The 72,089-nt window shown below is 38.8% G+C and overlaps 2 pseudogenes; both read right to left on the reverse strand.

The window, feature by feature from the left end:
* Nucleotides 1-4,490: 4,490 nt before the first annotated feature.
* Nucleotides 4,491-29,910, reverse strand: LOC129683252 (putative elongation factor 1-alpha-like 3; annotated as a pseudogene).
* An 8,956-nt stretch (nucleotides 29,911-38,866) lies between these two features.
* Nucleotides 38,867-43,632, reverse strand: LOC129683253 (kinesin-like protein KIF2C; annotated as a pseudogene).
* Nucleotides 43,633-72,089: the final 28,457 nt, after the last annotated feature.

Below are 72,089 nucleotides of genomic sequence, written 5' to 3' on the forward strand. Positions count from 1 at the left end.
ACAATAGTTGTTTATCCAGGTATTGATGGACATTTTGGCTTATTTTTATGTGCTATTATAAATAAAAGTGTTATGAACATTTGTATACAAATACATAATGTGTTTTCACTTATTGTGGATAAGTACCTAGGTGTAAAATTGCTAGGTCATGTTTAATTTTCAAAACAGGTTTTTCTTTCTATTCTTGAAATAGCATTTTTGGAAGAGCCTTATTAGCTGCCATAGTTATCTTTAACTGTCTGTTTCACACAGCCTACAATTACCTGAGAAAGCAGTTTCAATTGGGGGAGCTTCTAGATCAGATTGGCCTGTAGCCATGTCTGTGGGAAATTGTCTTGATAATTAATTGATAATGGAGGACACAGACTCAACACTGGGTGTTGCCATTCTCTGATGAGGTGGTTCTGGGCTATATAAGAAAGCGAACTAAGCATGTTCCAACAAGCAAGCCAACAAGCATTTTTCTCCCATTTCTCTTTTCTTTTTTAAGTTCCTGCTTGAGTTCCTTCCCTATCTTACTTCAATTATGGACTGTAACCTACAAGCTGAAATAAACCCTTTCTTCCCCCTGATTGCTTTTAGTTGGAGTTTTTTTTAATTGAATTTTTATTTTTTATATTAATTACAGTTTATTCACTTTGTATCCCAACTGTGGCCTCCTCCCTCATTCCCTCCCAATCCCAACCTCCCTTCCTCTTTTCCTCTCATGGCCCTCTCCAAGTCCACTGACAGGGGAGGTCCTCCTCCCCTTCCATTTGACCCCAGCTTATCAGGTCTCATCAGGACTGCATTGTCCTCTTCTGTGGCCTGACAAGGATGCTCCCCCCCTTGGAAGAGGGTGGTCAAAGAGCCAGCCACTGAGTTCATGTCAGAGACAATCTCTGTTCCTCTTTATAGGGAACCTACTTGGAGACTGAGCTGCCATGGGCTACATCTGTGCTGCAGTTCTAGGTTATATCCATGAATGATCCTTGGTTGGATTATCAGTCTCAGAAAAGACCCCTGTTCCCACCCACAGAAGGCCTCTGAAAGACTCTACCAAGCAGTATATAAAAGCAGATGCTGAGACTCATAACTAAACTTTGAGCAGAATGCAGGGAGTCTTATAAGAGAAGGGGAAGGTAGTAAATCCTGGAGAGGACAGGAGCTCCTTCCACAAGGACAGCAACAGAACCAAAATATCCAACTGGGCACAGTTGCAGTGTTTTTAATCACAGCAACAGGTGAGATTAAAACACACACCAGTATTGGCCTTTACCTCACTTCTTACTCATTCTCTGATGACTGACTGCAATTTTGTGTAGCCAACAGCCCTGTGCTTCTGCTAGCATGCTTTCCTCACTATGATGGACTGTGTGCTGATAGTTTTATGTCAGCTTGACACAGAGTAGAGTCATTTGAAAGGATAGAATGCCAACTGAGAGAATGCCTCCATAAATCAGACTAAAGACAGACTGAGGACATTTTATTAATTAATGATCAATATGAGAGGGCTCATCCCATTGTGCCATCTGTGGGATGGTGTCCCTGGGTTCTATAAGAAAGCAGGCTGAACAAGCTATGAGAAATAAATTAGTAAGCAGCACCTCTTCACGGCCTCTGCCTCAGCTTCTGCCTCTAGGTTCCTGCACTGACTTTTTTCAATGATGTCTATGATGTACAAAAGTCAGCTAAATAAACCCTTTCCTTCCAAAATTGCTTTCAGTTGTGGTGTTTCATCACAGCAATAGAAAACCTGTTTTCAAACTGTAGTCTTTTAACACCATTTCATCCTTTAAGTAGCTGCTTGCATGATAATTTGTCCCCCAAACAAGACAAGTAACCAACACATACGTCACCGATTGGGATAAGGGATTGTAGGATAGCTGGTAAAACTATTTCTGGGTGTGTTTGTGAGTTTCTCTTCAGGAACAGATTAACATTGCTTCATTGGATAACCTTGGTCAATACAGCATCTAATCTTATCTCTCTATCTCTCTTATCCTCTGCTCCAGTCTTCGAAGTTCATTTTCAGTTGTGCTCTGTAACTCAAGCTGTTTTTGAAGTGGCATTCCTCCTGACTCAGCCTCCCCAGTTCTACGACTACAGGCGTGTGCTACCGCATTCTGCCCAGCATTCATAGTTTTGCATTATACTACATTTTATCTTGTCTGATATATGCTACACTTAAAATGGTGTCTTCTTTTTGCTTCTTCAACAAGATGTTAGTGAATTAATTGACAAATTATCTTTGAGAATAGGTGACTATCTTCACAAATTTCTTTTTGTGAAGATATTTTCTTTTCTTTAAAAGAAATTTTCTTTTCTTTACAAATTTCACAAAAATCTTTTCTGGGGTTAATTCTGACTCCACTATCTTGTTTGCTTCCTTTTCTTTTTTCTTTCTTTCTTTCTTTTTTTTTTATTTCTAGTAGAGAATTGTCTCCACAGTGCCATTATAGTTTTATTGAAAAGTATTTTCTCTCTGTATCTTATTGAGATTTATTGGTCTGTGGACACTTGATCTTGGAAGATGCTATTTAAAAACTGTTTTCCCTGATGACCTTTTTTGCTTAGTGTACTATAATGCTGCTGCTGAAGACCTGTTTAAGGAGCCCTCATTTGGTTATTTGGTTTGCCTTTGTGGTTTGCCTAAATTAGAAAGAAAGTTGATTGAGTTGCTTGGAATTCCCTTAAATGCACAATTTATCTGTATGTGGATCTTTTCTAATTGTGACTCACTAGAATTAGTCTAAAGAAAGTTCAAATCCTACTCTTTTTTAAATTAATTTTTATTTTTTAATATTAGTTACAGTTTGTTAACTTTGTATCCCTACTGTATCCCACTCCCTGTTTCCCTCCCAATCCCACCCTCCCTGCCCCTTTCCAAGTTCACTGATACGGGAGAACCTTCTCCCCTTTGATCTGATACTAGTTTATCAGGTGTCTTCAGGACTGGCTGCAAAGTCCTCCTCTGTGGCCTAGCAGGACTGCTCCTCCCTGAGGAGGGGGGAGGTCAAACAGCCCACCATCGAGTTCATGTAAGAAACAGTCCCTGTTCCCCTTACTAGGGAACCCACTTGGATACTGAGCTACCAAGGGCTATATCTGAGCAGAGGCTCTAGGTTGCATCCATACATGGTCCTTGTTTGGAGAAATAGTCTCATAAAAGAACCCTGTGCCCAGATATATTTGGTCCTTGTGGAACTCCTGTCCTCTCCATGTCATCAAATCCTATTCTTAAAAGGGGTTTAAAATCTGGAAACAACACAGATGTCCCTCAACTGAGGAATGGATACAGAAATTGTGGTATATTTACACAATGAAATACGACTCAACAATTAAAAACAAATAATGAAATTTGCAGGTAAATGGTGGGAACTAGAAAAGATCAACCTGAGTGAGGTATCCCAGAATCAGAAAGATACACATGGTATATATTCAGTTATAAGTGGATATTAGACATATAAAATAGGACAAACCTACTAAAATCTATACACCTAAAGAAGCTAAGCAAGAAGGAGGACCTGGGGTAAGATGCTCAATCTTCATTAAGAAAGGCAAACAGGAAAGACATCAGAAGAGGGAGAGAACAGGGAACAGGACAGGCGCTTACCACAGAGAGCCTCTGAAAGGCTCTACCCAGCAGGGTATTAAAATCCAGCAGGGTCTATGCTGAGACTCATAGCCAAACTTTGGGCAGAGTGCAGGGAATCTTATGAAAGAAGGGGGAGACAGAAAGAACTGGAGGAGGCAGGAGCTCCACCTGAGAGCAAAAGAAGCAAAAACTCTGGGCCCAGGGGTCTTTTCTGAGACTGATACTCCAACCAAGGGCCATGCATGGAGATAACCTAGAATCCCTGCACAGATATATCCCATGGCAGCTCAGTCTCCAAGTGGGTTCCCTAGTAATGGGAAGAGTAAATGTCTCTGACATGAACTCAGTGGCCTGCTGTTTGATCACCTCCACCTGAGGAGGGAGCAACCTTACCAGGTCACAGAGGAGGACAGTGCAGCCAGTCCTGATGAGACATGATAGGCTAGGGTCAGATGGAAGAGAGGAGGACCTCCCCTATCAGTGGACTTGGAGAAGGGCATGGGAGGAGATGAGGAAGGATGGGATTGGGAGGGGATGTGGGAGGGGCTACATGTGATACAAAGTGAATAAACTGTAATTAATAATTTTTTTTAAAAAAGAAAGAGTTTTAAAGATTGTTTTCCTTATTAAACTTGTTTTAATGGCTCTCAAAATTTGTGACAGATTCTTGGTGAAGTTGTTTCCATTAAAAAGTACTGGTTTTGAAAACAAATACCTTAAATCTCTCTCTTTCACACACACACACACACACACATACATACACAGACACAAAGTTCACAAAATAGTCTTCTCTCCTTCTGAAGGTTTTATCCTACATTGCCATCATTGCCCCCTCTTTTACTATTACACTTAAATGAAAAATTGAGACAGTTCTGAAGCCTCCTTCCACCACTGAGTAAGCTTGGTGTGGATGTTACAGATGATCCTCTTTTAGCTTCTGAGATTCCTGGGGAGACTTGGTGACCTTGTTGTCTCCAGCAGCCTTCTTGTACATGTCTTTGATGATACCCACAGCAACTATCTGAATCATCTGACAGCAAAAATCACCCAGCGAAAGATGGTTTCATGACACACATGGGCTTGCCTGCAACCATATCAGCAATGACTGCATCATCAGTTTACAAGAATTTTGGGCCATCTTCCACCTTCTTAACAAAGGGTGATCAATGCCTTTTTTTTTTTTTTTTTTTTTTTTTTTTTTTTTTTTAGCTTAGCAAACTGGCAAGCTATGTGAGTCATGTGACAATCCAGTACAGAGACATAGCCAGTACTAATTTGGCCTGGATGATTCAGGATAATCACCCAAGCAGTGTAGCCAGTGGTGGATAATTTTTTGCTGACACAAGGAACATTGCCACAACTAATGTTTTTGACAGACATTTTCTTTACACTGAAGCCTACATTATCCCCAAGATGAGCTTCCCTCAAAGCCTCACTGTGCATTTCAATAGATTTTATTTCTGTTGTGACATTGACTGGAACAAAGGTAATCACCATGCCAGATTTTAGAAGACCAGTCTCCACCTGTCCAGAGGGACAGCAAGAATACCACCAATTTTACAGACATCCTGGAGAGTCAGTTGTGAAGGTTTGTCATTTGGGTGAGTTGGTGGTGGGATACAATCCAGAGCTGAGGGCAGTGTGATCACACAGGCACTGCAGTCTTTGTGGGTGACTTTCCATCTCTTGAATCAAGGCATGTTAGCACTTGGCTCCAGGATGCAGTCACCATCACAGCCAGAAATTGGCACAAATACTACTGTGTCAGGTTGGTTGTCAATTTTCTTAATGTGGATGCTGAGTTACTTAACAATTTCCTCTTATCTTTTTGGCCTATAGAGTAGCCCCATGGGATCCATTTTGTTGACACTGACAATTAGCTGTTTTACATGGAGGGTCTAAGCCTGAAGTTCATGTTCAGGGGTCTGCTTTTTCTTGGCCTTCAAATTCACCAACACCAGCAGCAATCAGACAGTACAATCTTCCTGAGATATAATTATGTCTTTTTCTTTTTCTTTTCTTTTTTTTTTTTAAATCAAGTCTCTGTGTCTTGGCTATACCACAATTTTTTTTGCTTGTCTCTAATTTCCACAGGACATGTCAATTATGACAACATGCTTATGCTCAGCTTTCAGTTTATTCAAGGCACAGATGTCCTTGAAGGAGTCTTTTCCCACATCAGCAGCCATCTTATCAAACTTTTCAATGGTTTGTTAGTTGATCTCACCATATCTGTAGATCAGATGGCTAGTCCCTGTGGATTCCCCAAATCTGGCATTTAAAGGGGGCAATATTGGTATGAGTCTCTTCCCATTTTTGCTTTGAGTTTGTGGTGATTTTCACAACACTTGTGTTCTAGTGGAAAGGTGGCTTAAATACATTGTTATTATTTTAGATTTTATTACCACTTTTTATGATGCCTTCATGGTACCCCTTTATATAAATTTACCAAGTAAATTATGAATATAATTTTGGTTACAGTTTCACCATTTTTATTTTTTAATGAAAAGAAAAAAAAATATCCTGTTTTGTGTTTAAACAGCATGAGAATTTTTAATCATGAATCAGTTGACCTAGTTCCCATCTGTTTTGTCTTGTGAAAGTAAAGGTGTATGCTGCAGGATATCTCTACTCATCTTTTTTGTTAGCAGAGGCAATGGTCTTCTAATCTAGGGGACACTGCTTGTTTTTAAAGTAAGAGTTAACTAATTGTTGATGGTTGTCAATTTGAGTGGATCTGGAATCTGGAATCAACTAAGAAGCATGTCCCTGTGTGGGTATCTGTCAGGGTATTTCCTGGAAGCATTAACTGAAGGGGAAGCCTCTCTTGCAGCATAGGCAGCATGTTGCTGATTATTCCTAAACCAGCTGTATACCCAAATCACCACACAGAGACTAGGATTTGTTTAATTAATCTAGAGCACAGTGCTGGGCAATAATTACTCCATCCTAAGCCTCCAAGCCGTCATAGCTTCCTCCCATTCAGATTTCCTACATTATACTTGCTTTTTAGTCATATCTTAGGTCTGGTTCAACTCTCCTGGTATTTCCAGGTCCTCTCCTCTCAGAGCTCTCTTCATAGCACTCCTCCCACTCACTTCTTTCTCCTTGCCTCTGGACCAGGATGAGCCACCCTATTCTCTCCATTGCTGCACTGGCTGGTCAGTTTTATTGGCAATACAGAGAACAAATAGTAGCATGTTTACACAAACTTGAGACAGGTGATGCTTAGGATAAGCATCACAACACAATGTTCAGATTGAAACCAGATAGCGGGGTAGAGAAATCAGCCTCGTGAATGAACAAGAGTAAATTGTATACATTCCACAAGAACACTATACCCACAGTAGCATCTTCCAGGCACCAGCCCAGATATAAAGACAACCATGGGAAAAACTTTTGCTTTTGGCCTATCTACTTTCATTGCCTGCTTGTGAATCTGTCTACCTTGTTGGAACTTCAGCTATTATCCCTTGTTGACTTTGGAACCTAGATTTTCCAGCCTCCCATGTAAAATTAAAATCTGTTGCTCAAAGAAATTTCTGGCCTCATCACAAGACTGAGACTAGGATAAGCATTCTGGAGAATCTGGATGAGGTCTGACCCTACAGATAGCAAAGGTCACAGGTCATTAACAACCTTCTAGGAAGAAAACAGGTATTTTATTTTCTCCATAGAGAAGACACCCTGCGTGATTAACATTCTCATTTTCTCCAATGTTTATATGAGTTCAAAGAGCAGTTTTTGTATTCTTGAATACAGACTCCTTCCCTCTTTCCCCATTAACCGAGTGTTTGGAAGGGTACAATCTTTCTTGTTGATTATATAAGTTTATTATTTTCCTATTGGCATTAGAATATGGGATTATTCCTTCAAGATGAGAGGTTTACTGTCTGCAGTATCAGATACACTGCCTCTTAGAGGTGATGAGCCTCTGCTAGCAAGGTCAAAAGTAGGTGCCTTGGTAAGCCTGCAAACTGGAGACAAAATATATTCAACCAACATCTTCCCTGTAATCTAGGTAAGAAAAGAAAAGGGATATTAAACATCCTCTCTTTTTGCAGAGCACCTAGATTCAGTTCCCAGCACCCATATAGTGGGTCATATCAGTAACTCCTGTTCCAAGGAATCTGATGGACTTTTCTGACCTCTGCAGGCAGGTCCCAGGCATACACACAATACATACATGCAACACTCATAAAAATAACATAAAATAAGTTAAATGCATTAAGCTTAGTCACATGTGAAGCCAATCACTGTTGTTGTTGTTGTTGTTGTTGTTTTTTAAATGTATTACTTTTATGGTCTTTTTGACTATATATATGTCTGTGCACTATGATCCTGCAATACAGAGGCCAGAAGAGATCATCAAAATCCTTGGAATGGGCATTAAAGATGGTTGTTAGCCACCATGTAGGCAGGAGTCTGTGGACTGTGGATTTCATCCTTCGGTGCCATTGACTCAGAAGAAGTGTTGTGTGACCATGGATCTAGCACTCTAAGTCAAGTTAACGCCCCCCTGAGGCGGAAGAGCTCTCCACTGAGCTCCAGGGCGCTTCGCGTTTCCCAAGGAATCACTTCCAAGCTATACATTTTTAACTTTGTATTTTAAAATCTTACCAACTGATAGAACATGCATACATATGTCCTTAAGAAGTAGGCCACTGGAGAAATCTACAGTTTTGGAATAAGCTGGGAATGATATGTGTGTGTGTGTGTGTGTGTGTGTGTGTGAGTGTGTGCATGTTATGATATTTATTTATGATAAAATTTGCTATATTAATTGTATAATTTGATTGCATTAAGTATATGTAATAGTAATAAGTAATATGTAATAGTATAACTATTACTATCTATTCTAGAAGATTTTCATCGTCTCAGATAGAAACTGTACCTATTAACTACTGCCCTTGCCTCTCAGTCCTGGTAACTTCCATTGTACTTCCTCTTTATGAACTTCTATATTCCAGCCACCCCTTATGAATAAAAATCGTATAATATGTGCTCTTTGTGGCTTATATCATTCATCATTTATCAGTGACTTGCCTTGCTAAGTGTAGTTATACCTTTTAAGTCTCCATAATCTAAATTTGCATAATCTCCTAAAACAATGCCTGAGCTTGGAAATGTTTAGAAACTTTATATTCAGACCGTAATAGCATATATACTTAGGAGTAAATTGGCTGAGTCATGTGGTAATAGCATATTGATTTTCTACAATTGCACCATTCTAATTTCTCACCTGCAGTGCAGGACAGTTACAGTCTTTGTCTCTATGACCAGTCATTACCCCCCATACCTTTAATAGTAGATATCCTAATGGCTATGAAGTGTTAATAAAAGAAAGTCTACTGACTAAATAATGTCCTTTGAAAATTCAGAAGCACAACATGATAAGATCTTTATGTTGTAGAGGCACAAATATGTTTTAATAAAGTTATGAAGCTAACATTTGTGAGGGATTTCTGTTCTTATAATAAAAAACAGCAGAGGGCTTACTTTCTTATTTCTACTGAGGACGGCTATGGAACACTCAATGAAATGTTGCTGTCAGTCAAGGAAGGAAGCCCTCACCAGAGTCACGCCAGTCTGATCCTGTCTGCCTCTCTAGAATTATGAGACAATGAATTTATGCTGTATGTACTGCCCAGTCTGAAGTATTTTGTTATGTTACCCTAAGTTAGCTAACAGATTCATTTAAAATGGTTAAAAGATTAAATAACTTTGTATCAGCTAGGTTCTTACTATGTATTATACCCAATCCGGCCTTTCACTCATAATCTTCCTGCCTCTGCTTCTTACCTGATAGAATTAGAGGTGTGTGACACCATTCAGGCTCTTGATTAAATAAATTTAAATTCTCTAAAACTTTTAAAGAGTTGGATATCATAATGATGAAGCATATAAGAGCACATTACATGGAATTCAAAAGAATTAAGTTACTAGTATGATACGCAGTTATTATCATTAGATTTCAGGGTCTCATATAGTCCTTAAAGCCAATTGTTTTGAGAGGTTGAAAGAGTCTAGCATGCTATTTTCATGATTTATCTTCATTATCAACTTGGCTTTGTTTGGAAACATCTAAGACACATCTCTGAGTATGTGGATGAAAGCATTTCCAGAGAGTTCAGCTGAGGAGGGCAGACCTACCTGAGGCAGCACCATCACATGGACTGGATTCCTGGGTTGAATAAAAATAGGAAAAACAAAACAAAATGCAAACTGAGTTTAATGTCGACATTAACTCTCTCTACTTTCTGATTACCAATGCAACGTGATTGGCAGCTTTATGTTTCTGCCCAATATATCCAAGGGCTTTTTTTGTTGCCAAAATGCCTCCCTCTCTAGGGTAGTTCCTTCAAACTGTGATCCAAAATAAGTCACTTCTTCCTTATTCTGCTTCTTGCTATGTATTTTGTTACAATGTGAGTCAGTAACTAATATAGAAAGCCAATGAATGGCTCCAGAAATTGGAAAAAATAATTTTAAAGTTCTGGTTGTAAATTGCCTGAGGACATTCTCTGAAACTGCAGAGAAGACATGCTAAAAGCACATTTAGTAGATGTGCTGGCTAGTTTTTATGTCAACTTGACACAGGCTAGAGTTATTTCAGAAGAAGGAAGTTCAATTGAGAAAATGTTCCCAATAAATTGGCCTGCCTGTTGAGTATTTTCTTGATCAATGATTTATGTGAGCAGGCCCATTCCAGGGGATGGTGCCATTCCTGGGTAGGTCTTCCTCTAAAGTATATAAAAGCAGGCTGAACAAGCTATGAAGAGCAAACCAGTAAGCAACATTTTCCTATGGCTTCTGCTTCAGTTTCTGTCTCTATGTTTTATTATTTTACATATAATTACCCAGTCTGAAAAGTACTATGTGTTGAAGATGCTGTCTTTTCTTTGATGTGTATTATAAGCCTTTTTGTTGAAACCATGGTGAATGTAGGAATGATCATGTAAAACATTTTGTAAGGTGTCATTGGAGTATTTCAAGGGAGTGAAGATAGAATATAGTGGTAAGGATTAAAGTGGTGTACATAGACAGTTAAATAGATTAAAGTGGTGTACATAGACAGTTAAATAGAGAGGAGGATGGAAGAGTAGGGTGGAGGATAGAATACAAAGAGAATCAAATACATTAAAAACCTATGAAAATTCCATATGGAAATCTACTGTTGTAGAAGCTTCCTAAAATATGAACATAAACATATCAAAGGGCTTTAAATGTAATTATCCTACAGCGGTGAGTACACTAGATGCCTCAGGATAACAAATTAAAAAAAAAAGGAACCCAGTGCCATGAACAGATTATTTCTTTTGGAACTGTTGGCAAGCAAGGATTCAAAGACTTTCAAACATTGAAGGACATTGCCAATATTCTTGGTTACTCTCCAGAACTTGATGCTAAAACCCTGCTGTAGATAATACTACATGCTTGAGTCATAGAGCACAGAAAATTCAAGCTGGTACTCCATGGGAAACTTCATCCATACTGCCTAGCTTTCAGAGTTCTAGAAAGTGCTGTGCATACTACTGGAGGAGAAGAAAACCACCACCTTTTCTCAGCTGTGAATACCGTCAGCTACAAATACGACTGGCATGTCAAGGCATGCACAGTGATGCGATGGTGTTTTCTATTATCATCATTATTATTATTTCTTCACAACAGTAGAAACCCTAACTAAGAGACAAGCCCTAATTAAATGCTTTTTTTCTTTTAATAAGAATTGCCATGGTCATAGTGCCTCTTTATAGCAACAGAACACCAACTAAAACAGAAGTTGGTACCAGGGAGCAGGGTGTTGCTGTAACAGGCCTGACTTTGCTGATTTGTTTGTATATGGATTTTGGGACTTTGTATTAAGAATGCATTTGAAAGCTTTAGATGGGACTGATACTTGTAGGAGCATTGAAAACAGTGGTCCTGAGAGTAATGAATATTATGATAGCCCAGTTTTGGAGGAGAAAGAATATTAGTAAAGAGCCTAAAGACTAATATTGTGATATTTTGGCAAAGAATGTGGCTACTTTCTGCCCTTGTCCAAAAAAAAAAAAAAAAAAAAAAAAAAGAAGCTGCCTGAGACTAAATTGAAGAGTTTTGCTTTAAGAGCATTGGCAGAAGAGATTTCAAGACAGTCTAATATTGACTCTGTCATGTGGTTATTAGTGGTTTTTCTTATGAGCAAGGAAAAAATATAAAATGTGCAGTTTGAGAAAAGGGGCACAAGGAAGTTTAATGAGGCTAATTGCAGTGTTTAAAGAAATAAAAAGTTTAGAAAGATTGATGTTAAATGGAATAAAGGGAGTGACAACCTAAAGGTAAGACCCCACCCAGCTAATCTTCCAACTTGTGAAAAGGAATTAAAGACAAGATTAAGAAGTGAAGGAAACCTCAAAAACAGGTAGCTCATGAAAATGTATTTGAACAAGGAGCCAAATTCCAGTCTCAGAAAACAGAAGAACTTGTCAACTTTGGACATGTGGTTTTGGCTTAAGAGTCAAGGATACAAGATAGGGATTGTGAATCTCCATCCAAGGCTCAGGAAAGCCTCTGAGACCAGGAATGTGTTAAGGGAGTCCCTGCATGGAGGTCCAAAGAGGCCATTGAATGAAGCTGTGAAGGTGAAACCTGGATTTTGTTGGAGTCCCCATGAAGTTGGAGAAGACAGAGCTGTGGGAAATCTGCCAAGGAGAGCTGCTAACCAGGATGAGGAAGCGGCTGAGGATTTTGTTGTTAACAAAACTGAAAGGAATTAGAGATCTGAGGAGTGCTTTGACATCAGACATGATGATGCAGAGGTTTTAGGTCTTGCTTTAGTTCAGTATTTCTTCTTTATGCTCCTTTTCTTCCTTTTGGAATGGCACTGTATAGTCTGTGCCATTGTATGTTGGAAGTATGTGATCTGCTTTTTGATTCTGATTTTATAGGGGTTATAGTTAAGAGACTGTCATGAGTCTCACAAGAGACTTTGAACTTTGGCTTTTTAAACAGTGTTGAGGCTATGATAGGTTATGGAGACATTTGAAGCTGGACTGAATGTACTTTTGCATTATGATATGGCTATAAACGTATGGGGGTGAAGGAGTGGAATTCCATTGACGTGTATGCTTAGTCACCTGGGAGTGGCACTATTTGAAAGAACTGGGAGGTGTGGCTTTGTTGGACTGGGTGTGGCCTTGTTGGGGTAGATATGTCCTTGTTTTGGGAAGTGTGTCACTGAGGGTGGGCTCTGGAGCTTCAGAAGCCTAAATGGCTCAGTGACTTCCTGTTACCTTCTGAACCATATGGAGAACTCTCAGCTTCCTCCCAGGAGTCATGTTTGCCTGCAAGCTGCCATGCTTCCTGTCATGATGATAGTGCACTAAACCTCTGAAGCTGTAAGCAAGCCCTAGTTAAATGCTTTCTTTTATAAGACTTGTATGGTCATGGTGGCCCTTCACAGCAAGAGAACACTGACAAAGAAAAATACCTTCTCACTTGTATGTACAAGTAAATAGACGGGAGGAATAACTTTCATGTTCTGTCACACAGGAGGTTCCCTATAGTTGACAACAACTGAGTGTATATTTCAAAATAGCTAGTTGAATTTTCCTTATACAAGAGATGAGATGTGTTACATCTATTCTCATGATCTAATCACTGTACATTAAATATATAATTCTAATTATATGAGACACTAGAAGTATACATGTGTCAATTCAAAACTGAAACAGTAAAATAATAAGAAAAATATAGGTAATCTATTGTTGACATTGTGAAATAATATGTTAAAAACAAGGTGAAAAAAATTTTAAAACAATGAGTAATATGGGTAATGGGTAATTTTAAAGCAATGAGTAATTTAAAATGAAGATAACATTTGTAATACAGTTTGATAAAAATAAAGCTTTTTAAATTTGTTCTCTATCTATCAAATTGAGTATTGATTTTGTGTATTTATATTGTGCTGACTGAAAGTAAAATAATGAAACTTAGAGATTTGGAAACTAGGATAGCAGAAAGGAGGACAGTTACATGACCTAAATTTTCCTTCAAACTACAAGCTGCAAATGAAATGGATAGATTTTCAAGGGGGAAGAAAAGAAAATTTAGAGTATTACAAAAATATTGCTAACTGTATGTGAAAGCATATGGGGTAGTTCCTCATTCGAAATGGGAGTTCTATTTAGTCATTTTATTATTTACTTTTAATGTTTTATTAGCATACATTAGTTATACATAATGGATTTAATTAAAACATTTTATGTAATGTACTTTCATTATGTTCAACCTCCTCCCACCCCTTGCTGATTAGTTTTTGTTAACCTGACACGAACTAGAGTTATCAGGGAAGGAGCTTCAAGTGAGGAATTTCCTCCATCAGTATAGTCTTTGGGCAAGTATGTGGGGCATTTTCTTGGTGGATGAGTGATCTTGGAGGGCCCAGCCCACTGTTAGGCAGTGCCATCCCTGGGCATGTTGGCTTTCGTGTGTCAGAAAAGAAGCTGAGTAAGCCAGGGGAAGAAAGCCAGGAAGCAGTGTTACTCCACATTTGCTTCTGATCCTGCCCCACGTTTACTGCTTTGAGTTTCGGCCCTGACTTCTGCTAATGATGGACTGTGATCAGGACAGGCAAGCCAGATAAATCCATTCCTTCCCAAGTTTCTTTTGGTCAGTGCTTTATCACAACAGAAAGTGAAATAGTACACTCTTGTTACCATCTTTCGTTCCCACCTAAATGCCTTTCCTCTTCCCAGGTCATACACATTTTACTTTCATGTCTGCATGTGTCTGTCTTTGCGTGCGTGTGTGTGTGTGTGTGTGTGTGTGTGTGTGTGTGTGTGTGACCAGGGAGTTTCAATATGGCTGATTATAGTAGGATGAGCACCCTATCAATGGCTACATCTTTGAAGAAAATGTCTCTATCTTCTATTAATCATTAACTATGTATAAATCCTCAGAGAGAGGTGAGTCCTCAAGAGCCTCTCCCCTTCACTGACAGCACGTTGTGCAGATCTGGTGCAGATAATCATAGTCTATGAGGATTTTATTGCACATGGGTACGCTGCGGAGTTAAGGCTATTGATGCCAATGCTCCCTTAGCAGCCTGCGTGGCATCTTCTCACACTGGAGCTAGCCAGTAGGAGAAGGATTCCAGCCCTATCCCATCTTGAGTTCTGTTCTGAGAACAAGGTACATGATGTCATCAGGCATATGTCCCACATATTTCTGTGGGACAACCAACAGACACAGCATTTGCCCGTATGGTTCTGTGAGCATAAGATGCCTTTCTAACCGGCTCCTAGAAAGGTAGCCTATCTGTGGCAGAAATGTTTTTATTTAACAACATGTGTAAGTCTTTTAGTTTGATTTCGTTTGTAAAATATTCCAAATAGGTTGAAAAATGATTCAAAGGTACTTGGGTTGGTTTTCAAAGCTTTATGACTGGTCTCCTTGGTGTTTCAGAAACTGCTTTTTCATAAAACTCACTATTTGGAAGGGACTATACATATCATTAACTGGTTCAGTACTGATTTTATTTTAGTGTGATTATGCTTACATTCTTTCTAAAAGCTCATTGTACATTATAAAAAGATATAATCCAGACTCTCAAAAAACTTTTGAGATAGAGATATTGAAAATCATGTTTCAGTTTTATGACAGTGGTAATTATTGATGTGAAGTAGGCTGTGGAAATTTTATGCATTAGAAACACTTTGCAAACTCTCCCTATGCATTTCTTTATTGTTGATACATGTTATTTAGGAAATTATCATGCAATTAAAAAACAAATTTCCTCTTTATAAGAGATACATTTTACATTAAGGACTGTAAATAAAATCCCAGGTCAGTGATAATTTGTGTTGATAATACATCTGAAACACATCTGTATTTCTCATGATTCTGAAGAATCACTTTTCACATATCAGTACTTAAGAATGCCCATATGGAGATTCATGCACTTACCTATATTCTTCCTTCTTTTCTTTTCTTTTCTTTTCTTTTCTTTTCTTTTCTTTTCTTTTCTTTTCTTTTCTTTTCTTTTCTTTTCTTTTCTTTTCTTTTCTTTTCTTTTCTTTTCTTTTCTTTCCTTTCCTTTCCTTTCCTTTCCTTTTCCTTTCCTTTCCTTTTCCTTTCCTTTCCTTTCCTTTCCTTCCTTCCTTCCTTCCTTCCTTCCTTCCTTCCTTCCTTCCTTCCTTCCTTCCTTCCTTCCTCCCTCCCTCCCTTCCTCCCTCCCTTCCTTCCTCCCTTCCTTCCTTCCTTTTCTTTTCTTTCTTTCTCTGTCTTTCTTATTTCCTCTTGTCATGAAATAGCTGTCTATTACAAGTTGCTTTATCACTAATGTGGTGGAAATTTTCCTTGGTGAAAATCAGGTCTCCTCCCTTGAATTTCTCAGACAAATGGACAATCATTTGTTGATTGATTAGCTTAAGCCTACATCTGTCTTAGTAACTTAGGAAAGAAAAGTGAATAATCCTTATTGCCTGGGCCTAGCAAAATTCATCTCTAGAATTCGGAACATTTTCTTCTAGTCCACATGGTGGCAGGAAAGGATGTTGTGAGAACAATCACACTAAATTCTACCTGTCTCCAAATGTAAGTTTATAATACATCTCTGGAACTCAATGTTGGCTCCTCCCTTCTGTAGATTCGTTGAAATGCTGCTCATATTGTTGGGTAAGGTAGAGACTGTCTTCTTGTTGCACAACATTTTCCTTGACAGTTGTATCTCTATTTTCTCTTTTCTTTGTTACATGTTAAAATTTGACAAGGAACTTTTAAAAATACTTCCTAAAAATTACATTTATCTATCTAGTTATTTGTGTGTATGCATGTGGTTGTGTTCGTAAGGATGTGTATATGGAGGTCAGAACTTGTGGGAGTCTGTTCTTTCTTTCCACCATGTGGATTCCAGTGATCAAATTAAGGTCATCATGCCTGATGACAGGTATTTTTACTACATAAGCCATCTCACTAACCCCAGAGATACTGTGAAATAGTAGAACAAATAATAGTTGACACTATTGAATAACTCTCTGCTTCTCTTGTGTATGTCCTTTCTGCTTTCTCAGACAGTTTGCGAACTTTTGCGGGAGAGGCTTTGTCCTGTGTTTTTTCTGAGCTCCATCTGTCAGGAGTAGATTGTTATTACCCAATTCTTATGATTGCAAACACAGCACTTTGCTTATTATTGTTACATTGTCAGTTATTAACATTTTAAGGGGTTATCTTACAATGGTATTGATTTTAATAAAAAAGAACTTAAATATTTCAATTCAGTCACACAATAATCTTAGCTTTTTATGTGTTTACTCGATACATGTTATGGAAAGATGAAGGTTAGATACAAAGTAATTTTAAACTGCAAAGAGACTGGTGGTAAGAAGTTACCGTAGCTGTGCATAATAAATGTCTGCTCTTATTATTCTTTATTTCATGTTTGCTTATTCATTGGAAAATTAAAATAAATCTTCTAATTTTCATGATGATTTTATCATATATCAATCTTCTTTGTAACTCTTCTGAGAAAAGATAGTCAATGAGGCATTTCACAAAGAAGGTTGGAGGTTTTATTGCTTTAAATATGCATAGCGAACACGTAATTCCAAGTAGTTTGGGATTACAGTTTTCTCAGACTCCATCTGTTGAACAGTGTATTTACTCTGCTTAATATAACTCCTAAATAAGTTATGAGGTCTAACAAATCTTTTCTAAAATATGATTATTTTGAATGATGGAAAAACAAATGATATCCTGTAAATTATTATCTTGGTGCTTATAGACTCTGGAGCACAATGTGTGTTAAACTTTTAACCCAATAAAAATAAGTGAAGTTGAACGGCATCTGTCAATTTATTTACCACCTCTGTTCCTCAGTTTCTTCATTTTAAAATGGTGATAGTAGCTGGGTGTGGTGGTTCATACCTTTAATCCCAGTACTCTGGAAGCAGAGGCAGTCAGTCCTCTATGAGTTTGAGGTCAGTCTGGTCTACGTAGAGAGTTCTAGGACAGCCAGGACAATATAGAGATACCCTGTCTAAAAATGGTGATAGCAACAGAAGCTATATCATAGGATTCTTACAAGGGAAAAATAAGCTTATATACAAATGTCATCCGAGAATTACAGAATTAAAGATGGCAATACCAATTTATTTGTCTTTTCCTCAAGACAATTAGACCATCGTTTTAGAATTCAACAGTACTAATGCAGATGTCATTCGCTAAATCTGGGTCGAAGTCCTTGAGAACAGTATTAATATAGCATTGTTCTCCATGCCTCTCTGCCTCTGCCTCTCTGCTTTTAGCCTTGTCCCCTTCTTTTGTAGGCTGTAAAGATTGTTTACCTCTTTCATGATTCTTTATGTTAACAGACTCTTCCTGAACTGTATTTGCTGATAAACCTATCAGCCATTTCATTTTCCCATTACCTTCTTTATTGGGTCATATGCCTAAAAGAGACCGGCTAATCTTTGAACTGTATCTTAATTCATCCAACTCAGATCAAGTATACTTGCTGTTTGCTCATCAGTGATTACAGGACCCCACTTCCTAGAAAAAGTATGGACAGATAGAAAACTGATTAATTATTGCTTCTGTTTTGAATATGAGCTCGAAATTTTAAAAAAATTTTTTTTAAAAGCAGAGAATATATCAGTCAATCTCACAATGATTTGATTATTTTCAAAGTAAATGATATGTATGTTTTCACTGATCACTTGACCGTGTTCTTTTAGACACGCTTCTGTCACATGACATGGATGGTATCTCTCCCACCTGCCTCTCGTAGGACAGAGCCAGAAAAGTATAAAATGGAGGTGCATATCCCATATGTTTAAATGTTTAAAATAGTCAATGAAGGCAACTGACTGCTGAATAAAATGGTGCTTTGTTCATTTTCTTTGAAAAAATGGGACTTCATAACTATTTGAAATTAAAAAGCTTAAATTTTGTGAAGCTCTGTGTCAAAATGATGTGGCCTCCCAGCTTCATCTTACCTTTCAGCTTTCTGGGGGACTATACTCAAAGAAGTACTCAATTTAGCTCACCTGCTTAACTTCTTTCCTAGTGTTCTACAACCGCTCACCATCAGCTACTCCTCAGCCTTACAGGCTCATATCTAGAACACTCAACTCTCAGAAGGTTGAACTGCGGAGGAGTTTCTGCAGGCCCGAGAAGCTGGCTTGATAGACTAGGATCAGAGGGAAGGGAAGGAGGACCTCCCTTTTCAGTGGACTGGGAGAGAGACACCGGTGGGGAAGAGAGAGGGTGGGATTGGGAGGGGAAGAGGGAGGTAGGTACAGGGAAGATACAAAGTGGATAAACGTAATTAATAAAAATTAAAAAAAATGGAAAAAAAAGTACAGGGCCAAGATCATGGTCCCTCTTGTCTGAGATAGCCCTGGATAGTAAAAGGAAGCCTACACATCCATAGAGTATGACTACAGGTGTTGATGACAGTTAGTCATTGATTTGCATGTTACCAGATAGGTTTATGTCAGTAACCAAGACTGAGCAGAAAAAGTTAATGAATAAATAAATTACATTTCACTGTTGTTTAGTAAAATATAGAATATTTAAAAATATTGTTATCAATTATTATTTATTATAATTTAGTCACTTTGTGTATTAATGGAGTTATTTCTTAAAGAAATCTCACGTAGCCAGGCACTGTGGCTCACACCTGTAATCTCAGTACTAAAGGAGGCAGAGGCAGGTGGATCTCTGTGAGTTCAAGGCCAGCCTGGTCAATAAAGCAAATCCAGGGCAGCCAATGCTATACAGAGAAACCCTGTCTTGAAAAACCAAAACAAAAAAAGAAAAAATCTCATGTATGATTGAATATGCAATTATGTGATTAAAATGGGGTACTATTTCAATTTTAGTTCTTTTGAAATTAAATAAAAAAGCTGAACGTGGTGGCACATGTCTTTAATTGTAGCACCAGGAGACAGAGGCAAGCAGATTGCAGGTATGTCTACCCAACACCTGCCTTTATGATTTGAAACAGAGTTACAGTCATGCCACGCAAACGTAAAAGATACCGTCTTCTGCTTTAAACACTGTAAAGTCCATTTTAACTTAAACAGCAAGCGTAATTACACACCATAAGTTCAATGGCGTATATAGTTGTAATGGTTTTGCCAGACGCTCGTTACCTTTATGTTGCTTTACCTCCCTGATATTTGGTGATAACACCAGTAAAATCCAAAGCCTTCTGGTTTAAATTTCACAACCTTTCCGAACGTTTCTCCTTGATACTGATGCTATCTTCCCTTGCTGATATTCCTTGAAGCATTTCCTTGACGGCGAAGTTCCTGAGCAATGTTCCCGTGCACTTTACGGCTGGGATGAGTTCCCTAGCACTTCCTTGGGATGACGTTAAGACAGCTTCAGTCTGCTATCGTTTATAGCGTCCACTTGAGCTCCAAAGAACATATCCATGATACCTTTTTCCTTGCTTAGATAGCATGCAAAATCTAACCAGACTTTGGCATTGGTGATTCTCTAGAAAGGAAGCATGCATCCATACCTATATTTGAATATGTTGCAACATCTTGCAGGGGAGGGATATAAGCTGCCAAGTTACTAAAATACGAGCTTAACCAATATTTTCTCTGGCAAGTAAGTACCTGCTGCTCAGGAAACATCCACCCGGGGAGAGATGCTGAGATCTTTCTTTATAGTTTCTCTGTGTGCCTCTATTGGTGCTCATTTAACTTTCAGGGAAGATAACACCCTTGACTTTAAAAAATTATTTTATTTATGTGTATTGTTATCTTGCCTGTATGTATGTATGTACCATATACAAGCCTGGTGTCCATGTAGGCTGGAAGAATACCTTTGACTTTTGTGGTGCTTCCAGGATGCTATTTACATAAACTGATGGCTGTGGTGATGGTGAGGGTATCAGGGCTGATCTGTCATCTATAAAGTGCTTTTGGGAAATCTTCATGTTTTTCCCATGCATCATGTTTAGGAGTCTGAGAATCATTAAAACTTACTTATGATAATCTATTGCTTCTGCTATCTAGTTTGATTTTCAGAGCATGAATTGAAATGTGTTTAATTATATTAAATTTTCTACTCTATAGATGAGTTAGTGACTATTTAGAAGCTAAGAGACTGGCGATACCTAACAAACAGTCATTCTTGGGCAGACCCTCTTCTCCTAGTTTATTTCTAGAGTTAGGACCCAATTCTTTGTACCAATGTTTCTGACAGTCCATTGTCCTCTGGGGGCAAAATGAGCTTATATATCTCCTATATATTTAAGGCTTCAACAACTATAAAAATATTGGTACAAAAACATGATCTAATATTCAGACTTTTCTTTTTGGAAGTCCTAGTCTAGAGAGTTGCTTGAGGAATTTGACCCAATTTAACACCCACTTTTATGTGTTCCCTTCCTGCTTTTTACAGCTGTGTCAGAGCTGTCTTGTTCATAGTGGCATAAACACTGTCTCCATAGTCACTAGAAATTTAAGAAAACCTCATTTATATTTCAAGATTCCATTAATAAGCTGTTATTTTATTTGTCTTCCTTCATTTTCAGCTGTACTTTGCTAATAAGAAAAAGCTAACTTTTTTTTTCTAGCAATCAAATTTCATTCACAACACTGCATTCCAATTACTCAAAGAATGAATTGCATTTTGCAGTTTTGGGTGGTTTAAAAGTGAATTCAGTAAATATCTTGCCTGGAAAAAGAGATAATAGGTTCATCATGGATAGTCCCTTAAGTCAGAGTCACACAACAGCAGTTTGTTTAATCCTTCCTTGTCCCTTGCCCTTGGTAAAGAATTTTCATTAGCAATTTAACTTTTATGCAAAAAAATATTTTGGCTTAGAACTTTAATAGCTACCTACAGTGTATTTTCATTTAAAAATAGTTTCTGATAGGTTTTAACATTGCTTTTGCTTTCAAATTCTTACCAGGGTTTGTTGACCCACCAAAAAATTTAAAACCAATTCTTAGCCATATTTCTGCTGTGAAGACCAAACCAGAAAGGGCATTATGTTATTAAAGAAAGAGTCAGATTCATGGAAAAGGCCCTATTCTGCTTGCAAGACGAAAGTGCATCGTTTAACTTAAGCCTTGGTTATATCTTTCAAGTACCCTTGCTAGGGAGTTTGCCATGATTACTCCTGTTTCCTCCTTTTTTTAAGACAAATCATGAGCAGAAGTTAGTTTTTTTAAAAAAGCTTTTTTTTTTTTTTGTCTATTGAGATAATGATGAAATTTCTGCCTTTGAGTCTACTTACATGATGAATTACATTTGTTGATTCATATATGTTGAACCATCCCTGCATCTCATCTCTGATATAAGGCCATCTTGATCATGATGAATGACCTTTCAGATGTTGTTTTGAATTTGGTTTGCCAATATTTTATTGAGAATTTTTGTGTCTCTTTTCATTATGGAGCTGGTTCTGCAAGTTTCTTTTTAGTTTTTCAGTGTTCTTACCTAGTTTTTGTAGAACGGTAATAACGGCTTCATAAGAGTTTGGAAGCATTCTTTTATTTTATATTTTATGGAAGAATTTGACTATTATTTATGTTAGTTTTTTAAGTCTGGTCGAATTTGACAGTGATTCCAGTTGGTTCTGGGTTTTGTTTTTGTTGGGAGATGTTTTATTACTGCTTCAGTCTTGTTGTGGGTTGTAGATCTGTTTAGGAGATTTATTTTATGTTTAATTTTGACTACATGCCTGTAGAAATTCATCCATTTCTTTTTCTGTTTTGTTTTGTTTTTTGTTTTTTTTTCAAGACAGGGTTTCTCTGTATAGCCTTGGCTGTCCTGGACTCACTTTGTAGACCAAGATAGCCTCAAACTCACCGTGAATCACCTGCCTCTGCCTCCCTGAGTGCTGGGATTAAAGGCGTGTAACACCATGCTTGGCTCTTTTTGATTTTTTTTAATTTAGTGAAATATAGATTTTTTTAAATATGTTCTTATGATTTGATGATTCATCTGTATTGGTTGTAATATCTTTTTTTAATCACTAATTTTGTTAATTTGGGTCTTCTATTTCCTTCTTTTTGTTATTTTGCCTAAGAGCTTGTCAGTCTTTTTTATATTTTTCAGAGAACCAAGTCTTTATTTCATTGATTCTTTGTAGTTTATTTTCATTTAATTTATTTATATCCTGATTTCAATAGCTATTTCAATAAATTTTTGAGAATTTCATACAATGCATCTTGATTATATTCTTCTCTTAACTCCTCCCAGATGCACCCCTACCTCTCTACCCTCCAACTACATGATGTCCTTGTTCTATTTATAACACTAAAAAAACATATTTATGTAACATAACCAAAACTTCCAATATATATATATAGTGGATATATATATATATATATATATATATATATATATATATATCCACTACAAAAATGTATTCCATTAAATATGTTTTGACTCTTTCAGTTGAGAGTATTTGCAGTGAGGTACAGCTCAGTTTTGTTTGTTTTTGTTTTGCTTTGTTTTTTTGCTATTCCTTGGACTAGTATTTAGGCCTCTAGACTCTTTATCTGTGGTCCTCCCCTGCAAATAGAATACTGTTTGTAGCAGTAGTCACTAGCTTGAGATAAACTCACACAAAAATAGAGTAATAACCAACTATACAGTAGTTATTTCTTAAGCACTAAGCATTTAGTAAATAAAGGGACATTGAGAGAATTGTGTGTAGTCTTCATTATTGTGGCTACAAGCAGAAAGGAAAAGAAAAAGGGGAAAAAAGCAGAAGCGAGAGAGATAAATTCAGGTAATTTCACTGGAGACTGAAATACAAGAACTCTATAAATCTGGCTAGACTGTGTTCCCTGGAAAAGGAAAAAAGCAAAGAGAAAGGAGAGAGGGGCTAAAGCTCTTTTGGGTAAAAACATGTCCACCAAGATAATGCTGGATAGTAAACAAGACAGAGCAGGTGTGGAGATAGGGAATATAAAAACTGACTTTCTTGCTTGTTCATTCTGGTTTGGACTCTCTCCCATTCCTTCCGTGCTGCTGGGAGGGTGCCTTTCATGAGCTTTGCTTTGACTCTTCCTTTGGATTACCAGGTTACCAATGTTGTCCTGGTGGTGGACAGCGCTCTACAGGTTGGCCTGTCATTCCGGCCACATATGTGACAGCTCTTTAAACTTGTGTTTCAAATGCCATCTCTGCCCTTGTATAGCTTTTTCCCATTGTCCTGAGAATTAGTTAGAATCTGTGTGGAAGTCGTGGTGTGTGCTTTGGTTACACCATGTTTACAGCATATTGAATTCTGTGAAGATACGACCTCAAGGCTTCTGAATTGTCTTTAAGGGACATTTTGGTCTGATTTTCCTGAAGGATAGTTTACAGAAGTTCTCGGGCTAGTGAGCCATCCAATAGCAGAAGTCTTAATTGTTTTTCTTTCTCGTTTGTGTATGTATGTGTTAGGGCACACTGCCAGGGGTTGGTTCTCTCTTCACACTACACGGATTGTAAGGATTGAGCTAGATCCTCAGGCTTGGTGCCAAACACCTTTAACCACGGAGCCATCTTGCCAGCCCCAGGAAATCTTTTTCATATGATATCTTATTTATGCTTTGCCAACTGCTGGTGCCAAGGCCAAGTAGGGAGGTTTTCCAAGCCTTTCCATGGTGAATCTAGCCTCTTCTTCAGTTGTTTGGACAGGGCACTATTTTTCTGTTAGGTGATTTTTAGGCTTCCCCAGATTATCATGGGAGACTATGAACAACCATGCCTGAGTGTTGTCTGCCATTCTGGAGCTTCCAATTAATTTTTGTATAATGAACCAGTTAACTCTCTTTATAGTAGTTGTTAATAATTTTATCTCTATGGGATATTGGATTTTATTTATATGTGATCATGCCCTTTATGAATGTAATAGTTTCCTCCTTTCCACACCCGTTCCTTTTTATTTGTATTTCTGAGAATACAAGGGTGTTCTGAATATATACATAGCTTGTACATTTTTGTGAGTGTTTCTTCAGGCTTGTTAAGACAGTGTATAAGGACATAAAACGAGGTTAGGTAAAATCAAACTCTCACTTATATGCATTAATTTTGAAAGTTTTCAAGTAATTTTTTTTCAGTATATACTGAGCAAATAATATGTCATTCTATCTTCTTTTTGCTCTTAAAATTTAAAGAATCATTGATTTTTCAAAATTAAACCCAAATTTCATCCCTGGAATAAATTACTAATATGTTGTTAAAGATTTTTTTTCATCGGTGCCACATACATAATAAGAATAATTTTTCTTTCTTGTATTTTTCTTGTCACAATTTATAGGCAATGTAAACTCAAATGTTTGTCATTTAATTGGCAAAAATAGTCATCTTTGCCAACTTCAATTTTTACAGTCTATTTATGTATTTATTCATCCTTTTTCTTTTCTTTTTATTAATTACAGTTTATTCCCTTTGTATTCCACCTGTAGCTCCTTCCTTCCTCCCCTCACAAACCCACCCTCCTTCCCTCTGCTCTACCCATACCCCTACCCCAGTCCACTGATAGGGGAGGTCTGTTTCCCCTTTCTTCTGATCCCTATCTATCAGGTCTCATCAGGAGTGGCTGCATTGTCTTTCTCTGTGGCCTGGTAAGGCTGCACCCCCCCCTGGAGGGGAGGTGATCAAAGAGCAGGCCAATCAGTTCATGTCAGAGGCAGTCCCTGTTCCCATTACTATGGAACCCACTTAGATATTGAACTGCCATGGGCTATGTCTGTGCAGGGGTTCTAGGTTATCTTCATGCATGGTACTTGGTTGGAGTATCAGTGTCAGAAATGATGATCCCTGTGCCCAGATTTGGTTCTATTGCTCTCCCTGTGGAGCTCCTGTCCTCTCCAGGTCTTACTATTTCCCACTTCTTTCATAAGATTCCCTGCACTCTGCCCAAAGTTTGGCAATAGGTCTCAGCATCTGCTTTGATACCCTGCAGGGTAGAGCCTTTCAGAGGCCCTCTGTGGTAGGTTCCTGTCTTGTTCCCTGTTTTCTCCTCTTCTGATGTCCATCCTCTTTGTCTTTCTGAATGAGGATTGAGCACCTTACCCAGAGTCCTCCTTTTGATTAGCTTCCTTAGGTGTACAGATTTTAGTATGTTTATTCCATGTTATATGTCTAATATCCACTTATGAGTGAGTATATACCCTGTGTGTCTTTCTGTTTCTGAGATGTATGTATATGAGTGTAAGTGTTTGTGTGTGAGAGTGTGTGTGTTCATGTTCAGGGGATATAGGTGTGTGGAGGTCAGAGAAGTGGAAGTCAAAGGACTACCTTGGCACTCAGTTCTTTCTTCCCCCTATTTGGATTCCAGAGACAGAACCTGGGTAGTCAGGATTGGCAGATTTTACCTGCTGAACAATCTTGACAGCCACTTTTTTTTTCTTTATTTTTTTTGGGGGCATTTTATTCTGTTTACACAATATATTTGCACAAATAGCCATACTATTTTTGTGTTGTATGATAAAACTACCTTTTGTGGGTTTTTCTTCTTTTTTTTTAGCATATTAAACACACATACTTCATACTCTATCTTTGATAATTCAAAACTAGAACCACTGATGGGATGCTGGTGCAACGTTCCCTTCTTGTTCTTTGTCCTTTATTAGTTTTTTTTTATTTTTGATCAGATATGATATTTTTGTGTGTGTGCGACATATGTCAGAACACAGTCCATGAATGAAATGTTGTGAGGAGACTTTTGAGAGCTTGTGAGACAGAAGCCTCTTTTTTTTTTAGGGACATTTTAAAAAATTATTTTAAATTTTAAATTTTTTATATTAATTGCAGTTACTTATTTTGTATCCCAGTTGTAGCCCCCTTCCTTATTCCCTTCCAATACCATCCTTTCTCTCTCATCTCCTCCCTGCCCCTCTCTAAGTCCACTGATAGGGGAGGCCCTCCTCCCCTTCCATCTGACCCTAGCTTATCAGGTCTCATTAGGACTGGCTTCAATGTCCTCCTCTGTGGTCTAGCAAGGCTGCTCCTCTCTTTGGGTGTTTTTAGCAGGGGAAGGTGAAAAAGCCAGCCACTGAGTTCATGTCAGAGACGGTTCCTGTTCCCCTTACTAGGAAATCCACTTGGATAAGATAAACATAATAAAATCTGTACACCTAAAGAAGCTAAACAAGAAAGAGGACTCAGGGTAAGATGATCAACCCTCACTTAGAAAGACAAATGGGATGGACATTGGAAGAAGGAGAAAATAAGAAACAGGACAGAAGCCTACCACAGAGGGCCTCTGAAAGACTACCTAGCATTGTATCAAAGCAGATGCTGAGACTCATAACCAAACCTTGGGCAGAGTGCAGGGAATCATATGATAGAAGGGGGAGTTAGTAAGACCTGGAGAGGACAGGAGCTCCACAGGGACGAAATATATCTGGACACAAGGGTCTTTTCTGAGACTGACAAAAGTCTTATAACCCCTGTTTATCCATAACATGGGTTGTTCTTGGAATGTGCTTTTGTGCCTCTCCCAGGTAAATAGGAGTCTATTTACTTCACATTACCTATCATTTTACTATTATTATTTAGATGATGTGTCCATGTATGGCTTATCCTCATGACTGTATATGGCTTGAAATAATGTGACCTTGCCCTCTTGACTATATAAGCCTAACCTCATTTGACCTTGCCCTTATGACTCTAAGCAGATTGAACTCATGTACCTTTGCTCATATGACCTTGCTTATCTCTCATGAATACCTTCATAATAGAAATTGATGCTACGTGTAAAGTCAGCTCTTGCATGATACTTTAGTCTCCTTTACTTTTAGACTCCACTCTCCCAGGTTCATGCCATCAACTAGAATGGTAACGGCATATTGTAGAGGAGCTATGCATTGTGCTATGCACACTTCTGTACTTTAAGCACTTGGTAGAAGGATTGCAACTTTGAGCACAGCCTAGGTGACTTGGAAATCAGTGTCTGATTTCATCCTACCCCAGTCAGAATGACTAAGATTAATCTGACAGCACATTGTGGCAAGAATTCAGTGAGAGGGATCACATATTTGTTGCTGAAGGAGTGTACAATGGTGAGACCACTTTGGAAATCAGTTTGGAGGATCCTCAAACACTGAAACTTGATCTACCACAAAATCCAGCTATACTGTGCTTGGGAATATTCCCAAAAGCCTCTACATCCTACTACGGAGATACTTTTTATACTATATTATATTACAATGAATATACATGGGCTTATTAGGTTGGTTGGCAGGCTCTGGTGCAGCTAGTCAACAACTGCTATCACCCAATGACCTTCCAAGAATACAGTAGCTGTTCAGTTCACAGTGCTGGATGCTTGATGTTGTCCTCAGCATATGTAGGAATCCTGAAGAAGTAGATTCTAATACTCAGAGACCGAAAGGTTAAAAATCAGCATTTATTATTAGTATTTAAGGCCTGAACTAGCTGGGTGGAGAAGTCCACGAATGCCCTGAGAGGAAGAACCGCCTTACTGCATTCCTTCCCCACCCACTAGAGATGCAGTTGCTAGGAAACTGGCCCATCCCCCTAGGGAGGGACACCAGAACATTAATGGTCTGGGACCTTCCTATAGCCAGTCAATTCAAAATGTAGCATTTTGATCAATAGATGCTTGCCAGGCAGGAATTGCTCCTGCCTTGGAGGGACCAGAATCTTTAAATCACCCAACTAACCTGAGCATGGGGCGCTCGGCTCTCACTGCCTTGGCGGAGGGGGGGGGGAAGCTGCAGCTTGTAATGATTTATAATTAAAAGAACCTCATGTATTTACAGCAGAGTCTATATTTATTCCTGGTCTTTTGGGGTTTGTGAACTGGGCAGAACAATACCAGTCAGTGACGCAATAAGGACAAGCATGCAAAGAGAAAGATATGGTTTCTTCCTGGTCCTTTATATAGGAGGCTACAAGAAGGTGTGACCCAGACTAAAGGTGAGTCTTCTGACTTCAAGTGATCTGAATTTAATATGGGTCTTTCTACCTCAAATGATCCAGTTAATTAAAAATCCTTCAAGGATGTGCCCAATGACTTGGGTCTTTAGATGATTCCAGAGGTAGTCAAGATGAAAAACCAAGAATAGCTATAACAACTACTCCTTCATGTTCATTGCTGATGAATCCTTAGTAGCTAGAAACTAAAAACAGTTCATCAGCTGGTGAGAGGATAATGAAAATACGGTACATTTATACAATGGAATGGTATTTAAGCAATTTGTAAGTAAATGAATAGAGCTAAAACCAATCATCCTGAGTGAGGTAACACAGACATAGAAAGAGAAAAATTGTATATTTTCTCTTATATGTGAATATTAGAATTAATGTTTTAGATATGTGAATTTCATTCAGTGTCTTAGAGTTTCTATTGCTGTGAAGAGATATCATAACCATGGCAACTCTTATAAAGGAGAGCATTTAATTGGGGCTAGCTTATAGGTCTCCTGCACTTATGGCAGGAAGCATGGCAGCATGCAGGCAGACCTGGTGCTGGAGAGGTGAGAGTTTGGCTGAATCTTCAGAGTATGTTTGGATTCTCAGGCAGCAGGAAGAGAGAATGGACAATTGGCCTTCTTTGAACACTTGAAACCTCAAAGCTCACACCCAATGGCTTACTTCCCCCACACCTCCTTCAACAAGGCCACACTTCTTGATTGTGCTGCTCCCTATAAGCCTATGAAGTCCATTTTTATTCAAACCACCACCTTCCACTCCTTAGCAATACCATAATGCAGAAATGCATTCAAAGTTCCCCCAGTCCAGCAACCTCAACATTGTTTAAAACACTAAAGTTCAAAATCATCTTTTGTGATACCCATGGCAGTTTCTTAACTATAACTCCCTGTAAAATCAAAGCAGAAAAGCAGATCACATATGTCCAACGTACAATGGCACAGGATATACATTACCATTCCAAATGGGAGACAAGGGGGCCTAGTGAGGAAATACTGGAACTAAGCAAGACTGAAAACCAGCTGGGTAAACTCTGAAGTCTGCGTCTCCGTGTATGATATCAAAATCCTCTTCAGATCTCCAGCTCCTTTCAGCTTTGTTGACTGAAACATACTTCTCTTTTATACCCTGTTTTCAGCTCTACCTGGGAGCTACCTCACAACTCTAGCATCTCCAACATCGTGGCTTCTCCAGGGCAATGCAGGCCTCACCTTCACAGCTTGTGTGATGGCCACCTTAGGCCTCCTTGCAGGGACAACCCCAACACATGCCTTGGCCTCACTGGTTTTTCTAAGTCTCAGAGGGAAATTCCATAACCCATTTCTTGCATCCTTGACTTTAGAGCAAGAAACATGTGGCTGAAGCTGCCAAGTTCTGCTGCTTGCTGGTGCTGGAACGTGGGTGGCCTCCTCATTCAAATGCATTTTTGCCAGCTTGCTGTTTTTGAAGGTTTTCTTCACTCCCTAAACTTTTTCTGGAACTCAGTCTATAGGTCAGGCTGCCTTTGAACTCTGAATTCTGCATGCCCCTGACTCTCCAGTGCTGGAATTAAAGGCACATGCCACTATGCCTTGCTCTATGCTTTTCTATAATTCTGGTTCACAAGTTGGAAGTTTACATGGGTGGGTCTTGCCTTGAGGACACTACTCCTTTGATTCTATCTAACATCAGGCTTTTCTTTAATCACCTTTATCCCCTAGAACACAGGATTTAGCTCCATTAAATGTATCAGTACCCCTTTTCTCTTTAAACTGTACATTTTGTACTTTTTCTTACTCAGCTTGCTCCTTTTCATGATAGATCTGCATAAGACTGGTCATGAATAACTACATGGCAGAGTCAGAGGGTGTTTTGAAATGTCCTCTGCCAAATCTGTTAATCCATCACTCTTCAACTTAGCCTCGGGCAGGCTTTTTTAGACAAGGGCAAAAACCAGCCATGCTCTTCACCAAAATACCACAAGAATGCTTTCTAGGTCACATAATCGTATTCTCCTCTAAACCCTCTTGAGGCAGACCCCCACAGTTCAAATCACCACCAGCACCACTGTCTTCCATGCCTCTACTTATGGCCATCTGAAAGTGTCCAGTTGCTTTCCTAGTCTAAAGGCCCAAAGTGTTCTATATTCCTCCAAATAAAAGTTTGGCCTGGCCTACCGAAGCAATACCCCATGTACTGGTACCAACTTTTGTCTTAGTTGGGATTTCTCTTGCTGTAAAGAGACACCATGACCACAGCAACTCTTATAAAGGAAAGTATTTAACTGGGGCTGAGTTAGAGTTCAGAGTTTTAGTCCATTGTCATCATGGCAAGAAGCATGCCAGCATGTAGGCAGACATGGTGCTGGAGAGGTAGCTGAGAGTTCCACATCTGGATCAGCAGACATCAGGAAGTGGGAGAGACACTGGCCTGACTTGAGCACTCAGAACCTCAAAGCCCACCCCAAGTGGCATAATTGCTCCAAAAAGGCAACTCATACTCCAACAAGGTTACACCTCCTAATTGTGCCACTTCCTGTGAGGCTATAGGGGCCATTTTTTTTTTCAAAACCTCACACTTTAGAATACCCACAGAGGTTAGATAGCTAAAAAGGGAATAAAATGAAATTTTCTTAGCAAGGTGATATAAAATCTAGTATAATAAAATGAAAATCAGAAGGAGGATTGGTGGGTCTGGTGTGTGGGAGTAAAGCATAGAGGAGGAATTACGGGGAGGGATAGCTAACAGTAAAGGCCTTTTAGAAAGCCATATGGAAACCTACTACTACTGTGGGAGCTTTCTAAATTAAGTACACATATAAAACGATTTAAAATGAAGTCACCATATAATGTGGGAGATAATACCCGTGGTAGACATCACACACTAGCAAACAAAACCCTTAGTTCTAGAAATGGGTTGCTTCTTTCTTAATTGTTAGGTAAAGGGGTCCAATTGACCTCCCAAACACTATAATTTATTTCCAACGCTATGGGCTACCCTCTACAACTTGACAGTATGACCCTATTATTGATGACACCACATACTTAAAATATGGCTTAAATATGAATAAATCTAGCTGGTATCCAGCTGGAGGCTTCAGCAGCATTGGTTGGCATTCATAGTTCTAGAAGGTGCTTCTGCACTACTAGAGGATAAAAGTAATCATCAGTATCACCCAAGTATAAAAGATGTCCACTGACTCTATAGTGGCACAAATTTATAGCAATTCCAACTTCTTGGTATTTGATTTGAGTCCCCCTCCATGCAATGGTACTCAGACCTGTTGTTGTTTGTTTACTTATTCTTTTCTCATCCTGACCACAACATCTCCTCCATCTACTCCTCCAAGTCCCCTCCATGTCCCTTCTCCCCACGTCTGCTGCTCCTCCTTTTTCCTACAGAAAATAATAGGCCTTCCAGGGATATCAACTAAACACAGCTACAATAAGACTAGGCATAAACCTTCATATCAGGACTGGACTAGGCAACCCAGCAGGAGGAAAAGAGCCCCAATAGCAGGTAAAATAGTTAGATATACCCCCATCCCCACTCTTAGCAGCGCCCCCACAGAACAAAACAAAACAAAACAAAACAAAACAAAACAAAACAAAACAAAAAAACCCAAGCTAAACAACCACAGCATATTTGCAGAGGACCTAGCCCAGATCCATGGAAGCTATTTGATTGTCGCTTTAGTTTCTGTGAGTCCCTAGGAGCCCTTCTTAATTGATTCTTTGACCCTTGTTCTTGTGGTGTCCTTGGCCCCTTTGGTTCCTACAATCCTTCCTTCCTCTTTCCCATGGCGTTCCCAGAGAGCTCTACCTAATGTTTGGGTATGAAGCTATGTGTCTTCTCCTATCGTCTGTCAGTGGGAGCCTCTCTGATGACAATTGGGCTAGGCCCTGGTCTCTGTGCCATCCAGCTTCCAGTTCCTGTCCATCAAGGCAGTGTTAGGCATGGGCTCTTCTTCTGGCTTGGGCCTCCAGGTAACCAGTCATTGGTTGGTCACTCCCACAGCACCTTCCCGGCACATCCCCAGGGAAGGACAGGCTGTGGGTTGAAGGTTTTGTGTCTAGGATGGTGTTCCAGATCCACCACTGGATGCCTTGCCTGTTTACCAAAGATGGCTGGTCCAGATTCTATATCCTCCATTACCAGGAGTACTCCCTGGGGTCACTTCATAGGTTCCAGGAAGTTTTCGATGCACTAGGGTGCCACATTGCTCCTCAAATACTTCCCAGTTCCAATTGTTTCTCCTTATACTCTCTTCCTCTGCCTATCCCTCCCTGATCTATTCCTCTTGTTCTCATCTCCACCCACCCTCAGTCCATCGATATATCTATTTTCCCCTTACCAGGAGAGCTCTTCTTGATACTTATCCTCTCTGGGACCGTGGATTGTAGCATGATTATCCTTTACTTAATGGCTGTCATCCACTTATAAGTAAGTATATGTCATGCTTGTCTTTCTTGGTCTGGGTTGCCTTGCTCATGATGTTGTTTTTCTTTTTCCAGTTCCATTCATTTGCTGGGAAATTTCATGATCTCTCTCTTTTTTTTTTTAACATCTCAATCGTAGCCTTCCTCCCTCCCTTCCTCCCAGTTCCTACCCTCAACTCAGTCATCTCCATATCCTCTCTCCTGCTCCTCAGAAAAGGGGGGCATCCACAAACACACCCCAGCACATTCCATCTCATCAGGACAGTGTATATACTTCACACTGTCCTGGCATGGCAGCCCTGCCAGCCCCAACTGATTGAAAAGCATGCAACAGAGACCATGTCAGAAACAGCCCCTGATCCCATTTATGGGGGTACCACAAGGAATACATATGTGTAGAGGGCCAGGGTCTAGTCCATGCATGGTCCTTGGTTGGTGCATCAGTCTCTGCAAGCCCTTCTGTGCCCAGGTTAGTTAGGGATTATTGGTCTTCTGTGGAGCTCCTTTCCCCTCTAGTTCATTCTATCCTTGACTCTACTCTTCAACAAGGTTTCCTATGCTCCTTCAAATGTTTGTCTGTGAATCTCAGTTTCCGTTTCTATCCCTTGCTGGACAGAGCCTCTTAGAGGATAGGCTCCCTTCTGCAAACACAGTAGAGCATTATCAATAGTGTCAGGGGTTGGCTTTCTCCCATGGAGCGGGTCTCAAGATGGGCCAGGCATTGGTTGCATATTCCCTCCATCTCTGCCCTATCTTTATCTCTGCGCTTCCTGTAGGCAGGGTAAATTATGCATGGAAGGTTTTTTTTTAGGTGGGTTGGTCTTCCCCTTCCTCTACTAGGAATCCTATCTGGTTAGAAGGGGGTCCTCTCCAGTCTTCATGACCTCTGCCACCAGGGGTCTCAGCTAAAGTCACCCCGCAATACTCCCAGGATTCCACCCTGTTGCAGGTCTCCTACTTGTGTAAGTGATTCTCCCACCCACGGTTTCTCCTCTCTCTGCAAGTCCTCAGGCCTCCTAACCCCACTCACTCTACATCTAATCCCCCCCCCCATTTCCCTGTCTTATCCACTGACTATTTTATGTCCCCTTTGAAGTGAGATTGGAACATCCTCCCTTGGGTCCTCCTTGTTACTTAGCTTCTTTGGCTCTGTGAATTGTAGTATGATTATCCCATCTATATGGCTAATATTCACTTATAATTGAGTATATAACATGTGTGTCTTTCTGGGTCTGGGTTACTCACAAAGGAAGATCTTTTCTAGTTCCATCTATTTGCCTGCAAATTTTATGATTTCCTTGATTTTCATAGCTGAGTAGTATTCCATTGTGTAAATATAGCACATTTTCATTATCCATTCTTCAGCTAAGGGACATCTAAGTTATTTCCAGTTTCTGGCTATAATGAATAAAGCCACAATGAAAAAAATGAGCCAGTGTCCTTGTGGTACAGTGGACCTTCTTTTAGTGATATGTCCAACAGTGGCTTGGTAGGATCTTGAGGTAGATCCATCCTCAATATTCTGCGAAACTGCTATATTGATTTCCATAATGGTTGTACGAGTTTGCACTCTCACCAGCAATGGAGGAGCCTTACTCTTGTTCCACATCCTTGTCAGTATGAGCCGTCACTTGTGTTATTGACCTTAGCTATTCTGACAGTTGTAAGATGTAATCTCAAAGCAGTTTTGGTTTGCATTTCCCTGATGGCTAATGATGCTAACATTTCTTGACGTGTTTCTTATCCATTTTGGCTTCCTCTATTGAGAATTCCATACTTCATTTTTAAGTTGGCTTATTTGTTTTCTTGATATCTACTTTCTTGAGTTCCTTATATATTTTGGCTATTAGCCCTTTCTCAGATGTGATGTTGATGAAAGTCTTTTCTTGTTCTGTAGGCTGCTCTTTTGCTCTATTGATGTTGTCCTTTGTTTTAGAGACACTTTTTAGTTCATTTACTAATTGTTGATCTTTGTGCCTTAACTTGGTTTTCTGTTCAGGAAGTTGTTTCCTGTGTCAAGATGTTTTTTCAAGGCTATTTGCTACTTTTTCTTCTATCAGATTCAGTTTATCTTTAGTACACTTGAGAGTTTTGGACTTGAGCTTTTTGCAGAGTGATAAATGCAAGTCTTTTTACATTTTTCTACATTCAGACATCTAGTTAGATCAGCTCCATTTGCTGAAGATGCTTTCTTTTTTCCATTGTATGTTTCTGGCTTTTTTTAATCAAAAATCAGGTGTTTATAGTTATGTGGATTTATATCTAGGTCTTTGATTCAATTCCATTCATCATCCTGAGTTTTTATTACTGTAGCATTGAAATCAGGGATGGTATTAAGAATTAAAAGATCATTTTGGTGGACTTTTTCTTTGATGAGTATAAAGTTACCTTCCCTATCTCTTTTGACTAATTTTGGTTTGAAGTCTATTTTGTTACATATTAGAATGGCTACACCATTTTTCTTAGGTCTATTTGTTTATAAAATCTTTTTCCAGCTCTTAACTATGATGTAATATTTATGTTTGGTGTTGAGGTGTGTTTCTTGTATGCAGCAGAAAAATGGATCCTGTTCTTGCATCCATTCTCTTAGTCTGTGTCTTTTTATTGGGCAACTGAGTCCACTGATGTTGAGAGATATCAATGACAATGATTGTTAGTGCCTGTTTTATTTTTTGTTATTGTTGTTGGGTGTGTGTGTATTTCCCTTCTTTTGTTAGTATAAGATTATTTATTTTCTGTGTTTACTTGGATATAGTTAACTGCCTTGTGTTGGGATTTTTCTTCTAGTACCCTTTGCAGGGTTGGATTTGTGGATAGGTAATGTTTAAATTTGACTCCATCATGAAATAACTTGTTTGCTCCATCTATGGTGTTTGAAAATTTTGCTGGGTATAATAGTTTGGGTTGGCATTTGTAGTCTTTTAGAGTACACAGGACATCTTTTCAGGAACTTGTGGCTTTCAGAGTCTCAAATGAGAAGTCAGGTGTAATTTTAATAGGTCTGCATTTATATGTTACTTGACCATTTCTTCTTGCAGCTTTTAATATTAGTTCTTTCTTCTGTATGTATAATATTTTGATTATTATGTGGCAAAGAAATTTTCTCTTCTGGTCTAATATCTTTGGCGTTTGGAAGCTACTTATATATTTATAGTCATGTTCTTCTTTAGGTTAGGAAAATTTTCTTCTATGATTTTGTTAGAAATATTTTCTGGTCCTTTGAGCTGGGAGACTTCTCTTTCTTCTATTCCTGTTATTTTTATGTATGGTCTTTTTACAGTGTCCCTGATATCTTGGATGTTTTGAGTTACAAACATTTTTAGATTTAACATTATCTATGACCAGTGTATCTGTTTCTTTTTACAAATCTTCAGTGCCTGAGATTTGTCTTCTATCTCTTGTATTCTTTTGGTGATGCTTGTGTTTGTAGTTCCATTTTGGTTACCTAGATTTTTCATATCAAGAATTCTCTCAGTTTATGTTTTCATTACTGCCTTTATTTCCATTTTCACATCTTGAACAGTTTTATATGTTTCCTTCAACTGTTAGTTTATTTTTTCTTGTCTTTAAAAAAGGGATTTATTTATTTTCCCTTCAAGGACCTCTATCATCTTCATAAAGGGTTTTAATATTTTCTTGTACTTCAGCTATATTGGAATACTCAGGGCTTGCTGTAGCAGAATAGCTGGGCTGTAGAGGCGATATATTGCCTTGGCTATTATTGATTGTATTCTTATTCTAGTCATTAGGCCTGGGTTTGGGGTAATTATAAATCTACTTGCTGATTTCTGAGTCTTTTTGTTGGGTGTTTCTCTCCACTCTCACTCCCTTGGTTACTGTTTTTTCTCTGGCCTGCTAGCTGGAGTGGCTTCTGGTTGAGTAAATTGTCTCCTCCAGAGTCAGGGCCTGAACGTCTGATGGCTGAAGTGGCCTCTTGTTGAGCAGGCAATTTCAGCCCTAGTTTGGGACTGGAGTTCTGGTTCTGGCATACCCTCTGGTCCAGTCAGGGGTCCTCTAGAGTTATGTTAGACAGTTGGACAATGGGCTTCCACTGTTGCAGTGGCCTCTGGTGGTCCTGGGATATGGGGACAGGGGAGGAAGGTGGTTGTGGGTAGGCTGGGTAGGCAGTGTGGGATTGTTGGTTGTGCATGGGAGTTGGGGAGGGGATTATCTATGGTTCTGGGTACTGTTGTGGCCTGCTGTGGAGCAGGAGTGTTCTGGTAGAGTTGTGGGCTTGGATATGTTTCTGTAGTTCTTTATTGAGGAAGGAACTTGTTATTTTTGAGGTTGGTTCTGCCTATGTTCATCTTTTGCTTTTCTCTGCGAGTGTTTCTTCTTGGCTTTTTAGCATCTTATCTAAATGAAGATTTAGTATATTTCTTAAGGGTGGAACAGAGTGTTTGCCTGGGCTCATTTCTCCATGTTTTTAGTTTCTTGAGGCCTTGATTCCTTTCAAAGCCTGAATTCAAATCTAGTTCTTGAGAAACCACTGAGAATTCCTCCTAGTTATGTTCCACTTACTACATGACCTTTTATTTATTTCCCCTAAAATTCTCACAACTTGGAAGATAGCTCAGATAGAGAAAAGAAAAGAAAAAGAAAGGAAAGAAAAAATCCTGATCTCAGACTGTTGTACTCACTCTCCAGTAAATTTTGCTGTAGTAAAATTAGCCTCTTGGATTTTCCAGTCATGGCTGATTTAAGGTTCTCCAGTACCTCTCAAATAATCATTATTTTGTATTTTCCAATCATTTTTAGTTGTTTTAGTGTGATTGTTGATTGTCTAGTAACTAGTTTGTCATAGCTATAAAATGCCACTAGATATTTTAGTGGCATTCTTTTATGAAAAGACCTATCTAATGATGAATGATCATTGGTCTGGAAATTAAAAACATAATTTTCAAAATTACAAGACAAATTGAGTCTTGTTTAGTAAGTATCTGTTGAGCATTGAATAATATAAACATTTATAGTCTTAAATAAGTGGGATGGTGTTCTACAGGCATGTAGAAGTAAGTGCCATGGTTTAGAAGATTTCCACACTGATAGGGGACACTCACTGTTTGTGCTTCCCCAAATAGTTTAATATAAGCATGCCTATACTAAGCGTGATTTACCTGGAGTGGAAATTATCCTTATCAGTATTATATGATTGCCATTAATGACATTTGTAGGTCAGTAACTATGAAGTATTGAAAATTTCTGCAGTGCCTAGTTTCTACTTATCTCACAGTCTAAGTAAGCTCTTGGAAAAGACAGAAACATTAATTAAATACTTTAGATACTAACAGTACTTTTCTATGATATGGCAAACAGGATTGCCCCAAAATAGATCTGGAAAACCTTATGGTGCTACACTCAAACTCAGTTTCTTATGGTGAAGTTTTTATCTGCAACTGGAGCAGCCGCAGTCTCCTATAAACTCAAAGCCTCTAGGTCCTCTCTTTCGTAGAGAACTATACACATAGATGCTACTCCCATACCCAGACTTCTCAGCTTTAAATCTATGCTGCTTAGAATGGTAGCCACTGTCTGTATATAGTTCTGCAGTTCTTAACATACATAGTCTAACCATAACTATTACATATCAGATATATTATAGGACAAATGTAAAATATTTTCACAATAACTTTAATCACTTACATAATGAAATATTTTGAACATATTAAATTAAATAAGATAAATTAAATTAACCTGTATTTTTTTTCTTTCTTTATTGTTAGGTACAATATACAAAGACATAAAACAGGAAAGATTTTCTTGGGCTTCAAAAATTAAAATGAAGAGGTGTCAAAACTTTTTTTCTTTCTGAAATTTATAAAACACAAGCGTGGGATCAGTGGTTACACCACAGGCCAGAGGCAGTGGGAGCTGGACAAGGACTCCTTCTCTCCCAGAGCCTGGACCATGCAGGTTCTCTACCAGTCGCTGTTTCAGAGGGGTAGGAAGCTGAACCAGAAAACTACCCAAACAGCACTCCCCTCCGATAGGGAGGCCAAGGCAAAGCATGGCCACTTTTGTTCCTTCCTCCTGCTCCAAACTGAGAAAGAGGAAGTGTCCCTCTTCTTGCCTCGATGACTTCTTGAAGGGCTGAGAAGTGCCTAGCCTGATGTGCCAGCACAAATTCTGCTTTGTTTACAAAGGTCTCCAAGTCTTAGTCTAGCTGAACAGTCATTGCAGAGAGCTTAGCCTGGTTCTTGCTGTATGATCTCTCTGAGCTCTTTTGTAGCTTCCAGCTCCCTGATCTGAGTCATGACTTCATTAAAGCTGGACATCTGGGAAGACAGCTTCTTCTCTTGCTTGGAGAAATTGCCTGCCAGCAAGGTCCAGTTACAGCTGGCTTCCATCTCTTCTGTGTTTTTTTTTCTTTTCAGTTGAATTGGCTGCTCTCCACTTGGCCCCTTTATGTGGGCTCAGCTCCTTAATTCTGTTTGCATATCTCAGTGTGCTTAAGGTACATTCATAGGACCTTCTGTCTGGTGAGATCATGGTGATCATGCATGCCCTTGAGCTCTCTCCAATGAAGGAGTCCCTCAGCACCTGTATCAGCTTGCTCTCACAGAATGGGGTATGAGCCTTGTCCTTTCCCAGCACCCTGATCGACACTCCTTCAGAGCCAGGAGAGGCTTGCTAATTTCTCCATATGAGTCTGCTGGTGAGCACTGGGAGTGTCAGCCCTTCGTTCATTCCCTGCCAGATCTTCCAAAGAGAGTTTGCCATGTAACCTTCGTTTAGCTTGAGGACGAATATGGAAGGACACATGGGAGCAGGAGGAATTGGAGTTTGCAAACATTTGTCCAGAAGTCCTGCAGGAGTTGCCTATGATGATCATCTTGATGACATCATCAGCACAGTTAGCCAGGTACTTCTGCAGTCTCACAACTTAAACATGTTGCTTGCTGTCTTCTAGCACACATAACCTAGCCTTTTGGTTGGCAGATCAAACACCTTCTCATTGTAGATCTTGAGGAAGGTCACATAAACCTCCTAGTTTAAGTTCTGGTAGCAAGGTTGAGTCTTCAGAAGGAAGTCATCCTGGGAAGCCACTGTGTAGAGCCCTTTTAGATGCTTTCTGACTTTTACCGGACAAGTCTCTACCCATTGTTTATGTGTGTGTGTACCTTTCTGTCCTTAGGCAAAGCATATTGCCTTTCTCTCTTCAAAAACCTGAAGTGGAAGTTTCTGGTTTCTTTGAAGTCATGTGAATGTGGTTTTTTTTCTTTTTCATTTTTATTTATTTTTATTATTAGTTACATTTTTATAACTTTGTATCCCAGATGTATTCCCCTTCCTCATTCTCTCCCAATCCCACCCTCCCTCCCTCATCACCTCCCTGCCCTTTTCCAAGTCCACTGATAGGGGAGGACCTCCTCCCTTTCTGTTTTATCAGGTATCTTCAAGACCGGCTACAAAGTCCTCCTCTGTGGCCTAGCAGGGCTGCTTCTCTCTCTTGCAGGGGTGGGGAGGTCAAAGAGCCCGCCATTGAGTTCATGTCAGAAATAGTCCCTGTTCCCCTTACTAGGGTACCCACCTTCGGCAGAGTGCAGAGAATCATATGAAAGAAGGGGAAGTTAATATGACCTGGAAAGGATAGGAGCTCCACAAGGACCAAATATATCTGGACACAGGGGTCTTATATGAGACTGTTTCTCTAACCAAGGACCATGTATGGATATAACCTAGAACCTCTGCTCAGACATAGCCCAAGGTAGCTCAGTATCCAAGTGAATATGTTTTGTTTTGTTTTGTTTTTTCCAAGTACGGAATATGGGAGTGTGTTAGCTAACAGACTCATGAGAGAGCACTTGATGTTTTGTTAGAAGTTGTCTCATGAGAGGGGTGTGGTTTATGCCAGCTGAAAATAGGGGGGACCTCCTCCCCATTCATCTGATCCTGTTTTATCAGGTATCCTCAGGACTGGCTGCAACGCTCTCCTCTGTGGCCTAACAGGACTGCTCCTCCCTTGGGGGGTGGGGAGGCCAAAGAGCCAGTCATTGAGTTCCTGTTAGAAATAGTCCTTGTTCCCCTCACTATGGGAAACCATTTGGTTACTGAGCTACCACAGGCTACATCTGAGCAGAGGTTCTAGGTTACATTCATACATGGTCCTTGGTTGCATGTCAGTCTCAGAAAAGACCCTGTGCCCAGATATCTTTGGTCCTTATGGAGCTCCTATCCTTTCCTCATCAGTCTAACTCCCCTTCTTTCTTATGATTCCCTGAACCCTGCCAAAGGTTTGGTCATGAGTCTTTGCTTTGAAAACACCGCTAGTTAGAGTCTTTCAAATGCGCTCAGTAGACTCCTGTCAATGTTCAATGTGTATCCCATCTGTCTTTCAAAACGAGGATTGATAATCTTACCCCATGTCCGCTCTCTTGATTATCTTTTTTAGGTGTATAGATTTCATTATGTTTATTATATCTTATAGGTCTATATAAGTGAGTATATACCTTGTTTGTCTTTCTCCTTCTGGGATATTTCACTCAAGATGATCTTTTCTAGATCCCACCATTTGTCTGCAAATTTCATGATTTCCTCCTTTTTGATTGCTGAGTAGTATTCCATTGTGTAAAAATACCACAATTTCTGTACCCATTCCTCCGTTGATGGACATCTGGGTTGTTTCCAGGTTCTGGCTATTACCAATAAAGCTGCTATAAACATGGTTGAGCAAATATCCCTTTTGTGTACTTGAGCAAACTTTGGGTATATACCTAGCAGTGGTATAGCTGGGTCATGAGGAAGCACTATTCCTAATTGTCTTAGAAAGCGCCAGATAGATTTCCAGGAGACAACTTCCTGAACAGAACACCAACAGCACAGGCTCTAAGAGCAACAATCAATAAATGGGAACTCATGAAACTGAACAGCTTCTGTAAAGCAAAGGACACTGTCATCAAAACAAAACGCCTGCCTACAGATTGGGAAAGAATCTTCACTAACCCTTTATCTGACAGAGGACTAATATCGAGTATATACAAAGAACTAAAGAAGCTGAAAAGCAGCAAACCAAGTAATCCAATTAAAAAATGGGGAACAGAGCTAAACAGAGAATTCTCGACAGAGGAATATCGAATGGCAGAGAAACACTTAAAGAAATGCTCATCCTCATTAGCCATCAGGGAAATGCAAATCAAAACGACCCTGAGATATCACCTTACACCCATCAGAATGGCCAAAATGAAAAACTCAAGGGACAACACATGCTGGAGAGGTTGTGGAGAAAGGGGAACCCTCCTCCACTGCTGGTGGGAATGTAAACTGGTACAACCACTCTGGAAATCTATCTGAAAAACATCTTTATGTGGACTCTGAGAAGAGATAAACAGAAGCCCACCGATGGTGAGACAATACTTTCCTATTGCTATGCTTTGCAATTGTTAACATTGTATCGCTGATCTTCATTTTTCTACACTTCACTTCACAGAGAGAATCTCTCCAGAGAACTTCTCCTGACACCCTGGCTGAGTCTTGCTGCTTTCACTGACTTGTGGAGATATGGTAGAGTCTTGCTATTTCTGTTGAATCATGCCACTGCTGTCGATTTGTGTTGCTGTTTGCTGTTCACTCTTTCACTAGACTGCTGGTATCTGGACAATAAGGAGTTGTTTGCTCCAATGATGTCTATAAAGGTCCACCACCCCCTTTTCCTAACAACCTACTTTCTCCCTTACCTCCCTTACCTCCCTTGCGTTTATTGGAAGGAAGGTAAAATTGTTTACGAACCCTAAATAGAGTTGATTATTAAAAAATATAAGCCTACAAGTGGCCTTGTTGTAAACCTGCAGACGTCTTCATTGGAAGTCGTTTCATCAAAGGTGAAGTTGAAGCAGAAGGCCTGGTTCTCCAGGTACTTTGATAAGTCCAGGTTTTTTGTTTGTTTGTTTGTTTTAACTTGCTGGGAACAGAAATCACGTCAGTTTCTTTCTTGGCCAGTTCCTGTTTGTTCAGTGGATGCTTCCTAACCTGTGCTCTTAGGGTCAGTCCCAGTACCTGAGTGGCGTTTCATAGTAATCCAAAATTCTTTAATCATCTGGACAGATTCTCAGTTTGGAAAACTGCTATCACATTATTGAGTTCACTTTATTCTTATTTCAGAGTTCTGGTCCCTCCTTTTTTCCTGTTTGTTCTTCATTTTTTCTATTTCCTTCACAATACTTGCTTTCCTCTGAACTGAATTCCCAGGATTTGCAGAAGATGTGCTTTGGGTTAGATGGACTTGCTCTTCTGCCTCCTTGCTGACCACTGACAATGTTAACCCTGTTACTGCGGAGCAGGAGGGCCTGGGGTGGCCACTGGGAACAGAAAACTGCTTAGGGGAGAGTTTGTCGGCACAGGCAGCACCACCTCCATTTCATTCTCCTGAGTAGCAATTTGAACCTTCTAGACAGTGGACATGCAAATGGAGCGGCTTTGAAGACCTTCTTTTGGAGCTGGACTTTTGGAGTTTACTGCTGTGCATTTTAGCTTCAGGACAGGTACATTCTCCCACAGTGGCAGATTGTCTTTCAGGTGTAAGGGAAGAAGCTATAAGAGTTTGGGGCTTATTGCAGCCACATCATCAATATCAATCTCTTTTCTACTTGTGGTACCTCCTTCTGTCCATTCCACTAAAACACAGGACTTCTCCAAGTTCTCTGCGCTTATATTGGCACTGTGAATTATGCTGTTACTACGTCAAATGTTGATGGAGAGACCAGGAAACAATTGGCAATGTAGTGACTCCATGGAGCTGGGAACAGCACCAGGCAAAACAAGTTCAAAAGAGCTGAGAAACCACCATTCCGCTAATGCTGTGTTAACGCTGCCGAAACCCCTGTTTTGTTTTTTAATGTGGTCATTGGGCAATTTTAAGTCATGCATGTAGCTTGTGTTCAATTGCTATAGTATTGGTCTCATTCTGTGTTATAGGACAAGAGCAGTACACAGGCCTACCCTGCCTGCCCTGCAGAGAGCTTTGATGTTGGTTAGGCTGTAAGAGCAAGATTAGCACCTTCTCTTGTGTTTTTCTTTTGTGGATCAGCTTGGGTCTTTCCAGGTTTTTTTTTTTTTCTTTTTTCATTTTCTTTAGTTTTCCTTTTTTATCTTTTTTTGCAGAGAGTATATTTAGAGCAGCACTGTTTCTAGGGCATGCTTGGCCTCAGAGCTGATGGATGACACTTATGGCCTTCACTGCAACCACACACTGACCAGCAAGAAGGGCGTTGTCTCCCATTGCATGGTCTTTGGTCTGTGCTCCAGCTGACTGTTAACAGACTTTGGCTGATTTCAGAGGGTTTTTCCCGTGTTCACAGAGAGTGTGTTTAGCAGTACTCTCAAGGGTCCCTCCAAAGGTTTCTGGATCTACATCTTTGTTTATTTTGTTGTATAAATTTGGCCATCTCAGTCTCCTCTGATTTGTAGCCCCTCAACTCAGTGAGGCCTCCACTATAGGAAAGGTTAAGCTTTTACCTCAGGAAGGATTTAAGCAAATCCTTACAGCTTTAGTAATGACCCATATGAAAACCTAGGGGCAAAAATAGACCCTTCCTTATTTATTTTCATTTTGGCAAGGATTATAGTCTTGTCCTACTTCTATTCCAATGTCTGGAGATGGTTGTTGCATAGAATTTATCCAGCTTTCTAGTTGTTCGTAGTGGCAAACAAGTTCAATATTTACCTATTTATTGTAGAAGTGAGAATAAATTAAGAATTAAAATAATCCATTAGCCTATATCCATCATACCTGGTACTGGGTTATATAAAAACATTTTTAGACAAGCATAAAATGTACTTTGAATATATTTCTCTGTGTACTTTTTCCTCTCCCTCCTCTATAGTTCCCTTAAGAAGGTTAGTTTCTACTTTTTATATATAAATACATTATTTTTGTGTATGTATAAACTGTGGGAGCCACAAATGAGGGAAAATGTGTTGCATTTGTCTTTCTGAGGCTGACTTAACTCAATTAATATTATCACCTCAATTGCATACATTTTACTGAAAACAACATAACTCTGTTCTGTTGTATAAGTGAAAACAATTCCATTTTGATTGTGCTAGCCATTTTATGGTTAACAGATACTTAGGTTGGCTACCCCACTTATCTATTATGAGAGTTACTGTGGAAAACACTGTTATGCAAATGTGTCTCTGGAATGCTGACTTGAGTGAAATGGTATGGTCTGGTGCTTTGTATCTGATAGTTAATTATTTTTCTCCTGGAGGTCTGCTTGCAGTCTTTTACAAGCAGACTTTCATATCCCCAAAATCGTGTTTGTAATCCTTGCCTCCAAATTATCCCTGATTGGCTGAATAAATGCCTATACACCTGGGCATGGCAGAAATGAGGTAGACAGAACCAAAGTTCACTGGCCTGGAGGACAGAAAGGTCACGGGGAGGAAAGAGGTAGGTACGAAGGAGAAGAAGAAAGTGGACCATCATGGGTCAGCATGGAGAAAGCCACATGGCTGGGAGGAATTTACTCTGAGGATCAATGAAGTTGGAGAAAAGCAGCTCAGATAAAAAGAATAAGCAAGTATTTATGGAATTATAGATGGAAAGTAGCCCAGATAGGAACGATTAAACAAATGGTGTGGTATTCGGGACTGTGAGGTAACAAGGTAGCTTAGGGTGTTTATATCTGCTCAGCCCCAGGTCTAAGGCATATTAAAAATACAACAGGCATCTGTGTCCTTTATTGTTTTACAGTGAGGTAAGTACTAACCACCAGAATAATTATATGGTTTAATAGTAAACATTAATAACCAATTTTTCACAATACTTGAAGTCTTTGCATGAATACCCAGGAGGGGTTTTATTGATCACATAGCAGATTCAATTTCAGGTTTTTGAGAGATCTTCATACTGATTTCTGTAGTGGTTTGACTAGCTTGCTTTCCCACCAGCAGTGCATGAGGTGGGTTCCCTTTTTACCTGAATTCTTGTCAGCACTGATTGTTATTTTCTGAATGGCTGCCATTCTGACTGGGGAGCGATGGTATCTCAATGTAGTTATAATTTGAATTTTAGTATATGGGAAGGCTACTAATTTTTGTGTGTTAATTGTATTTTAATATACTGACACTTTTCTACTGTGTTTATCAGATCTAGGAATTTTCTGATGGAATCTTGAAGTCTCTTATATATAAAATTATATCATCTCCAAATAAAGGAACTTTGACTTTTTCTTTCCTATTTGTCTCACTTTTATTTTATTTTATTTTCTTAATTTTTCCTTACTGTGCTAGCTAAGACTTCCAGTGCAATATTGATTAAATGTGTGGAACCTGGGCACTTGCATTGCTCCTAATTTTAGTGGAAATGCTTTAGGTTTCTTCTCATTTATTGTCAGTGTTGGCTATAAATTTGTTATAAGGAGCCTTTGAAATCTATCCTTCCACTCCTGCTTTATGCCGGGCTTTTATCAAAAAGCAATGTGAAGTTTTGTGGGAAGACTTTTTTATATCTATTAAATTTGCCATGTGATTTCTGTCCTAGAGTTCATTTATGTAATATATGACATTGTTCATTCACATATCTCTATGAATGAAACTAGCTTGATAGTGAATGTTCTTTTTTTTTTTTTTCAAATTTTGGTTTATTTTATTCCTTTTCTTTCTTCCTTCCTTCTTTCCTTCCTTCCTTCCTTCCTTTCTTTCTTTCTTTCTTTCTTTCTTTCTTTCTTTCTTTCTTTCTTTCTTTCTTTCTTTTTTCTTTCTTTCAATTTATTCATTTTGTTTCCCAGCAACAGCCCCCTCCCTCGTCTCCTCCCAATCCCACCCGCCCTCCCCTACTTTTTATTGATTCATTTTACATCTTGCCCCCCAGTTTTGCTCATCTCCCCTTCCCCTCATATCTGTCCTTCACCCTTGCAGCCTCCCCACCCCCCAAAAATAAAAAGCACACAAACAAACAACAACTACAGCAAAACAAAGCACAGAAAACATTTCATTGTGGGAAGCAGTAATATGTCGCAGTGTGTCCTACAGCATACCCTTCTGTTCACACATACTCACTTGCAAATGTTTATTACAATGAGTCACTGTCATGATTTGAGACCTCTGGCTTCTGTGACATCATCAATATTGGATCCTCATTGAGGCTTCTCCTACTTATCCTCTTGTTGCCCTGTATCATGGAGATGCTGTAGCTTTGGAGCAGCAAGACTGGCCTTTTCACGTGTTCCAACCATTTGCAAACAACATAGATTTTAGAGTGGGCCACCTCAGATCCCTGGAACTAGGCCTGAGTGACATCTGAGACCTTTAGAGCCAGCTCACCTGTCCCACCAGGGCCAGCTCTACTGTGCCGTTCAGGTGAGGTGCAGGGACCTGCTCTCCCAAGTGCTTTAGTCAGCAAGGGGCAGGGCCAGCTCTTCTGCTTCATGAACCTGGGCTCAGCTCTCTCAACCATCACAGGGGGTGAGGGGCTTGGGGGAAGGCATCACCCTTACCATCTCACCAGCTCGCCTGCACCCCCACCACTGAGGCTAGCTCCGCTGTGCTGTCCAGGAGAAGTCCAGGGTCTACTCTCCTGAGTGATCCAGCTGGTGAGGGACATGGATACCTCTTCCAAGCTCATGATCATGTGTGTAGCTTTCTCAACTGTTGGAGGTGTTGAGGGGGTGTTTCATCACCTCCTTGCCTGTGCCACCCCACAGCAGATGAGTGGCTGGGTCAGTTGTTGTCCCTGTGTTGATCCCCATCTATCTCAAAGAGAAGCTTCTCTGATGAGGGCTGAGAGATGCTTTAATTTAAAGGTATAATAAGTCATCAGGAGTCAGTTAATGCCACAATACTTGCCATTTCCTTCAAAGCACACGAACCTTATATTTGCCCTGGTGGACTATAGAGTCCTTTTTTTGCACAAACACAGAAACATATTTAATAACAGGGTATAATTTTAATATAGTCAGTTTTAATTTATATCGGACTAATCTGTAGTGTTAATGTACTTCTAGCTTTGGTTATTCTTCTGTTTGAAAATACCATGGTTTTAATGGAATGGAGTTTCCTTCCTCTGATTTTATTTACTTGAACATGTTTTTCTTTTATTTCTTGAGTAAATTTTTGACTGGATACAAAAGGTGTTTTAGTAACGGTTCCTTATTCCACTGCAGGAGGAACAATTCTCTGGGCAGGTGGTCCTGAGTCATATGAGGATGCTTGGTGAGCATGAACTAGAATGAGTCATCAAGTAGCCACGGTTTCTGCTTCAGTTTCATGCTTGAAATCCTGCCTTCCTCCTTAATTCACCTCAATGATAGTTTGTGCCATACAAGCCAAATAAACTCTTTTCTAAGTTATTCAGAGCCTTTTGTCGCAGCGACAAAAATAAAACTATAAGAGAGGGCTAACCCCATAAGAGACATCTGACTATGGCATAAGTGGGCACATCTTGCCTGGCATGTTTGTATTGTAGCTCCTAGAGTTCATAGTTGGGTAAGAGCATTGATTCCTTTTCTCCCCTAACAGACTTCATATTACCTTCCAACACTACTAAAGCAAGACAGAAGGGATGAAGTTTCCAGCTCAGTTCCAGTTTAATTTGTGTAATCTTGCAACTGGTGGTCAATAAAAACAATAGCAGGAGCCTGCATTATTTTGGGGGACTCTGGGACCTCCCTGACCATCATAAGGAGTTGTCACATACCTGGTACTGAGATTTATGTTTAGTTAATTCATAGTTTCTAGAAGTCACATGATTATCCACCCTTACAAGATACCTCACTTCAAACTCAATTTTCTACAGTTTTGTTTATTATTACTATGTGGTGGGGAAATGAATGTGCCGTACTGTACATGTGGGGTATGAATGAGAACTTTGTGGGGTTACTTTTCTCCTTCCATTCCAGGGCTCAGACTCAGGTCTCCCGGCAAGCACTGTTAACCTGCTGAGCCATTTTGCTAGTCCTGGGTATAGAACTTTAGTTGGCAGCTATGTTAATATTGCCTAGTGGTTTTGGCTTCTACTTTTATGCTAAAAAGTTAGTTTTTAGTTTTATGTTGATTTTTACTTTGTTACTGTTAATACTGTTATATATATATATATATATATATATATATAAATATATATATATATATATGTTTTGTTTTCTTCAAGACAGGGTTTCATGTAACCAAGTAAACTATGTAAAACAAGTTCTCCTCAAACTTGTTATGTAGCTTAAGATGACCTTGGACTCTTGGTCCTTCTTCCTCTGCCTCTGAAATATGTGTGCAATGGGTGTGAACCATCAAATCTGGCTCGTTTGTTTTGTATAGTTTTTGCTATGGTGCTTCTAGGTGTTGTTTTCTTTGCATTTATCTTAAAAAAGTCTCTGGCTTAAATTTTTGTTAGTTTTGTGAAGCTTTCCCATTGGCTCTTTATGTGGTTTGTGTAGGTGTGTTTCTACGCAAGTTTCCATGTATGTGGATGCATGCGCACATGTGTGCAAGTATGTTAAGGCCATATGGCCATATTCAGTGTTATTACTTAGGTGCTGCCTGGCTTGCTTTGAGACAAGGTTTCTCATGCACTGAAACTCTCCGCCTCCAAACAGTTAGAATTACAAGTGTGTGGAACCAGGCACCACTGTTTATTTTTATTTATTAATTTTTCCTTTGTTTTAAACTAGATTTTTCCCCTTACATAATATATTCTGATTATGGTTTCCCCTACCTTTACTCCTCCCAGTTCCTTTCCATCTCTTCTCCCATCCAGATCCATTCCTTTTCTGTCTCCCTTTAGAAAACAAACAGACTTCTAAGGGCTAATATTAATAAAATCAAACAAAATATCATAAAATAAAGCATAAGATAAAATGCCTATCACATTGGAATTGGTCAAAATAAACAAAAGGAAAAAAATCCCAAGAGGAGGCACAAGAATTAGACTACTTTTTCACATACTCAGGAATACATAAAAACATTAAGTTGGAGGCCATGATATACATGCAGAGGACCTGGTATAGACCTGTGGAGGCCCTGTGCTTGCTGCTTCACTCTGTGAGTTCATATGATCTTGATCATGTTGATCTAGCGGGCCTTGGTTTCTTGGTGTCTTCCATCCCCTCTAGCTCTTACACTCTTTCTGCCTCCCCTTCCATGGGTTTCCCTAAACTCTGAGGGGAGGGATTGTTGGAGACATCTCATTTAGGGCTGAGTGTTCAATATCTCCCACTGTCTACATAATGTCTGCTTGTAGGTCCCTGTATTTGTTCCCATATGCTGTAGGAGGAAGCATCTCTGATGACGGCTGAGCAAAGATTTGATCTATAAGTATAGAAGAATATCATTAGGAGTCATTTCCTTGCTACATTTTGTTGTGGTTGTTGTTTGTTTTAGAACAGTAGTAGGTTTTATCGTAGGTCCCTGGGCTATCTAGTCTCAGGTTCTTGGTCATCCAAAAGCTGTTGGTTATAAATGAATCCTATCTCATGAAGTAGACATTGAGTCAAACTAGATATCGGCCCCACAAGCTTTGTGACAACATTGCCCTAGCGTATCTTGCAGTCAGGTTACCATTGTAGGACAAAGGATTTTTAGTTGGCTTGGTGTTTATGTTTCTCTTTTGGTAGCCTCCAGAATACCTTCCTGTACCAAAAATGTTAGAGCATAGGGGTGAAGACACTCATCCTCCTGAGACAATTTCATTTTGCTTTTGTAGGGAGTTAGGACAAAGTAGAACACTCTAATCTAAGTAGAGACTGAGGTGACTTGAAGTTGGAGTTTACCCTTTAGTTGGAACTAACATTCACCAGAGAGTGCATTTTGATCCATAGAATGTTTTTGTTTGTTTGTTTTTAGAATTATGATTTTCCTGACAGAAGGCCTTCAGGATTTTAATTTATATTCCTTTTCCTAGGAGTAATGAGGGAATAAAGAAAAGACAGATGCATGGACACAGAAGAGCTGGGATTGTGTAGCCTGGGCACTCTGATGGAAAAGCCACAGCACCTTGGAAGCTCAGTAGGTTTATTATATAAAGTTTTTACATGCAGAAAAATAAGAAGGTAGGGTTTATTTTATAACACTGGATCCAGAAGTTAGGCTTTGCTAGTCTCTGTAGTGTCTTTTGCTATAGGGGAGCAGTCTTCAGACCTTAAATGTCTAGGGTAAAGCTCTGATAACTTATCCGCACATGTTATCAACATGCACAGGGACTAGAAGAAGGTTTTGCCATCCTCCTCCCTTTTTTTTATGGTCCAGGGTTGCCACAACATGAGGAACTGTATCACAGAGTCCCAGCATTAGGAAGTTGTAGAGCTTTCTCTCTAGCTGAAAAGATGCTCTCTGAAGGCTGCTCTCCTTTCCTTGGCTCTGATATACTCTTCTTCTTCTTTTTTTTTTTTTTAGTAAGACTGACTTTAATTATTCAAAACACACAAGATTGCTCTCCATTCTTTGTTAGGCCATTTGAAGCACGTTCCTTAATAGTCATCTTGAGAAAGGATGGAGAATGTCCTTGTGCTGCTTACTGTATTGTGGGTCAGTACAGGTGCACAAGTTCTGTGTGGAAGCCAGGGTTCAGCCTAAGCTTCTTACTCAGGTGCTGTCTGTCCACTTTGTTTGTTTGTTTGTTTGTTTTTTAATTTTATTTTTTTCTTATCAGTTACATTTTATTAACTCTGTATCCCAGCCGTGTCCCGATCCCTCATTCCCTCCCAGTCCCTCCCTCTCTTCTAAGCTGTTGTAACTGTAAACTTTGTTCTGCTTCAGACACAGTGGCCTTGCCAACTCCTCTGTCCAGGATGCTCTTGTCACCTCCTTTCTTTGAACAAAGTTGCACGCATCCTGAAGGGTTTAGCTTAATTGTAGAGATGTCATTACAGAGAAATTCTTTTTTAACATCTCAGATGAGTTAGATTCTCGTTGATTTTTGTTTTATGGTAATTTGCATACTTAGAATCGTGAAACTTAATCATAATTCAACACTTTCTTCACCAGATCAAAATTCACAGGCTGTGCTCACATCATGCTAATCACAAACTCTGTTCCAAATATGAATGTAACCCATGGCAACATGCTATATGGTATATTAATACTTTCTAAGATGTATTCCATGGAAAAGTGACCATGGGATCAAATAGTTTTTCAAATCTGCTTGTGGGAAAACTACAGTGGAAGCTTACATATTAAATTTTTTTCTTAATGATTTCATAGTAAAAATAGCTCCTTTACTTTGTTTATTCCCAAGTTTAACATGTAGAACTTATTTTATAAAATATCCTTTATAAATAATTTGCAGAGGGGTATTCTAGAAAATTAAACAGAGAAATTTTAGGTTTTTCAGAAAAAACAAATCTAATTTGAGAACGAGTTAGTATATTGCAAATTCTGGATGAATGAAATAAAACTCAAAGAGGCATGAAGGACAGCACTCCTCTAACAATATTTGCAGGATTGAGTTCAGTTGACATGGACAAAAGATTTCTTGCCTCCAGTTCACTACAGTCTGCATAAATTCACCAGTGCCATGGAGCAGCTGCTGCTATGAGCTGACATTCTACACATTGAATGGGCTGATTCAGAGTGGTTCTTCTGCAGTCACCCAGACCCAAGGAAATATATTGTGTTTGCCAGATTTTTATTGACATTTAACTAGTCTTTGCACCAGAGATGAATGGTATAAAAGATAAAATCAGGTGGAAGCAACATTTCAGTAGGTAAATAAAACAATTTTTCTGGCAGCTAATCACATATAGAATTTCTTTAGGTTTTATTATTAAGCAAGTCCTAACTAATTTTCAGGTCAATATTGCTCTTAGAAATAGGTAAATACAATAATTATAATACTATAATATGTAACACACTAATCACAACTGTATAACATATGCTGCTTTATCCCTTTAAATATTTCCCTTTGATTTAAAATCTATTTGTCCCTCAAGACTTCATGTTAAATTTCGTCTCTTGACATTTTTTTTCTTTTCCTATATTAGTCATCCCTTCAACCTTTATCTCACAACATTCTTTTTTTTTTCATAAATTTATCTTTGACTCTTCTCAGAAATGGGAGATTTAAAATTTCATGGAAATTATGGGGGGGGAATAAAAATGAGTGGTGTATGAAAAAGTTTAAGTTTTAGGAGAAAGCATCATTTTTCAAATGAGTAATATATCATGAACTCTGGATGAGTGGTTGATTCTGAACTCTGTCTTAACCCAAGACAACTGTGCTACTGATTAAATTACTTTTTGGACATTTCCTGATGATTATTTTCATAATACCTTAAGTTTATTATGGTTGAAACTGAAGTGAGTATTCATAATACTTCTTGCTTTGGATTTAGCAGATGACAGGAACTAGGAAAAAAAATACTGTTTTCTTCTTGGATAAAATCTCCTTGCTCTCACAATTTCTTCCATATCTTTGCCAATTCCATTTAATACAGCCAGCATATAATTTACCTCTTTATGTGCAATTTTTCTTTGAAAAATATATTCAAACATTCTCTGTTTTAAGGACTTATGTTGTAGTATCATGGTTAGGAAGACACAGTTATTTTCTTCATTGCTTTGGTTTTAATAGAGAATCCAGAAGAGAAGCAAATAATACTTTTCCAAGTGTTGAGAAGAACATACTGTACTAAGGGGATAAAGGAGAAAAGATAAACCCAAATGTGAAGAATCTCAGTAAGCACCCCAGAAGAGTAAATAGTACCTTGAGTTGTGTAACTCAGGAATACAACTGGAGAGAGTAAGGGGGTGGGGTGAATGATGGCAGCGGAACTTCTGAAGAAATGGAAACAATTTGTGAAGATCTGAGCATGTCCCATTCTCCTTTCAAAGAGGAAAAGCTTAGGACATGAATAGGGTACAGGTCAAGGTGGTCCTTATGCACCAAGTGAAAGTGTACACAGAGGTCTGGAGAGCAGAATGCACATGAATAAAGCAATGCTGTGTGTTTGTTTCTGGTTAATAAACTGTAAGAAAGGATGGCAATGGAAAGCAACTCTCTGTGTTCTCTTTCAGTCTTTGTTCTTCTGCCATATCAGATGAGGAAGTGGGTACAGATGCAGGAAGACACAGATCTCCACCAGACTGTACTGGTGAGTAACATACAAGTGTTAGATACCCTAAAATGTTTGATTTGGAGCAGCCAGTCATATTGGGATTCGGGGATCAGTTATGGCCACACAGAATATTGTCTTTACTGATACTCACTGAAAGATCTTTCCTCATACTGAATCTGCTATTGCCTCTCCCAGTGTCACCCACCATCACTTTATTCATTGCAATTATCAGCACACAAAGCCACATGAAAAAAATCTTTCAGTTGTTTATTGTTTTCTATATTTCTTTTTAAATTACGAACTTTGTGAATCAATGACCCATATTTATTTTTTCAGCTTTGTATTCTCCATGCTATTATAATTTCTAACACAAAACTGAAAAGCAGTTTTATATAAATAGTGTACAAAGGGCACATGATGCTTGCAGAAAGAAATTAGAATTTACTTTTTACATCTTGTGTGAGATATGGAAGGAAGGAATGGGAAGTTTTACACAGATGCTTTCTTTTAGGCCTGGGTACCAATTTGGGTGTAAAGATAACAATAAGGAGGCTCAGAATTCAATTAACTTGAGTCACTGCTGCTGTCATTTCTGATTTTACACTTGATGATAGCAATAACTTATGGTGGCAGGTCCTGGGACTTCCCTTGGTGCTTTGTAGTTTATGTGTATGTCCCTCAGATGGTCTTTTTGCTATTTGTTTTACACAAGTACATTTTCATTCCTGATTTTTGTTACTGATAGGACTATTGCCTCTATTGCTCTTATTGATTTTCCCAAATTAAGATATAAAGTTCCCATGACAGATAGCAATGCCTTATACGTGGAAACTAGATGTCCTGTTTTTTGATTTGTTGACTATGAATTTTTGAGCAAATGAAAGGTCACTAAGCAAAACAAATTAGTGGTGTATCAGTGACTACTAAGAAAAGATGATGAGTGTTCACTGAAACAAGGCTATGAAAAATGTTATGATTTAGTCTTTAATATTAAAAAAAGTAGAGAGAATCTAAAATTACATAACTGCAGATGGCCTGGAACTTGCTACATAGACCAAGTTGGTCTTGAATTTACAAAGATGAACCTGCCTTCTGTGTGCCAAGCTTAAAGGTATGCACCACCACACCTGGCAAGATTTTGTTTTGAAAGTCATATTAATAAAAAGAGTTTTATTATTCAATATAACGCTTACAATATTTAATAATATATTGCACATAATAAGATATCATTTAATAATATAATACTATTGAATATAATGTAATACTTAATATGAATTATTTATTGTTTAACAAAAATTATAAACTATCATTGATAGCTGTTGCACTAGCAGAACAGTTCTCTAGCTCCTCTGTCTGCTAGAATTAGAAAAGAAACAAACCATGTAACATCACTTTCCAAAAAAAGAACTTTATTATAATACTATCTACTATTGAATTGTTGCTGGTACTATACATTTTTAATTTGGTCATTGTCCATAGTTGAAAATAGGAATCAATAAATTGTAAAATTATGTAGTGCTAAGAATAAAGTCTGAATCAGTTAAATGGCTTTGACATAGTCTTGGACTAAATATTGGCAATTTTATGGTCTGGAGGATGATGTATTTAAAGTATTACCTGTTTTGTTTCTAGCTTGGTAGTGTAAAGCAGTCCTTTCTTTGGAAAGTGATATTATATGGCTTGTTTCTTGTCTAGTTCTAGAAGAAGGAAGGGCTAGAGAACTGTTATCCTACTGTAACAGAAAATATAATCTACTGGGTTATTGTTGACACATATTCACCTTTCTCTTCCTCATCTCCATGAGTATCCAGTACTTCACTGTTGACTTTGTTTGGCTTCAAAGTAAGTGAAAATTATTTTGCAAATGAAAGGATAGCAGATATAATGCAGAAAAGTATAGGGTTTTATGCCTGTAGCGTTTACTTGACCAAGGAGGACAAGAAACAGAAATTGAACATGACACTCATCTCATCAAACCTGCTAAAGTTTGCTGATCCTTCCCAAACTCTGAACTTGCATGTTTATAAGAGAGAGTATGTTGTTGGCTTAGATTCTTCACCAATCCTACTTTATTTGGGTTTCTTAAATATCCTTCCAACTCCCTTCCTTAGGTAGATTAGTAGGGGAAAGGACTATAGGCTTCTTTTATCTACTTCTTGCTGATTAGGGTTGATGGGTCCTTAGGGGATTGCCAAACTCAGTTGTCAAGATACCAGCAGTCCAGTCCAAAGGACAATACCAAGCAGCAACAGGATTCAGAAGATTGGGACAAGTGCAAGTCAGCAAAAGCTGCTTGACTCAGTTGTATTGTCATGAGAAGTTCTCTTGAATGTTTCTCTCTGCAAAGTCAAATGTAGAAGCATGAAGATCAGTGCAGCAATGTCTATCTAAAAAGCTAAGCTTCACTGTGAGTGTGACTCAATATATCTCCTCTCCTAAAGTACATCCACTGATGTTCTCAGCTGGCCAAAGTCAAAGCCATCTCAAGAGAGAGCTCACAGCAAAACATCACATGCCCAGCATGCAACAAATATTGTATGACAAAAATGACTCTTCAAAGAAACCAGAAACTTCCACTTCATTGTATGATGGATGTTTTAAGCTGCTTACCTTTGAACTGATATGTTGACAATATTTCCTTAAAAATTAAGCAAGAAGAAACAGTGAGACCAACTTTGAGTTTATGAAAAGTATTGGCCGACCTTGTTCTTAGAAGAGAGACTGTAGAAATAGAGCAATGGAGGTAGACCTTCTGGGCATATTTGTATTAATTAAAAATGATCACTTCTTTACTTTCCCAGGTTTCCTAGAGAAGGCAACTCATAGGATATAGCACAAAACCCTTCAATGGTAGCAGTGATACAGCATCAGTGGAAGGAGGTGGCTGAATGTTGGCCTAAGATTGTTCTTTGGGTTGCCCTCAACTTATATGTAACCTGAAGGAATCCTAAGTTATGTCTTAGATTAGACAGTTCTGAGAGAACTGATAGGCATAAGAGGACTGGAGCAAGACAAAGAAATAAGACAAAATGACAGCCTACAGACTGGGAAAATAACTTTACCAACCCTACATCCAACAGAGGGCTAATATTCAAATATACATAAAGAACACAAGAAACACCAACAATCCAAATAACCTAATTAAAAAATGAGGTACAGAGCTAAACAGAGAATTCTCAGCAGAGAATCACTTAAAGAAATTCTCAGTATCCTTAGTAATCAGCAAAATGAAAATCAAAATGATTCTGAGACTCCATCTGTAACCCATCAGAATGGCAAGGATCAAAAACTCAAGTGACAGGACATTATGAAATTCACAGGCAAATGGATGGATCTGGAAAAGATCATCCTGAGTGAGGTAACCCAGATCCAGAAAGACTATCAAGGTATATGCTCACTTATAAGCTTATAAGCAGATATTAGACATATAGAATGGGATAACCATACTACAAATCCACATGTGGAAAAAGAACACTTCCTCATTGCTGGTGGGAGTGCAAACTTGTACAACCACTTTGGAAATCAACCTGGTGCTTTCTCAGAAAATTTGAAACAGCTCTACTTCAAGACCTAGATATACCACTCTTGGACATATTCCCAAAAGATGCTTCACAAGGATATTTGCTCAGCTATGTTTATAGCAGCTCTATTCATAATAGTCAGAAACTGGAAACAACCCAGTTGTCCCTTAGCAGAAGAATGGATAAAGAGAACCTGATAAGCTAGGGTCAGATGGAAGGGGAGGAGGACCTTCCCTCGCAGTGGACTTGGAAAGGGGCAGGGAGGAGATGAGGGAGGGAGGGTGGGATTGTGAGGGAATGAGGGAGGGGCTACAGCTGGGATACAAAGTTAATAAACTGTAACATATTAAAAAATAAAAATTTAATTCAAAAAAGAAAAAAGAAACTGGTATATCTATACAATGGAATATTATTCAGCTATTAAAAACAAGGACATCATGAAATTCACAGGAAATAAATGGATTTGGAAAAGATCATCCTGAGTGAGGTAACCCAGATCCAGAAAGCCATATAATATAGGATAACTATACTACAATCCACAGAACTAAAGAAGCTAAGTAACAGGAAAGACCCTATAGAGCATACATAATTCTCATTTAGAAGGATAAATAGAATAGATACCTGAAGCAGTTAAAGAGAGGGAAGAGGGCAAGAGCCTACCATAGATGTCCTCTGAAAGACTCGATCCAGCAGGGGATCGAAGCCCATGCTGAGACTCACAGCCAAACTTTGGGCAGAACTCAGGGAGTCTTATGGAAGAGTTGGGGGATAGAAGGAAATGAAAGGGAAGGGAGCTCCACAGGAAGCCAACCGAGTCAACAAATCAGGGCCCAGGAGGACCTGTGAAGACCGATGCACCAACCAAGGACCATGCATGGGGTGGACCTAGACCCCTACACTGATGTAGGCCATAGGCAGCTCAGTCTCCATGTGGGTCCCTAGTAAGGGGAGCAGGGGCTGTCTCTGACACGGACTCTGTTGCCAGCTCTTTGATCACTTCTCCCTGGTAGGGTGGCCTTGCCGGGCCACAGGAAGAGAATGCAGGCAGTACTGATGAGACTTGATAAGCTAGTGCCAGTTGGCAGGGGAGGAGAGCTTTTCATTTCTGAGGAGGGAGGGTGGGACCAGAATGAGACCTGGGATGGGGCTATTATTGGGATGTAAAGTGACTAAATTAAAATTATAAATTTGAATTAAAAAATGAAGCTACTATAGGTTTCAGTCGATGCCTCCCCAAGGCAGAAGGGAGCATCCGCAAAGCATTTGATGGCTACTGTTGACATGTCATCAGCTGAGGGCAGGAGGATTTTTACACTGCCCGTAAGAGTCAGGGGAACAGCACGAGGAGAAATCAATTCTTCCTCTAACGCCCTGCATCTTTTCTTGTTCACCTTTTCAATGCCACCTAGAAAAGAGACACGAAGCATGAGTCCCTTTGAAAGAGAATTATAACCTGACAGAATTTAAAACCAAAGACGTTCCTGTCAACGTAGAAAAAGCTATGCTCTCCATTGCAGTCAGTGGTAATTCTAGCTCTAGAACAAGGTAAGATCAAATTGTAGAAAATAATTTCTTTTTGCACATCTGATGAAAGCATATACTCTTGCATTCTTATAATCCTGTGAATTGTATTTTTTTGGAAAGAATATGAGATTATTTCAATACTGCTTTAATCCTCTTAAACATCATTTAACACATCTTATTTACTAACCTATACTGTTTTCATATATCTATAAATGTCAGAAATTCTTTCCATAAACAGTTAAAATATTTCTTCCTGTCATTTCAGGCATTGTCTTATTTTTATTCCCTAGAGTCATAATGAAATTTCAATTCCTTCCTTCATATGACAGATGGTCTCATAGTAAAACAGAAAAAAAATTGTAAAAATTTACTTATTCATTCATTTAATCATGTTTCTCAAATTAAATCATAATTCACAAATCATTAAACAAAAGCATAAAAATCTAAGAAACATCTGAAATTGAAATGGTGAGCTAAAAATTAATCACAAAATGTAAGTTTGTAGAGCATTAGTCCAGCAGATATTTATGAAAGTGAAAGACCTGGTAATTCATCATTATTATATTGAGGAAGAAATCACCTTAATGGAAAGTTGGTACTTTACATGATTAAAAGTAAATTTCAATGTTTTATGTGTTGGCAATATGATAATAAATCATTTTATATTCAATCTCAATTCTTGGTTGCAATCCTTCCTATAACACTATAGCCTTTATTTTTAACCGAATGCCGAATGCCACAATTCTTCCATAAGCTGTCCTCTGACTTACACACACACACACACACACACACACACACACACACACACACACACACAGTACTTATAAAAAGTTCTCAGTATTGCTTTGTGACTCCTCATGAACCCAGAACTTTGTTAAAATGGTCTATTTTCACTAATGCTTGAACAGGGTTTCTGTAGAAATGTTTTAAGTGGGATTGAATTTCACACTTATTTTGTTAAAAAACAAAACAGAAGCTCTATTTATAGAAGTATGAACTAGTTCGGAGAAAACTAGAAAAGACTTTTGGCTTGCACAGTCGGGGAATTATGGTTTGGATGATTTTTCTCAGTGTTCCAAAGGCAGAGACTTCATGCTGAGGTCTGAGTTATAAAATTTATAGTGAAGGACTATTGATTGAATTCACAAGCAATATTACTGGGATGTCAAAGAAAGCTACTATTTTTTCAAACCTTCATGATTATCATTGAGTAATTTGTTTTATGTACCCTGTAGGTAGTATTATGCTGTGTAGAAATTCATTTTTTAAATCCCTATTCATGTTTTTTAAATTTTTATTTAATTTTTATTAATTACCGTTTATTCACTTTGTATCTCATCTGTAGCTCCCTCCCCCAGTCCCTCCCAATCGTTCCCTACCTCCCTCTTCTTCTCAAATGCCCCTCCCTCAGTCCATTGATTGGGGAGGTCCTCCTCCCCTTCCATCTGACCCTAGTCAATCAGGTCTCCTCAGGACTGACTTCTTTGTTGTCCTCTGTGCCCTGGTAAGGCTGCTCCTCAAGTGCAGGTGATCAAAGAACCAGCCTATGAGTTCATGTCAGAGACAGTCTCTGTTCCTATTTTTGGGAAATCCTCTTGGACACCAATCTGTCATGGACTTCTTCTGTGCAGGGGTTCTAGGGTATCTCCATGAATGGTCCTTGGTTGGAGTATCAGCCTCAGAAAAGAGCTCTGTGCTCAGATTTTTTGGGGTCTGTTACTCTCCTTGTGGAGCTCCTGTCCTCTCCAGGTTTTTCTGTCTCCCTTCTTTCATAAGATTCCTTGAACTCTGCCCAAAGTTTGGCTATGAGTCTCAGCATGTGTTTTGATACCCTGCTGGGTAGAGTCTTTCAGAGGCCCTCTATTGTAGGCTCTTGTCCTGTTTCCTGTTTTCTCCCTCTTCCGATGTCCATCTCATTTGCCTTTCTTAATGAAGATTGATCATCTTACCTAGGGTCCTCCTTTTTGATTAGCTTCCTTAGGTGTACAGATTTTAGTATGATTATCCTATATTATATGTCTAATATCCACTTATAAGCGAGTGTATACCATGTTTGTCTTTCTGCTTCTGGGATACCTCACTCAGGATGATCTTTTCTAGATCCTACCATTTGCCTGCAAATCTCATGATTTCTTTGTTTTTAATTGATGAGTAGTATTCCATTGTGTAAATGTACCACAATTTCTGTATCCTTTCCTCAACTGAGGGACATCTGAGTTTTTTCCAGCTTCTGGATATTACAAATAAAGCTCCTATGAACATGGCTGAGCAAATGTCCCTATTGTGTACTTGAGCATATTTTGGATATATGCCTAGGAGTGGTATAGCTGGATCTTGAGGAAGCACTAATCCTAATTGTCTGAGAAAGCGTCAGATTGATTTCCAAAATGGTTGTACAAGTTTACATTCCCACCAGCAATGGAGGAGGGTTCCCCTTTCTCCACATCTTCTCCAGCATGTGATGTCACTTGAGTTTTTGATCTTAGCCATTCTGATGGGTGTAAGGTGAAATCTCAGGGTCGTCTTGATTTGCATTTTCCTGATGACTAAGAATGTTGAACATTTCTTTAAGTCTTTCTCCATCATTTGATGTTCCTCTATTGAGAATTCTCTGTTTAGCGCTGCACCCCATTTTTTAAATTGGATTACTTGATTTGTTGCTGTTTAACTTCTTAAGTTCTTTATATATTCTGGATATTAGACATTTATCAGATATAGAGTTGGTGAAGATCCTTTCTTAGTGTGTAGGCTGTTGTTTTGTTCTGATGACAGTGTCTTTTGCTTTATAGAAGCTTTTCAGTTTGATGAGGTCCAATTTATTGATTGTTGATCTTAGAGCCTGTACTGTTGGTGTTCTGTTCAGGAAGCTGTCTCTTGTGCTGATGAGTTCAAGGCTCTTGCCCACTTTTTCTCCTAACAGGTTTAGTGTGTCTGTTTTTATATTGAGGTCTTTGATTCACTTGGAGTTTAGTTTTGTGCAGGGTGATAGGTATGAATCTACTTGCATTTTTCTACATGTAGATATCCAGTTAGACCAGTACCATTTGTTGAAGATGCTATCTTTTTTTCCATTGTATGGTTTTGGCATCTTTGTCAAAAACCAGGTGTCCATAAGTGTGTGGGTTTATTTCTGGGTCTTCTATTCAGTTCCATTGATCCACCATTCTGTTTCTATGCCAGTACCATGCAGTTTTTATTACTGTTGCGTTATAGTACAACTTGAGATCAGAGATGGAGATACCTTCAGAAGATCTTTTATTTTAGAGGATTGTTTTAGCAATTCTGGGCTTCTTGTTATTCCATATGAAGTTGAGAATTTTTCTTTCCAGGTCTGTAAAGAATTGTGTTGGTAAGTTGATGGGGATTGCATTGAATCTGTAGATTGCTTTTGGTAAAATGGCCATTTTTACTATGTTAATCCTGCCAAGCCTTGAGCATGGGAGATATTTCCATCTTCTGACATCTTCTTCTATTTCTTTCTTCAGAGACTGAAAGTTTTTTTTTTTTCATATAAGATTTAGACTTGTGTGGTTAGAGTCACAACAAGGTACTTTATGTCCTTTGTGGCTATTGTGAAGGGTGTTGTTTCCTTAATTTCTTCCTCAGCCTTTTTGTCTTTTATATACAGGAGGGCTACTGATTTTTTTTTTTTTAGTTGATTTTTTATCCAGCCACTTGGCTGAAGGTGTTTATCAGCTCTAGGAGTTCCCTGGTAGAATTTTGGATCTCACAGTCATGTATGCTATCATATCATCTGCAAATAGTGATATTTTGACATCTTCCTTTCCAAACTGAATCTCCTTGATCTCCTTTAATTGTCTTATTGCTCTAGCAAGGACTCCAAGTACTATGTTAAAGAGGTGTGGAGAAAATGGGCAGCCTTGCCTTGTCCCTGATTTCAGTGGGATTGATTTAAGTTTCTGTCCATTTAGTTTGATGTTGGCTACAGGCTTGCTGTATTGTTTTTGTCAAAAGCTGGTACTCGAAAAAGCTCACTCACTATGTTCCCAGAAATAATTTTTAAAAATTAGTATAAGCAAAATCTATGCAGATTCTAGAAAATGGTTCATAATTTTAGTTGTAATTCACTGATATTGATTTAAACTAAAGACTCATTATCTTGGCCTTGCTATATTTTTTTTGAAGCAGTGTATTAAAGTACTTGTAATAACTTAGTATATCCCAGATTATTTTTAGTTGGAAAACATAGAACAACCACAACAGCTTAGAAAAGACCAATACTTTCTAGGGGTGGGAATAAATAATCTTTAGTGAACAATGTTTTTAAAGTCAAAAGTTGCAGAGAGTGTTATGGTCTGAGTATCTATGTTCACCCCAAATTCTTGCATTGCACTGAAATGTAAGCTCCAAATTAGTTATATATGCACTGTGCAATGACTGGATGTGAGAGCCAATGGAGTCCTATAAAAGGTATTTGAGGAGCTGCTTTCCTCTTCCCATGGAAGATACAAAGGTGTCAACCAGAAGAAATGGAGCCTTTACCAGAACATGCGCTTCAAACTTAAATTTTTATTTCCTAACCTATAGAGCTGTGAGCAGCAATTCATATTCTCGCCAATTACTTTTTCTAATATATTATGAAATTATAGCTCAAATGGGCTGACGGGTTGATGCAGATTATTTTATAACAAACTGAAAAATCACTGTGTCGTCTTGGAGGAGAAAGGCGAGGCTCATGGATCTGTGACATAATCAGATATCTTTTTCAACCTATCTTGTATCTGAGCTAAGGTCACAAACCCTACACTTTATATGTATCTATATATTCATATACCTATATCTACATATGTGTATACTTTACACATACATGTTTGCATTGCATTTGATCTTTATCAGTTACATTCTTTTATATTACATAACACCCAACACACACGTGCAGGCGTGCGTGCATGTGAGCGTGTGTGTGTGTGTGTGTATTTGCTATATCTTGTCCCCTAACTTGTCATTTCGGATAAGCTGGCTAGCCAGTGAGCTTCTGAGATCTGCCCTCCTGCTGCTGGGGACAGACGCATGGGTGGCCATGAGTGGCTTTCTCGTGCGGATGCAAACTCATGTCCTCACACTTGCACAGCAAACACTCTCATACATGAAGATACTGCCTCAGTTCCTAATTGTTTAAATATTTTTAGCTTCATCTAGTAAACTTCCAGAAGTTTCAAGAAGAGAGGCCTGGAATATGAGTACAAAAACCTATCTGAGAAATTTATTCATATTTATATTTTATGTTTATATTGTATTTAAAAATTAAGCTTTTGGATTAGCCTACAAAGTGGTATGTTTTATCATGGCATCTTTATACATATGACTTCATAGTTTTCATTTGTGATCTCCTTCCCCATGGTCTTTTCTATGTCTCCTCCCTCTAAGCTGACCCTTTTCCTTTGCTTCCAACTTTTATATTACAATATATATTCCATTACTCTTTATTTTTCATTTTCTTTGAGGTCTCATTCTCCCCTCTCTTGATCTCCTTTCTGTTTTTTGTTTGTTTGTTTGTTTTTTGGCATATGAACACACATGTTTAAACAGATATACACATATAGAGACTTAAATTTTTCATTCATTTATTTATTTTTTTATTTATGTTTATTCGCTTTGTATCCCCACTGCAGCCCCCTCCATTGTCTACTCCCAGTCCCACCCACCCTCCTTCTTCTCCCCCTATGCCTTTTCCCTAGTCCCCCAATAGGGGTGAACCTCCTCCCCTTCCATCTGACCCTAGCTTATCAGATCTCATCAAGGCTGGCTGCATTATCTTCCTCTGTGGCCTGGCAAGGATGCACCCTCTCCTCCACCGCCCAGGGGTGTGATCAGATAGTCTGCCACTGAGGTCATGCCAGAGACAACCCCACGTACTCCAGCAGTCAATCAGCTTCCTTTGAACAGGGAGTCTAGGTCCTCTTCATGCATGTTCCTTAGTTGGAGTATCAGTTTCTGCAAGCTCCCCTGGGCCCAGGCATTTTGTCTCTGTTGTTCTTCTTGTGGAGTTCCTGTCCCCTCCAAATCTTTCTATCTCCTTCTTCTCCCATAAGGATTCTGGCGCTCTGGCCAAAGTTTGGCTATGAGTTTCAGCATCTCCTTTGATACCCTGATGGCTCTAGTCTGTCAGATATCCTCTGTGGAAGGCTCCTATCCTGTTCTTTGACTTCTATATCCGATGTCTATCCTGTTTGCCCTTCTGAATAAGGATTAAGCATCTTCCTTAGGGTCCTCAGAACTGAAGAAGTTAAACACCAACAAACCAAGTAATCCAATGAGAATATGGGGCACAGAGCTAAACAGAGAATTCTCAACAGAGGAATATCAAGTGGCAAAGAAAGAGATAAAGAAATGCTCAACGTCCTTAGTCATAAGGAAAATGCACATTAAAACAATCCCGAGATTTCACCTCACACACAACAGAATGGCTAGAATAAAAAACTCAAGTGACAATACATGCTAGAGAGGTTATGGAAAAAAGGGGAACCCTCCTCCAATGCTGGTGGGAAAGTAATCTTGTACAACCACTTTGGAAATCAATCTGGTGCTTCCTCAGAAAATTAGGAATAGTGCTATCTCAAGATCCAGCTATACCACTCAAAAAGACAAACGTCACACTTACCCTCTAGCTATAAAATTCTCTATATGTTTATCCTACATTATATGGTTAATATCCACTTATAAGTGAGTATATATCATTTGTGTCTTTATGCTTCTGAGTTACCTCACTCAGGACAATCTTTTTTAGTTCCCACCATTTGCATATACCCAAAAGATGCCCCATGATTCAATAAGGACATTTGCTCAACCATGTTCGTAGCAGGTCTATTCATAATAGCCAGAAGCTAGAAACAACTTAGATGTTCCTCAGTGGAGGAATAGATACAGAAAGTGTGGAACATTTACACAATAAACTACTACTCAGCAATTAAAAACAAGGGAAACATGAAATTTGCAGGCAAATGGCGGGAACTAAAAAAGATCGTCCTGAGTGAGGTAACTCAAAAGCATAAAGACACAAATGATATATACTCACTTATAAGTGGATATTAACCATATAATGTAGGATAAACATATAGAGAATTTTATAGCTAGAGGGTAAGTGTGACGTTTGTCTTTTTGATTATGGATTATTTTTCTTGGCATACAATTTCCAGTTGATTTTATTTCCTCAAATTCTCATGACTTCAACATTCATTGTAGCTGCATAAAATTCTATTGTACACATATCTATCTATCTATCTATCTATCTATCTATCTATCTATCTATCTATCTACCTATCTATCTATCATATTTTCTTAATCCATTTTTCTGTTGATGAACATAGAGGCTGATTTCCCCAGTGATTCTTTTTTTAATATTTTTAATTTTTATTTTTATTAATTACACTTTATTTACTTTGTGTTCCCCCATAGACTCCTCCCTCCCCCCTCCCAATCTCTTCTCCTTCCCCCTTTTCCACACAAGCCCCTCTCCAAGTCCACTCATAGGGGAGGTCTTCCTCTCCTTCCTTCTGATCCTAGTCTATCAGTTCTCATCAGGAGTTGCTGCATTGTCTTCCTCTGTGGCCTGGTAAGGCTGCTCCCCCCGCCAGGGGGAGGTAATCAAAGAACATTGCCGGTGATTCTAAGGGTGTATATGCATGTCTTTTTCCATGTGGGAAATTGAAAGACAGCTTTTCATCCTGCTTTAGAATGTGTGAGGCATAGCAGGTGAAGTATGAATCACCATTTGGAAGCCTTTTAATTATTGGGGACACTTTGTTCCCTCTATAAAAAAAGAACCAACCTTCAAAAGGATAATTCCTGTGACAGATAAGTACATGTGGCAGTAGTTTTCCCTCCTTTTACTTCTATAAATGATTACTCTTAAAACCCACCCAAATCTTTCCTAAAGGGAGTCAAAACTGGCTGGTGATCTTGGGAGACTAAGACTTGGAAGTCTGAGCTGTACTGCACATATAACTCATTAGGTATGCTTATTTGGGATGTGAAATAATTTTTAATATTTTTTTCAAAAATGACTAAGAAAAATTGAATAAAAATATCTGGTTTTGAGAAAGTTGCTCTGGTGTTTACTTCTTTTTAGTATAAAAATAATTTTATAGTCATTTTTCTATTTAAAAATATAACTGTTGAAAGCTTAAGAAATACATGTTGTAAATGCAGCAAGAAGCACTGGGATTTTTAATGTTTCCTTTCAAAGTCTATTTGGTACTATATTTATGCACAATGTTTCATAGTGCTGTATGAATTTGTGCGTTCCAATCATTTTGCCTTTAAAGACACAAGGAAAAGTCTCTTAGTTTCTGAAAACCTTAAGCAGCAATTGTGTGAAGTTAATCTAGTCACACCTTCACATGGTTTTGTAGGAGGTTCAGTATGTTGGACATGGCATGAGGCTGCCTGGGTTTCAATCTTTATTGGCTTATTACTAGCTATATGGTCTTATTTGCCATATGCAAGTCATACAATCTCTTTTGTAGCTCATCTGTACTATAATAATATTGCGATTGCCTACTTCCTAAAGTTTTATGAGGATTATATGAGAAGAAAGCAAATAAATAAGGTTCTCAGCATAATACTTGGCATATAGTAAGTATTCACATATGATATAGTCCTCAAGCCTGAGATTAGGAAAATGGGCAAGGGGAATACATTTGCAAAGGAGCCCTGGAGTTTATATCTCGTTTGATTATCTTTAGTACAACAATAGTGCACAGAGTTTCCCAGAAAACATAGCAAAGATGACCAGGGATACCTTCCAGAGCTGGCAATGTATTCAGAAACCGGAACCTGGTCCTGTTGCGTGGCAGTAATCACAGCTGCAACATTGCCATTGTTTTCATAAAAATCTATGTCATCTTGGCCCCCAAGTGGTCAAGCGTCCCAATCAGCCGAAGTGCTGAAGACAGTTTTTACAAAATGGAAAAGGGATTTCATCCAGAGATAAAACTTAAATAGCCACCTCTGGTAATGCGCTTCTAAATATAACTCAGTTTCTCACAATCTTCATAGCTCATCTTTCAGCATGAGATTCACATGTGCCTATATCCATAAAAGTGGCAGGTATTTAATTTCGTGGTAACAAGATGTTTAGTTTAAATGTTAGATTTAATAGACTAGATAAAATGTAACAATTACATATGAAAAAAATGATTGAGTCTGTTGTAATTCATTCAAATAATGTTCATAATACAGGATAAGTGGGGAGTAAACCTTTTAGAAGCTCTTGCTTTATTGCATTTGGTAGTTACACAGTTGGCACAGTCTTATTGCATAATCCTTATTAAAGAGCCATACCTATTTAAGGATAGTATGTAGAGAGAGCATAGAAAATGACTGAAAACATAGATCATGATGAATGTTGAGCTTTATCTTGTTCTTTTTAATAAGATACTAACACATATAAACCATCAATTTATTTGTAGTTGAGGATACTTCTTAATTCAGATTTTTATTTTTACTAAATTTAGTTTATTCCTCATTAAATTTGAATAAAAATACAAGGTGACTTTAAAATAACTTGGGGTAGCAGATACTTTTTGGGATTACATGTTGATCCCCTCACTAATCTGGGATGGGCAGAATTTTTGTTGTTTCCCAAACTTCTGGCCTTTGTGTTTTATGTTAGCTTGAAACAAGATAGTGCCATTTTGGGAGAAGAACCTCAATTGAGAAAACACCCCCATTTTCTTGATTGATGACTAATGGGGGAGGGCCCAGCTCACTATGCATGGGAAAACTCCTGGGCTACTGGTCTTGGGTGCTTTAAGAAAGCTGGCTGAGGAGGGTGTGACCAGGAGGAGAGGAGAGAGAGGACTGTGATAGGAATATAAAGTGAATAAATTAAAAAATATAAAAAGGAAGCAGGCTGAACAAGCCAGAAGGAGCAAACCAGTAAGTAGCCTGCCTTTATGGTGCTCCTGCCCTGCTTGAGTTTCTTGACTTTCCTCTGCAATGGAGTGTAAGGTGAGGCTGCAAACTGAAATAAATGCTTCCCAGGTTGTTTATGGTCGTAGTGTTTTAGCACAGTAATAGAAACCATCCCTATGGTGGTTGGAATAAGAGTGGGCCCAATAGGCTCATGTTCTTGAATGTTTGGTCCCCAATTGGTGGAATATTTAGAGAGGAATATGAGTTGTGGCCTCAATGGAATATGTGTCTCTGGGGGTGGACTTTGAGTATCAAAAGCCCAGGCCAGGGCCAGTCTCTCTCACTGCCTACTGTCTGTGGCTAAGATCTAAGTTGTAGCTTCCACTCCAGCAGTATGCCTGTTGCTTCCATGCTCCCTGCTATGATGATCATGGACTAACCCTCTGAAGCTATAAGCAAACTGCCAATTAAATTATTTTTCTTTTTTTTAGAAGTTGCATTGCTCATGGTATCTCTTCACAGAATTAGAACAGTTAACTAAGACAACCCCTGATACTCATTCTCATCTGTGTTATTTAGTCAAACACCAACAAAGGTGCTTCTGAAGAGGGATTTTGCAGATTCTATTAAACTCCCAATAAGTTGACCTTAAGGAAGGAAACTTATTTGAGTTAATTATCTCTACTCTTTGGAGCAGAGATTTTTATGCTGCAGAAGAAGGGAAAGATAGAGAGATTGGTTCCTAGTGGCTTGGAAGAAAGCCAACATCAATCTTACCTAGTACCTGGGGCCAGGGAATGCGATAGAAGGATGTAGCCAGAATGTTAGCAGCCTGTGTTTACGAAGGGCAGTTTCCGGCTGCCAGCAAGGGAGGCACATGAGACTTCATTCTTAGACACACCGATAAATAACTCTGCAAATGCTCAAGGAGGTTGGAAGAGTCCTTGAATCCAGATGTTAACAACAATCCTGGCTAATGCCTTAATTTCACACCAGGGAGACCTTGAACAATAAATGTAGTTATGCCATGTCTGGACTTCTTATGAGCTGAAAAGTGGGTGGTATTTTAAATTGATGCTCATTGTAGTAAATTGTGTACTCAATAAGATAGTGTTTATTGCTGTGAGCCAGAGTTACCTTGCTCTGGCAGCATACTGCCTCAGATTCAGTTTCTATCCCTAGAACTGTTTCTAATGCCATGAAAGCTTCCTTGGTCCTGTGTAATCACAAGTCAAAAACAGGAGGGACACAATCCTCTTAGAAACTACTAGCTTAATGGAACTCAGAGTTTATATATAAATGTTTCTGTCTAGACCTCTTCAAGTGGGCAATTCTAAAAGTCTCACAAATGTTCAGGTAGAATCCATGACCTTGATAGATCATAAAGTTAATGACTTGTCTTTTTCATTTCACTTTTTCTCTAACACACTCTGGTGTGTGCAAATTTACATATTTTTTTTGAAAATTAAAACTTAAAGACCTAAAAGCTTTTTTTTTAAAAGATAGGGTAAATAAGAAAAGAATAGATCCTTCTTATAGCATTCTTCCTATGATATTCCCATAAGATGTAGTACTCAAGGTAAAAATGAAAATGGTTCTAAAGTAAATTTTAAGAGGAAAATAAGATATATTTTAGATTGGAAGTGCCAAAATCAAGAGATTATATGGAATATATTCTGAAAAATCCTAGAATCCAGAGAATGATGTTTTCACATGCATTATATTGAGAGGTTCAAAATTTAAAATTAGAGTCTTTAGGCAACATGACCTAAGTCCTGGGTAAAAGTTTAAACAAAGGACTGGGTTAATTAAGACTTGTCCAGCCCACTGAAGGGAGCAAGCAGGCCTGCAGCACTACTTCTTGCACTTAAGAGATAGCGTTTCCTGGCAACCCACTGATGGCCCCTAGTTTGTGACCACAGAGTGTGCTAATTGCTCTTCTTCCCTAGCAACAGCTAATCAGCACATTTGAGGCATTGCTCAAGGTCAGGTATCCTAGAGATGGCCAGGCCAGGACTGATTATGGTCTTGGCACCTAAAATAAGCCAATCATTTCAAAAGTCAACTTCCCTCACCCCATCATGTAACACCAAGGTTTGGAAACTCCCTGCTTGCATCTTTTTCCCTGTAAAAGCCTCATTCCCCTAGATCTCACCGCTGCTTTCCTCCTGCTTTGGCTGGAACTTTTGTGACCCGGGCTCAAGCTTATACCAAATAGACCCGTATGTGTTTGCAGCGGAGTTGATTCCTGGTGGTCTTTGGGGGGGGAGGGTCTCATGAACTGGGCATAACAATATCTTTTTGCTTTATTGAAACAATATAGATTTTGTTAATATTCTAATAATATTGTGCTAATCTATAGCATGGGTGTTATGAAAAATTACTTTGAACAATAGTTATTAATTTGGAATTTTCTTATTATTTGATAGTGCCATTATCTAAACATAATGTAAATGCTTCCTTATTTCAAATTATTTCATGTTTTTTTACATGTAAACTTGGTTTTGTTAAGTCTGCCAATTTGAGGATTGTCAAACTCTTTTATGTACAGAAATAGCACGTAGTTTAATAGAGAGTAAAAATTTATTTTATTCTTGGTATATTTATTTCTTCATATATTTTGTATATTGTCCCTGTTTATTCAATCATGTTTAAGAAACTAATAGATTTCATATGAAATTTGTATTTGGGAGAGATAGTCGTTAGAAGTTTTAAATAATTTCCAGGTCCTCAATTCTCTGCATGATAAATTTTGAAAAATTTTTATATTAATTACAGTTTATTCACTTTGTATCCCAGCTGTAGCTCCCTTCCTAGTTCTCTCCCAACCCCACCCTCTTTCCTTCATCTCCTCCCATGCCTCTTCCCAAGTCCACAGAGGGGTCCTCCTCCCCTTCCATCTTACCCTTGCCTATCAGGTCTCATCAGGACTGGCTGCATTGTCTTCCTCTGTAGCCTGGTAAGGCTGCTCTCCCCTCAGGGGGAGGTGATCAAAGAGCAGGCCACTGAGTCCAGTACCTGTTCCTCTTACTAGGAAACCCTCTTAGACACTGAGCTGCCATGGGCTACATCTGTGCAGGGGTTCTAGGTTATCTCTGTGCATGGTCCTAGGTTGGAGTATCAGTCTCAGAAAAGACCCCTGGGCCCAGATACCTTGGTTCTGTTGGTCTCCTTGTGGAGCTCCTGTCTGCTCCAGGTCTTTCTACCTCCCCCTTCTTTCATAAGATCCCCTGCATTCTGCTATGACTCTCAGAATGCATGATAAAATTTTACTCTCATATCTAAG

Source organism: Psammomys obesus, unplaced genomic scaffold, assembly GCF_907164565.1.
Source record: "Psammomys obesus unplaced genomic scaffold, mPsaObe1.curated_primary_1811, whole genome shotgun sequence".
NCBI classification, from domain to species: domain Eukaryota; kingdom Metazoa; phylum Chordata; class Mammalia; order Rodentia; family Muridae; genus Psammomys; species Psammomys obesus.